This window comes from Paroedura picta, chromosome 3 (assembly GCF_049243985.1).
Source record: "Paroedura picta isolate Pp20150507F chromosome 3, Ppicta_v3.0, whole genome shotgun sequence".
Lineage (NCBI taxonomy): Eukaryota > Metazoa > Chordata > Lepidosauria > Squamata > Gekkonidae > Paroedura > Paroedura picta.
Window position 1 is genome coordinate 152,016,589 of NC_135371.1, and position 71,942 is coordinate 152,088,530.

The 71,942-nt window shown below is 45.4% G+C and overlaps 1 protein-coding gene across 2 annotated transcripts; it reads left to right on the forward strand.

Moving 5' to 3' along the window:
• The first annotated feature begins 981 nt into the window (after window positions 1-981).
• Window positions 982-59,245, forward strand: HLF (HLF transcription factor, PAR bZIP family member). 2 transcript variants are annotated; one of them, XM_077328689.1, is made up of 4 exons: window positions 982-1,284; window positions 4,158-4,493; window positions 54,470-54,690; window positions 56,985-59,245. In XM_077328689.1, exons 1-4 carry the CDS (start codon window positions 1,179-1,181, stop codon window positions 57,201-57,203), a joined length of 882 nt encoding a protein of 293 aa, XP_077184804.1. In that variant the 5' UTR covers window positions 982-1,178; the 3' UTR covers window positions 57,204-59,245. The 2 variants fall into 2 exon arrangements, with proteins under 2 accessions (XP_077184804.1, XP_077184805.1); XM_077328690.1 differs by having other exon boundaries at window positions 56,988-59,245.
• Window positions 59,246-71,942: the final 12,697 nt, after the last annotated feature.

Below are 71,942 nucleotides of genomic sequence, written 5' to 3' on the forward strand. Positions count from 1 at the left end.
TAAGCATTTCACTATATTTAACAGGTGTGGAAAGGCCCACACATTTACAGACTGTAGAGTGGGAAAGGGCCATAAAGGCCATCCTGGCTCTAGCATTCAATACTTATTTATTTACTTATTAGACATTTATGCCGCCCTCCCAACCAGCTGGCTCCAGGCGGTGTCCAACATAATCAACAACAATTAAAACAGGTAAAACAGCATTCAAATTTAAATTAAATAAAAAAATTAATTAACCCAAAGGGATTAAATGTTAGCAGCGACAATTCATTCTGAGATGCAGGTAATCCTCTGGCCATGGTCTGGGGCTTCTTCCACGGACAGTAGGCAAGTGAACAGGTAAGATGGAGAGAGGGGCGCCCCAGAAATCCTCTTGGGTGGCCAAATTTCAGCTGCAGCGCGACGAGGATTCCCCCGCGACGGTGGCACTCCCGGGCTCTTCTGATTTCTGACGGCCAGCCAGAAGTTGGTCCTTTCCGCGGCGCGCGTCTTAACACCCCTCCCGCAGCAGACGCATAATCTCTCTCTTTAATGAAGACCCCCCCCCAACATGCCCCCCACCAGAGCGCCAGCTTCCCAATGCCCCCGCGGTCCCCCCTCAGGTGCGCGCCGAGGAGAAGAGGCGGCCGAAAGGGAGGGAGGGAGGGGGGACCAGCGAGGCCGGGGCTGTCCGGGCGGCCAAGGCGACCGCGGGCTCCTCCCCTGGCGGCCGGCGGCGGCGGCGCGTGTGCTGGGCTTTGACGTCACCCTTGTCAGTGTCAGCACATGGAGGTGCAAATGCTCTGAGCGCCGCGCCACGGCCCCAGCCAGCTCCGAGGTCTGGGCGGAGCGCGAGGGAGCTCGCAAGCGCCGCTCGCCTTTGGCTCGCCTCGGCTGGCTGGCTGGCTCGGCTCCTGTCCGGCGAATTTCCTCTCCTGCGGCCGGGGCCGGGGCTGGGGCTGGGGCTGGGGCTGGGGCTGGGGCTGGGGCTGGGGGGCGGGGGGGAGGCCGGGACCAGGGCAAGCGGACCTCCCGGTCCCCGCGGAGCTGCTGTCCCCGTGCCGAGGATTCCCCTGGTTCGGTTTGGAATTCGGCGGTGAACCCTACAGGCTGTTCTGGGAGCCTTCCTGGCCTCATAAGAATCGTAGTAACAACAATAACAATAACATATATATATATATTTTAATAATTGAGAGAATATGGCTCGACCGCTTCCTCTGAACCCAACTTTCCTACCTCCGACCTACGGCGTGCTGAAATCCCTGCTGGAAAACCCTCTGAAGCTACCGCTGCAGCAAGAAGACGGTGAGAGTGAGCGATATGGGGGGGAGGGGGGCTGAGAGAAATAATATATTGGGGGGGGGATTTGGGGGGGATGCTGACATGGGGGCCTACCCCATCCCTGGATCTGTATGCCTTTTGCAGTACAATTTCTTTGCCTGCGATTTTGGTACAGCAGGTGAGAACATGGTGGGAGGGCGGACTGAAAAACAAAGTTCTTATGCGCGGTCTTATCCTTGTTTACTCAGAAGAAAGTCTCCCTGAGTTCAGCGGTTACTCTCTGATAAGCGCCCTTAGGACTGCGGTTAGGCATCCCCTTTCTGTACACCTCAGAGCGTGTGCGTGGAAGCCTAAGAGCTCGTTCCATCCCCTGGGATCTAGCCCCCTTTCGACACTGTGGGATTTGACTTCAAGTGAAGGCGTGTAGGGTTGGATTGGGACGGCTTTGCTGGAGTACTGTGGTTAAATTGAAAAAGAAGCAGGCTTGAGATTGCTGCTGCGGCAAGAGGTGTAAATGGTCTCCCCCCTCCCCCAGCAGATTCTGAAGGCTATTAAAATAGGGAATGAAGATTTGAGTGGTTTTTAAAAGCATAGGAAGCGTCCTGAACTCCTTTGACTTATGCCGCTGCTTTCTATGGACCTTGTTTCTAGGAAAGAGGACTTATGGGTGCTGCCAAAATAATATGCAATTTCTCATAGGACTATGAGTTTACACTGCCATGCGTACACACACACACACACACACACACACACGTATCACTGACTTGCTTTTAAAAAAAGAATGAAGTATTTCCGAATATGCACCTAAATTAAAAATGGAGGCACTACCAAATGAATCCTAGAACTGAAAAGTTTAAAGAAATGGGTTTTAATATGCAACTGAGGTCTTACTAAATATTTTGGGAGATTTTTCAAAACATAGGTGATATGAACAAAATCTCCATAAATTTAATGTGCAAACTGCAGTTTGCAACCTGTTCAAATCCATAGTCACACTACCCTTTAATGGTTGTGGACTGTACAGTACACCAAGTTTCTCTTTAAGTTTTTCAGACCATTTTGTGGACTGTCTAGGGTGTATGTGAATTCTGTGGGCATACAGAATACATACATACATACATACATACATACATACATACATACATAAGAAAGTTGCACTATGTTCATTGAATTTGCCCCCAAACAAGTATGTGGAAGATTGTTTAGTCTTGTAATTTCAACAAGTCTTCACATTTTAAACAAAAGCCATAAATAAGAAAAGAGATACTGAAATAACTTATTGTCCTGGAGGTAAAGTTTAGAGAAAAATGGATCATAGCACTTAAAAAAAAATCAAAGGTGCACAATATTTCTGGATATACACTTAGGTAATTTTTTTTTGCATCTTCAATATTTTTGACTTATTTTATTATTTCTTTTAAAAATGTGGTGATCTATTTTTTCAATTGCTGAAATCATTATGTATGGAATTTATATATCCAAGTAAAGTATGTGAGAATCACTATCTTTTTCTAGCACCTGGTAAATCTTTCTAATAAATGTTGTCTCTTTGGCCAATGCAGCAATAGTAGTTCAATTACTGGTTTGCATCTCAATCCTAAACCCTATTGGCACAGATGTGGGGAAGGAAGATTCACAGCTATAGGAATATTGCTTGTCGCAGTAGATCAAAGTGTCTGTGTGTCCGTCCCCCACATACCATGACTTTATCCCATTTTAAAATTTCCCTGGGGGTGGGGAGATATACAGGTAACATGGAACAAACAGGAGCTGTTAACTTGGAAAATGTCAGATGGGTGGGAACCATCAAATACCCCTGGCCTTCATTGCAAGTCAAAAAGCAGCTACCTTGGCTATATTTCAGGGCTTTAAAAAATAATTGCAAGATCAGCGAGCAGTTTCCCACACTTAATCTGTACTTTTATTCATGGCCCAATGAAGTTCAAGAAACCCAGAGCAGAGTTTTACAGTGAGAAGTACTCATCAAATCTGTGGGACCTGCTTCCATGTACAGAAACCTGGGCTACACCTGCCTGTATTGATCTTTTAATTTTGTAATGTTTTGGTTGGAAGGTGCCCCTACATTTATTTGTTTGGGTGTATTTTCTTGACCAGCATTATAGTAGCGTAATCTCAGGAATTATGAAAGATAAGAATGGCTTTTTCTACCATTGGAACAGAATTTGAGTCCAGTGGCACCTTGAAGAGCGAACAATGAATTTAAGTTGGTGGGCCTTCATGATTCCACAGGATTCAAACTTTGTTCTGTTGCTTCAGTTCAACAAGGCTATCCACCTGAATGTTTCTACTACTGGAAACTATAACATTCCCCTTAGATTTTAAACAGCAAATGTCCCAGGTTATGTTCTAGTTTTTAAAGTCTGGGCAAGTTTCCTTTATTAAAAAAAAAGATAGAGCACAAACTTTATAAGCTCAATTGTAAACTCTTGAGGCTCACCTACTAAAAGTTCTCCTCTACAAACCCTACTGAAATGAATGGGCACAGCACAAGAATGTTAATCCGTTCTAGCACCGAACTGATTCATTGCCATGAGATTGTGCAAGACACCTTCCCTGCAGGTTGTGCTTCTAGAGGAAACGCCTTCCCCGTCTTTCCTTTCCAATCTGAAGAACACTTAGATGAGTGCCTGAAGCTCATATTTTCTTGAGGCTGCCAGTGGGATCCCGAATAAAAAACAGAGGTGAAAACCATGAATAGATTCGGTGAGTTAAGCATTCAGCCAGACCCTTTTTGTCGAGAGGAGAGATGGGCATAGAGAAATAATCAGTGATTGCCGTAGGATCCATCTTTAGCTTTTTGTAGCAGGAAAGAGCAGGCCAATCCTTTGGGAACATATTGACCCCCTCTTCCTTTTGTGTGTGTGTGTGTTTTGCAGCATTTTGCAAAGATAAAGACAAAGAAAAAAAGTTGGATGATGACAACAGCAATGCCACGGTGCCACAGTCCGCTTTCTTGGGTCCTACATTATGGGACAAAACCCTTCCGTACGATGGTGACACTTTCCAGTTGGAATACATGGACCTGGAAGAGTTTCTCTCGGAAAATGGCATTCCACCCAGCCCTGCCCAACATGACCACAGCCCACACCAGCCAGCTATCCAGCAAGCTACCTCATCAGCACCTTCTGTCATGGATCTCAGCAGCAGAGCATCCACGTCAGTTCACTCGACCATGGTCTCTCAGAACTGCATGCAGACTCCAGTCAGGCCAGGTAATTCCGCCATACTAGGCTCCTTAGGGGCATCTGAGGTATAACCAAGCAAACCCAAGTATCCTTCGCTTGGGAGCCCAGCAGGAGCGTGTCATGCACACAGCCAGCAGGCCATGCGAGGGGGTGCCCCAGTACATCCTTCCTGACCCTGGAGCAATTTGAAGGAAGTCCAGTTGACTATGCTGGAACCTTCCCCCCATGGTACTATTAGGAATGAGGGAATCTGCTTGCCAGTGATTTCTTTCCTGCTGTTCAGGTAATAGTTGGTCCAGGGACTGTGTGCGCAATCCCCTTTCAAAAAGTCCCCGTTCCCAATGAAGAGGCCAGCCAGTGTTTCTGTGGTAAGGATTTGTGTCAATTGCTCCACCCACAAGGTGTCCCTGGATCTAAATATTGCCACCGTGGTATGAAAGGTGACTTCCACCTCACTGCCAATAGTGTATGATCTGGACCTAAGTTGTGGTTAAGAGGATACAGTCTTTGTCTTTTTTTATTCTTCCTGGTCTTTTCTAGAATTTTCCAAATCACAGCGACTATTTTCTGTGTTGAGAATTCACTCCATTCAGAGGAAGTCAATACACTTGAGCTAGTAAAGAAAACACTGGTGCTCCAAGACCAGGGAATGAAATTCTAGAATGACCTGCTTGTTTTGAATAATAAGCTCTTCGTCAGGGGAAAGAGTTCATGAACGTAACTAAGAACAAACTGAAAACATAAATCTGTGCCTTCCACGTAAGGATTTTGTAATGTGGAGCAGTGCTTGATTGGGTGTGAGTCAACAAGAGGTCATGTTAGTAGTTACCCTTCGGATCACGCCCATATTGCAGGGGAACATCAGCAGGGCAAACTAAGGGCAAAGTACCCCCCTTCTAGCTGTAGTGTTTCCCTTGCAGGTGCCTCTATCTTAAGCACTTTTTATTTATTTATTTTGCATCCAGCTTTCGTAACCCAAGCTGAAGCCAACTGAGGTGGGGAAGTTTTGTTGGACATTTAAGGCAGGGGTAGTCAACCTGTGGTCAACCTGTGGTCGGTAGGATCTCTAGCAGTCCTAAGCTGAAGTGCAGCTTCCTAAGCCTATTAAGGCAGTAAAACAGTCTTAGGATTGCCCTACAATTCAGAGAAAATATAATTCTTTCTCTGCTGGTGTTTATTTTTGCTCATCATGCTCCTGTGAGAAACAAAAGTGGCTCTCAAGAGCAGGAAACCACTTCTCTCTCCTGTCCTGGGATGGCCAGTCGTGCTGGGAGTCCATGGGCATCTGGAGGACCACAGGTTGACTACCCCTGATTTAAGGGGTTAAGTAACCCTTCCATCTGCTCTTATGCCCCAACTTTTGTGCTGTCTGGCAAATATGTCTTTGGGAATATGTGATTGCAGGGAAAACTAGTTTCAGATAGATTTTTTTTTTTAAAAAAAGCTCTCACCTGAGCATCTTCACAGGGGAATTAGCCCTCTGCACAACCTTTCTGGAAGCATTTCTGCAAACCTTGCTGAATACGAACCTGTTTTTAGGTACACCAAGGAAATGCTTTAGTCCCCACTTGGCATTTTTTACTCGGAGGTGGTCACGTGATTGCTTTAAAAAAATCATGAGTAGCTCAAAGCATTACCCTGAAAATGAGAGATGATGTTCTACCAAGAAATATAATAGAGAAGCAGCCTAAGAATTCTAAAGTTGAAACAATAACCAGACAAACCCCCCAAAGTAATATTACCCCCCCACACACACACACATAGTTAAGTTATCTCAGAGGCTTTTCCCTTGTAATTATGGAGATTGTGTAGAATGTAGGACTGCCTTTCTCATCTTTTTTACCATTGAGAACCCCCTGAAATGTTCTTCATGCTTTGAGAAACAACAGAAGTGCTGCAATTGTGCAGAATATGATTGGGAAGCATAGCTGTGTATACGTCCACCCAGGGCCCCTCCCCTTGCCACCCCTTCCAGGCCTACCATTGGCCATTTGGGGAGGGAGGTGGGGGAGCTGACCTGACCACGTACTTCAAGGACCGTCTGTCTGCATATCTTCCCTGAAGAGCAACACACCCTATCCCTTCCAACAACTTGGTGATCCCTGGCCCCAAAGAAGTCCACCTGGCCTCAACCGGAACTGGGCCCTTCCTAGCTGGGGCCCCAAACTGGTGGACTGAGCTCCCCAACAAAGTTGAAGTCCTATTGGAACTCAAACAATTCCGTATGGCCTGCAAGACGGAGCTCTTCTGCCAGGCTTTCAGATGAGACCAACAATGGGGACCTCTCACAGCTTGTCCCTCTAACAGGCAACCTGACATCCAATTGTCCCTAACTGTTGCTGTTACCCCCTTCAACTGTTCATGACTACCCGTATCTTTTCTTGCCCATACTGTTCCATTGACCTATGTACTTTTCTCATTCCCCGCTGGTTTTCTGTACACCACCCTGAAACATCACAATGGGGGGGGGGTGTAACAATTACACGAATAAACAAAAACAAATAAATATTTAGTCATATCACCCAATAAATGTTTAACACATTTTAAAAAAATATATAAAAATTAATTAACTCCCACCCTTTCTAGAAACCCTTCCAGGACTGTCAGGAAAACCCAGGGTTGCATGAAAACCTGGTTGGGAAAACCTGGTGTAGACTGTAGGATCCCTAGCAGTCCTAAGCTGAAGTGCAGCTTCCTAAGCCTATTAAGGCAATAAAACAGTCTTAGGATTGCCCTGCAAATCAGAGAAAATATAATTCTTTCTCTGCTGGTGTTTATTTTTGCTCATCATGCTCCTGTGAGAAACAAAAGTGGCTCTCAAGAGCAGGAAACCACTCCTCTCTCCTGTCCTGGGATGGCCAGTCGTGCTGGGAACATGAAAGACTATTGTTAGAAACCATCAGATAAGAAGACAAAAATCAATAAACAGAATGGCCAGTGTGGGGACAGAAGAGAAGGATGGTGTGAAACCCTTCCTTAACACTCATGCAGTCGAAAGCTCACGCCTTGAATAAATCTTTGTTGGTCTTAAAGGTACTAGTGGACTTTATTTTTTGTTACTCTGCAAAAGTGCAGAACAGAGATTGAATCCAGGGGCACCTTTAAGACCAACAAATTTTTATTCAGACCATTTGAGACCATGAAACGGAAATCATCACACAACATATGTAAGGAGAGAGCAGATTGGCAGTAAATTAGTAAACATGAAAACATCCAACCAATATGTAGTATAATGATAATGAAGATGTTTAGCTGATTCAAGAGCCTTGCTAGGATATTTTCATGATGCTGTTTACTAATTTACTCTCTCCACATATATGTAGTCTAGTGATTTCCATTTAATTGTCTGAATAAAACTTTGTTGGTTTAGAGACAGGGGTAGTCAAACTGCGGCCCCCCCAGAGGTCCATGGACTACAATTCCCAGGAGCCCCTGCCAGCAAATGCTGGCAGGGGCTCCTGGGAATTGTAGTCCATGGACCTCTGGAGGGGCGCAGTTTGACTGCCCCTGGTTTAGAAGGTGCCATTGGACTCAAACTTTGTTCAGCTACTTCAGACCAACAGGGCTGGGAACAAATCAAGTAGGGTTGCCTTTTGCAGGGGAGAACCTGTGGGCAAGAACTGGGTTCAGTGTCCCCCCCCCCCCAAATTCTAGGTGACTCTCCCCTGCAATCACCTTAGTCATCTTGCAAGACAAACCTAGGATTGCGAACCTCAGCCCGGAGGAGGAGAATAACATTATTTCTTAAGTGACATTTTAAGGAAATGTACACATAAAGGTAAGCGCAAGATTTCTGTTGTCGTTGTTTGATAGTGCATTCAGGTGCTCAGCAGGGCATGTGTCATAGTCTTTCATGCAGCCCCTTATGGGGAGTCTCTGGCCTTTCAAGCACTCCTCCATCAAAATATTCCTTTCAGGTGGAAAGCTAACTAACGCGTTAGGGAGAAGGGCGGGCCTTGTCTGGAGCGTAAGCTTTTGACGTGCAGGGATGCGTTGACGCAGGGGATGTTTTTTTCAAACAAGCAAATCCATGTGCTTTTTGAGGCAGTGCAGATTCCTGCAGGACTGTACCATGTGCCTTCGATGTGTTTGGATTGGCTCTCACATGTACCACATGTACAGACATGCGATGAAGGAGTGAAAGCGATTAGGAGTCCGTAATCCTTCCCTGCTCCCTTTTCAAAGGCCTTGGAAGGCAGCCAGCCTTTAATGATCACCTGGCAGAATTAATTTGCACCCTCTGTTTTAGGTTAGTTGCCTGCATGATTTAAACACTCAATTTATTATGATGAGGTCCTCCCCCACCTCCTCCCCAATCAGTTTACAGCACTGCAGGGATTCTCAAGTGTTTTTATAAGTTTTTCTGTCGCAGAAAGTGTCTGGGTTGTGGAGTTGGATTCCTGTCCCGGTTAATAATAATAAAAAGTCTAAGAGGCTGCCTTCCATTTAGGTCTGCAAAACATTGGCGTAATGACGAGGAAAGGTATTTCTGAGCATGTGCAGAGTGCCCTTCCTCCCAAGCACTCATATATCTGGACTTATAGGAAAGAGCTATAGAGTTAGGCCCCTTGAGGAATCATCATGAGTTCCTCAGTAGGGATTTATATGAATCAGGCTCAGGTCTCTGGGGAATAATGGACTCTTCCCTTCTATCTCCAATGCAGTTTTGCCAACAGAAAACCTCTTTCCTAGACAAGCACAGCCTGTTTACAGCCTGGACTGTTTCTGATGAGGAAAGAGCAGGTAAATGCGATGGGAGGAAAATTAAAACTACAGCTCAATATTGTGGCTGCCATCTGTACCCTCACCCTCTAGTTTGGGTTGCCACATCCAGGTTGGGGAACTCCTGGAGAGTTGGTGGCAGAGCCTGGGGAGGACAGGGACCTCGGAGGGACCCAATGCCACGGAGTCTGCCCTCCAAAGCAGCCATTTTCCCCTGGGATCTCCAGGTCCCACCTGAAGGCCGGCAACTGGCTGCTGGTTTTAAGGCCAGTAGTTACTGGCCTGTAGTGGTAGAAATTTACAGAAAGGCTTCAGCCTGAGTTGTTTAGCTTATTTATTTAGGAAATGTCTGCACATATCACAAACCCTGTTGCAGTTCTGAGTTCAGAGCTGTCCTTGATCAGAGCACAGAACGCAACCCCTTTCTCAAGCACGGTCACATCGCTAAATCACCTGTGGGTTTTCACAAACATTCTGTTTTGGAGGGAAGCCTGGAAATCCCTTTTTGAAAGACATTAATGATTCACCCATGGCGCAAAAAATGGTGCTAATTTGCAGAAGCAGCAAAATAGGCATTTTGAAGTGCAGGTGGCATGAGTCATGACAAAGGTTGGTGGAATGAAGGTTTCAAGTGGAGATTATTTTCGGGAGAGGATAGTCACAGTCCTCTGCAATTCATGCAGCACTATTAATCTGTAACTTGAATCAGGTCCTTAGAGATCTAAGTTGACATTTGTGGCAGTGGTGGTGATGGAGGTTTGCTTTTGATTGCTTTGTGACCAAATAATTTTACTCTGAAGTGGAGAAGTCACTGTTGCTGGACTGGGAAAGCGGTACATCCCTTGACTGTGTTGCTAGCAAAGCTATGATGTCACAGTGGAAATTATACCCCTGTTTACTAAAGCATATGTATTCTGCCGTCTGTTTGTTGTCCTTGGAGACTCATCTTATGTGATGTTGTTAGCACCTCTTGAAGGCAAGTATGTTGAAAGTGAAAGCCTATTCTTCTTTTGAAAAAGTCTCATGCCAGTGGATCAAAGCCCATCAAACCTGAACCAGATTTGCTTCTGCTAGTCTCACTGGGCTATAGGGAAGAGTCTTTTGGCAGAATATGCTAGTTGTGTAAAAGTAGTTTCTATGATTATTTTTTTGCATGTATATCTGGTTTCTCTGACTCAAACTCACAATGGCAGTGAATGTCATGGGTCTTCTAGGCTGTTGAAGAGGCATGCCAAGGTTTACTGTACCAGCCTTGAGAAGGGCTTAATCCAAGGGCTTGATCCTGGACTGTGTGAAGCAAAAATAGACAGAAGTACCCCGAATCAAGTGAGCCTCTTGTGGCGCAGAGTGGCAAGGCAGCGGTCTGAAAGCTTTGCTCATGAGGCTGGGGGTTCAATCCCAGCAGCCGGCTCAACGTTGACTCAGCCTTCCATCCTTCCGAGGTCGGTAAAATGAGTACCCAGCTTGCTGGGGGGTAAACGGTAATGACTGGGGAAGGCACTGGCAAACCACCCCATATTGAGTCTGCCATGAAAACGCCAGAAGACGTCACCCCAAGGGTCAGACATGACCTGGTGCTTTACCTTTACCTTTACCCCAAATCATGTGTAGAGTGCATTTCTCGCATCCCAAGTAACTGCAGAGCGTTTGCACACATTAGAGATTAGAGGGAACATTTGTGGTTTAGAACGTTCTTCTCTTTCTGACAGAACTGAACCTGAGAGTACCTTTTTTGAGAAATCCAACATAGCTTTGTCTGTCTTGAATCCCAACCTTCTTCCTTGGAGCTTGGGGCAATGTATATGGATCCCCCCATCTCTGTTTTATCATCTGTGAGGTAGGCTAAACCACAAGAGAGTGATGGTCTAAGGCCACCTAGTGAATTTGAGGAAGGGCTCTTGTAGTTACAGAAAGCTGTTACAAGAAGGCCTGTGATTTAGACCCAGGTCTCCCAGATTTTAGTCCAAGACTCTAATTACTGTACTACACTGGTAATATTCAAGTTTTTTTTTTAAGTTATGTAATGTTTTGTACAGCAAGTAACAGAGATCTTAGAGCAGTGGTTCTCAACCTAGGGTCGGGACCCCTTCGGGGGTCGAATGACCCTTTCACAGGTGTTGCAGCAGGGTAAGCAGCTTGGCCAGGGGGGTGCTTTGTAGATCGAGATAGAGAGTTCATCTGTCTGGAGCAGCAGAAAAGAGTGAGATCGGCATGGTGGGACAAGAGGCAGAGCTGAACTCAGAAACCCCAGAAAAAAAACCCAATTTATATACAATCATGAACAATGGATCCTCATGCCATTGGTCAGTTTCAGTTTAATGTCTGTGAAAGAACACTTGCATAATTTTATGGTTGGGGGTCACCACAACATGAGGAACTGCATTAAAGGGTCGCGGCATTAGGAAGGTTGAGAACCGCTGTCATAGAGGAAACTCCCACAATCAAACTTTAGGCGGAAAGTGTATTTCTAAAGATGTTTGGATGTCTGCTTATCAGAATGGAAAAAAAACATGGGTCTATTAGAAGGAAAGGTGGAGTGATCTAGCCCAGACACATCTGATCTTGGGTAGTTACTTGGAAGGGAGACCACGAAGGAGGACTGCAGAGAAAGGCCATGACAAACCACCTTGCTTCTCTTTTGCTTTGAAAGCTCCTCACCAGGATCACTATAAGTTGGCTGCAACTTGATGTTACTCTACACCAGCCTTTCTCAACTTATCTTTTTTTACCATAGAGAAACTCCTGAAACATTCTTCAGACTTCAAGAATCCCCAGAAGTAGCATAATCATGCAGAATATGGCTGGGAAGCTTAGCTGTGTACATATCCACCTGGAGACCCTCCCCTTCTCACCCCTCAAGGCCCATATATGGCCATTTGAGGAGGAGGGCTGACATGGGCATGTATGGTCATATCACTCAATAAATGTTTAACACATTTCAAAAAATATATAAAAATTAATTAACTTCCACCCATACAGGAAACCTTTCCAGGGCTGTCAAGAAACCCCAGGGTTTCGCAAAACCCTGGCTGAGAAAGCCTACTCTACACGCACACTGCAGCATCTGTACTATAATTCTTGTTTCAGAATTTAGAGTCTTTGCTTCCTTTAAACAAGTTTTAGACCCTCTGGGATTCAGGAAACATATTTGAAAACTGAACAGAAAGAAATTCAGTTTCATAATGTTCGTTTGTTTCTTCAGATCTTGTGAATGCAAGCCATAGTTCATGTGATCACAAAGGCATGGTGGAGTCTCTGTCTTTGCGGGGTTTGCAGGTGTCATATCCAGTGTATTCTAAATCCATCTCTGGCTGTGCGTAAGCATTAGGAGCAATTTGCAGTCCAAATGCCAAAAAAGCCTGGTCTGCCACGCCTTCACTCATCATGGGAATTGGCCTAGAGCAGGGGTAGTTAAACAGCGGACCTCCAGATGTCCATGGACTACAATTCCCAGGAGCCCCTGCCAGCGAACGCTGGCAGGGGCTCCTGGGAATTGTAGTCCATGGACATCTGGAGGGTCGCAGTTTGACTACCCCTGGCCTAGAGTCTAGATCCTTAAACTGTTCCACATAATGTGTAGAAGAATATGGTAGACTAAGGGGTGTCCTCCATAACCCAGCAGAACAAAACAGTTCCATCCTAACGTGTTAGAATACCTGCAGGGGAACAATGTGATTGTTGAATGTCCCTTACTCCAACGTGTACAGTCTTTCCTGCAAGTAAAAGTAGCACATCAGAAAACTAGATCATAGTTCACCTGTTGATAGTTTTCTGTTTAAGGCAAGTTACTTTTTATAAGCTTTAATGCAAAGCACACTTTTCATGAGCATAAGCCTCATTGAATAAGATGAGACTAAGGCATAAAATATCATTTGTTTTATGGGGAAGTCTGCAGTGACAGAGTTTATTTTTATTACCTCTGTACTGTGCCACAGGCCAATCGGATTCTGGAATGTACTACTTCATACCTCCATTTTCATGGTTTTGAATATTCCTCATATAAAAATCTTGGTTGTGTATGAAAAGCTAAAGTCCATGGGAGGGAGAAAGAGGGAGTTTTTAGAGCATGGGTGGCCACACTGTGGCTCAACAGATCTCCATAGACTACAATTACCATGACCCCTTGGCAGCAGTGGCTCATGGTAACTTTTTTCCATTAAACAGCCTTCTTACTGTCTACCAGCTATTCTCATAGTAGCAGAGAAGATTGATCAAGAACCAGACTGAAAGTCTTGTGCATGCTGGGGTTCACTTGGCAAAGATGTAACCAAGGATAAGATGAGTTCTTTCTACTAAATGGCGCACTTTCTTCTTCCTTTGGGCGAGCAGATTGCAACATTTATTTTAAATATGTTTATGTTTCTCTGTACAACTAGGGATTTGGTTCCCTGGGTAGTCAACAAATATCAAAGCAATTAAAAGCATTAACAGAAAGTAAAAACAGCAGATGGCAGCGGGGGCGGGGGAGAGAGATTAATAGAGGCAAGAGGAAAATTAAAATCAGCAAGCAATGAAAACCAGCAGCAGTCCGCAGAATTAAAATCCAGATTTAAAGCAGCAGGTAAGTACTCGATATAAAATAGAAAATGCAGCACATGGTAAGGATCTGAAGGGAAGGCATTTCAGAGTCTACATAGCCACAGTTTATGAGGCCTTATGCCTAACCTCTTTGTGCTTTACCTCTAAGAAAGGAGAGTGATTGTGCAGGGTATTGGGTTAGGACCTCAGTGCATAGGCAGGAATATATTGGGGAAGATTGTCCTTTAAGTATTCTGGCATTGGATCAACTTAACCGTGGACTGTATACCTCGGCTTCTGCACTTTGCATTCGTGAGCTCATAATTATACCAGAGTTGATTTCACTGGTGTTTCTCATTTTTCTCCGACCCTTCTTTTAGGGAGCTCCTACCAGTAGACACGGTGTTCCCCTTCCTTTTCTTTTCCCCTCTTCTTTGCATTACAGCTGTAGTTTTCATGCATTGCCCAAGGCTAACCTCACATGCCTGGTCATTGCCCTGCACAAAACATAAACCAGAATCCTCTGCAACAGACCAGGTTTCTTCAGGGTTTCTCAGCAGATAAAGCGTTCCATGATAAAGAATATCTGAAAAATGCTGCTGTATACTGTATTTTCTCCGTAGACTGTATTCTCTCTGAAGAGAAGAACCCCAAGATACCATTCAGGATGTTTCTGAATGTGGGTCGTGTGGTTGCTGCTTTAAAATTGTTTACACGATGGCTTTCCAGCCATAAGCTTCCACGAATGGCACAGATTTGTGGGAAAGTCTAACATGTGATGCAAAGAATTTGTCATGTAACAGTCACTTTACTGTCACAGTCCATTTCCTGTGGCCCTCCCAAAGACCAGATCAGTAATTGCAGCATGTGTGGCAGGGGAATGCGAAATAGAAGTAGCTGCATGAATTTAATTCTTCGGCTTTTCTTTCCAAAAAGGGAGTGGGTAGAAATGTGTTTCTCTCCAGTAGAGGTGTGGCCTTGCACTGCTCACTCAGAATGTTATAGAAAACCACATTGGCACAGGGTCACCAACGTGGCCTAAAGGCACAACATGGACTCATCAGTGCTGGGTGAAGCCAGCCTGTCAATAGAAAAAGAAGAATTGGTTTTTATACCCCACTTTCCCCTACCAAAAGGAGTCTCAAATCAGCTTACAGTCACCTTCCCTTCCTCTCCCTACAACAGACACCCTGTGAGGTGCTAAGAAAGCTCTGAGAGAAACTGTTCTGTGAGAACAGTTTCTAACAGGACTGTGACTAGTCCAAGGTCAACCAGGTGGCTGCATGGGCAGGTGCGAGGAATCAAACCCAGCTCTCCAGATGAGAACCCCCCCCTTAACCACTACACCCACCCCTTCCTCTCATGCCTTCTGGGGCCAGCCTCCTATACATACTCCTTCTGCTTTTTCCTCCACCAACTCATGGTGGTAATTAAGAGTATTGCTGTGTCCAGTTGCTAGACAGTGTGATTTGAAAATATGTACTGGAAACTTTATTTTTTCTGCACTCTAAGAAATCTAGTCCCAATGCATTGTGGTTCACCAATTCCTTAATCCTGGCGTGTTTTATCTTTTCTGTCTGCCTCTCTGGTACAACTTGTTCCAGAATTGCCTTTCCGATCCCTGACCCCCATCATGACACCACCCTTCCCCTAAGCTCTAACAACGCCTGGCTTTAAGCACCCCTTTGGTTCTATCAGGAGCCCTCCTGCATGCAGATTGGATAGCCTCAAGCAACTGTGAGCTTTTTGAGGCCAGGCTTTCCCATGTGGCTTCCACTGAAGGAGGCGGCTAATCTATCCAGCAGGTCTTTCCCTGAGCCTTGTCTTTTTCCAGTGACTCTGATATTTAAATGAAAAGAAAAGAAAAATCTCCAGTGGTTTGTAGCCTGAATGACCATGTGCTTCAGGCACGTGGCAGGGCCCTGTGCAGAGCACAGCAAAGCAAGCACATCCCTTTGTCTGTAACCCCGCCTTGACAAGCCCCAGCAAAACAGAAAAGCTTAGAGGTCAGGGATGTTCAGATGTCAGGGATGTTCTGCACCACGGTGAGACCAGTTGTGCAGGAGATGTCCCCCCATTCCTCCCTCCCTTTTGTGCTGCTTTGCAAGGCTGCAGTTTAGATCTAGCAGAGATGTGGAATAGACTCCAGCAGATTCCAAAAGCAAAGAAATGCTGCATCTGAATGGGCCAGCTCTGATTTATTTTATTTATTTATATTTATATTTATATTTATATTTATATTTATATTTATATTTATATTTATATTTATATTTATATTTATATTTATATTTATATTTATATTTATATTTATATTTATATACTGCTGTCCCCCGAAGGCTCAGGGCGGTTTACAGGGAACAGGAAACAGATACAGATAACATAAGGTAACACATGTGAGAACAACAATAACAGTACAACAACAATAACCACAGCATGATAACAGCAATAACAATATGATAGAACTGCAAAGGAGCCTCAGCTCAACTCTTACTGGGACCCAGTGCGTTAGGCAGATTAGTGACGGTCGTAATGGGGGGGGGCTGAAGGCCAGTTGGAAGCGATGGTCCGGGTCAACCTCAACCAAATGCCTGGTGGAGGATCTCCCTTTTGCAGGCCCTGCGGAATTGTTTGGGTTCCGTCAGGGCCCTGATCTCCTCTGGGAGGGGGCCAGAATGGAGAAAGCTCTCACCCTGGTTGAGGTCAAGTGGGCTTCTTTGGGGCCAGGGACCACCAGGAAGTTGGAGGTAGTAGAGCGCAAGGCTCTTTGAGGGGTGTAGGCGGAGAGGCGATCCCTCAGGTATACTGGGCCCATACCGTGTATGGCCTTAAAGGTGATAACCAGAACCTTAAGCCTGATGAGGCGGGAGGTGAGAGAGTGCGGGCCCCTTTTCCAACACAGAGGGCTGAGCCTGAATTTTCCCAATAAAACTGTAAATAATTTCACCCAGTAAAGTGGGAAAAAATGCAGAGTGAAATCCATGGGTGAAATCCATATCACCCTACCCCAACACAATACACCTGGAATTTCTGCTGCTTAATCCTATTGAAATGAAGAGGACATTTGCAAGAGCATATTTATGTACAGCTCCTGTACATTTCAGAGGATCTTTCACAGGAAAATGTCAGAAAATGAACTTTGGGCAGCCAAAATGTGTAGCTCGGGGGTGACCACTTATTTTTGGATCCAGACAGGTGTTTTCCATCCTCCAAGACAGATTCTAGTTTGCTCACCCATCTAGTAGAGGGTGCACAAAAAAATCAGAGTCCAATAGCACCTTTAAGACCAACAAAGATTTATTCAAGGAGTGAGCTTTCGAGTGCATGCACTTCCTTAGACTAAATGGGCAACCATCATAACAGTGGAAATATAAGGCAAAAGCTAATTATGGTAAATTAGTAATCTGTGTCACAAAATCCAAATTTAGCCATATGATGCCATATGATAACTCTTTGCTAGTAGAGGGTGGTTCTTGAAAGCTATGATTGGCCTTCTTAACGGGAATTATTAAATGACTGGTGGGAAGGGGACCCTGAGGTTGGCCTGCTTTTATACTTTTCCTAGAAACTTTGCTGCCTAGCAAGGGACAGGATTGCTTAATAGGACGGGGTGCTATGAAAGGAGCTGCAACTGCACAACTTTCTTAGAAGGGGACTGCATATCAGAGCAGAAGTAGCGGCAGGAATACGGCTTCATGCACAGTAGGGAGCCAGGATCTTAGCATCAGCTGAGAGCATGACAGAGGCTATGGTATGTGCTAAAACATCTTTCATAATCTATGGGACAACAACAGAACTGCATTTCAATAATTATCATTAACTAAATACCAAATGTCATGTATTTTTAATTGTAAGCTGCTTCAGGACCCTGTCTCATGGGGAAAGTGGGGTATAAATTCACCAAATGCATAATTGATTGATAAATAATGGAGAAGGTGGGAAAATTTAAAATTTCAAATTGACATGGCAAGGATGCTGCAGGGGTAACAATTCCACACATTCGGAGAAGTGTTCTGCACAAAACTATACACCACATGGCACTTCATCTCATAGTCTGCTGGTTTGTTGGCAATGAGAACAAAAGCACTGGAAAATACTTTGCATAAGATCTTATAACCATGAAGTTGGAAGGGGCCATACAGGCCATCTAGTCCCACCCCCTGCTCTATGCAGGATCAGCCTAAAGCATCCTTGATAAGTATCTGTCCAACTACTGCTTGAAGTCTGCCAATGAAGGGGAGCTCACCACCTTAGGCAGCCAATAAAATTTGTTGGGTGTAGTCCTAATTCATTGTTTTGAGCAGCTCTGTTGTTATTGTTCTGGTGGTCCATTATGTGCAACTGAAAATAGCATATTAGAAATCATTGTGTTTATTGAACTTGATCCAGTCTTAATTTATATGAACGGCAGGCGAAATCCTGTCCCAGGTCCGGAGGACACTGAGGTTCAAGGCCTACACTATCCAAGTGATGCCCCAGGGTGCTCACTTAAGCTGTATGGCATAGCGTTCAACTTGACCTGCGTTGGTGTCACCACAAGGGAGAAGACCAACTCACTGCTTAGTCAACCTGTGCCTCCCCCCTCCCCCTCTCCTCAGCCAAGTGCTCAGTAAAAGAGAGGTGCATCAGGGTGTGTTTGGACTATGGGTACTCAACTACTTACCCATCCACTGGGCACCTTTGCCTTCTCCTTCTTGCTGTCTGTCATCTGTCTTCCTCACCCATAGGCAAAAAGAAAAGGGAGTAGAGCTGATGCCTCTAGTTCAGTAGTGGAATAGGCTACCTAAGGAGGTGGTGAGCTCCCCCTCACTGGCAGTCTTCAAGCAAAGGTTGGATACACACTTTTCTTGGATGCTTTAGGATGCTTTGGTCTGATCCTGCGTTGAGCAGGGGGTTGGACTAGATGGCCTGTGTGGCCCCTACCAACTCTATGGTTCTGTGATTCTGTGATACTCCTATTCAGACTCCATTCTCTTTCACCCAACTCCATCGCAAAGAAAGCAGCATCATACTATGTGGCTCATCCTTCTACTAGACGAGGCAAATTGCTCTCCTTATCCGGTGCCTGTTGGAGTCACGGATGCAGGATCTGCCTTGCAGGGGTCAAGAGAGCTGCAGGAAAGGAGAGGAATATGAGAAGCTCTGTGGGATTTCCAAGCAGAAATGGTGGGCTGTGGTCCAGTATCTCCAAGAACATGGGAAATGAAACCTCTGTGCAGACCTAAAATGAAGGTCAGTGTGATATTATTGTGCTGTCTAATTAGCTCACCAGCCCAGGTCAATGAAACCTTCAGGGAAGAAGAGAAGGAAAAGCTATTCAAAGAGTTCACTGTTTAGATGTTGCTCTGGAAGCAGTTTGATAATACATAAAACCACAGGCCAAACCAGTCAAGGTGTTGAGAGTTCTGTGATTGGACTTGCACTCTTCTTTTAGAAACTCAATTATCCTGTGCGCAGTGGCCGAATTCATGGGTGTGTGTATATTAAGTCTTTTCTCTTGCACCATTTTCCTGACCTGAAGCAGCCCATAGAGGTGACATAGTGGATCACTTCTGTGTTCCCGTGAGTTTCCACAATGACCATTTCACACAGGGAAGGTGTCACAGAGGAGATTAACCTGGACCCCTGCCTCCCACACACCTGCACATAATGTGATTCTGATCAGAATCAGGGCATTGTGTGCCTGGCAGCTACATTTATTTAAAAAGAGAAGCTAAGATATGAAGTCAAGGAGCTTTCAGCATTCTGTCACATTTGGCCCTGGGTTGAAAAGTCCCATTTATTCCATTTCCACCAGCGGTCCTCTTTCTCAATTGGTCGGACTGTTTATTCTTATTCCGTGTCATCATTTGCAGGGCTTTCTTCATTTCTTCTTATTTTCCAGCAGGGCTTCTCCGGGAAAAATAATACTTGGGCTCTTAGGTTTGGTATGTTCTCAGGGTGGAGAGATGTCCTTGAAGGTGCAAAAAAGTGCTTCAGAACATTCTACAGAAGGATCTGTAGTTGCGTTCTGTTTGACTGACAGGAACATCTTTTAGCCTGTAGCACTTCATGAAAGTCAGTAGTCCCTAGAGTGTTGGGTCATGTGACATCTGGGTTTTTACCTGGAAGTGACATCACGTGTAGCCCAACCTCATTTCCTTCTGCTTATTGCTTCCACTGGCCTGAGAAGGGAGGCCAGGTGGAAGTGCCCTTTGGCATGAAATTTCCCACTAGACATGGGCATTTAGCATCCCTACAAATAACACAAACATCACTTGCCTACACACACACACACACACACACACACACAAGAGTGTCTCTTCCTCCCTTTCCCCAGTCTGGACCTAGACTCTAGGGAAGGTCAGTGGAAGACATCTGTTGCAGACCCTCAAATGTGCTCCTTGCTGTGGGCTTCACCTGCCCCTGACCCATGTTGAAATTACAGCTGCCATTCAGAAGCATGCTGAAGGTCTTGTGCACAATCCCATTGGCTCAGGCAGAGGAAGAAATCCACATAAACCTGATGGGGCCTGTGATCCATCTTCTAAGGCCTGCAGGGTTTCCTTGCTGGCAAGAAGAGGCCAATAACTAGAGAAGTAAAGTTTGCCAGGTGCCACCAAATCAACGTGTTCCTTTTATATTAGTTCATGCTTACCCTTGCCAGTTGTCAAAACTGGGCTAGGGTGATACATCTGTTGTGACAAAAATGTCCTCTTAAAATGTGCAGCCTCATAAATATATTGGGTAGGGGGGCACCATGCAATGTTTTGGCAGGGGGAATCTCTCGGTGAGGATGCTGAACATCCGTTAACAAACCTCTTTCCAATTATCCTTCGGGAGCTTGGCCTGAGATGTGTTCTTCTCTTTGGAACACGTCTGCGAACAATAGGTCAGAGATTAACTGCTTCATTGTGGAAAACAATACAACAAAAGCTGCTCAGTGCTGTTTAATTTAATAAACAAACCACTGATTGTGAGTCTCAGTAGGTGTGCAAGAAAAAAAGCATCTTTTAAAATTCCTGCATATTGGATCTGAAAAATATTCATAATGACTGATATTCCTGAATTGAAATACCAATATGGTCTTGAGTTTGGAAATATTCAGGAATCCCAACTCTACTCCGCCTCCAGTCCATTATACCCTATGAGACCTAGCTTGGTGTACTGGTTAGGAATGTGGACTTCTAATCTGGTGAGCCGGGTTAGATTCTGCACTCCCCCACGTGCAGCCAGCTGAGTGACATTGGGTTCACCCGTGCTGTTACAGCCCCACCATCCCCCATGTACACACGGGGGCGGAACTCTGCCAGCTGTCCCGGCGCAATGGCCCCGAGCACGCAACACATGGCCGAAAGTACCGGGAGCGCAGATAAGCAGCGGCAGCAGCTGGAGGTGAAGTGGAGGCAGGGAGCCTCCACTGCAAGATGGTGGGGAGCAGCATGCTGCTCTCCCGCCATGGTGGGGGGTCACCCATGTCAGCCTGGTTCCTCTGATTATGCACGGGGTTTGGGCAGCTTGGCCCTTGCCTGTGCCCACGGGAGTCCTGGGACTCCGGAAGAACCCGCGTTTCATTAACGCGGGTCTACCAAGGGCCTGGGCCGGGACACGCCCGTGCTGGGGGCATCGTCGTGCACTATTAGGGATTTTCCCTGATGCCCTGCTGCTGCCAGCATGGGCATTCTGGCCCGTGCATAATGGGTCTTTGAGACTCCCTCGGGTAGAGAAAAACAGCATACAAGAACCAACCTCCTCCTCCTCCTCCTCCTTCTTCATTGAGATACCCTTGAAACATTCTTTAGGCTTTGGGAAACTCCAAAAGTGATGTCAGCAGGCTACACCTTCCTGTCATGCCCTCAGAAGACATGACACAGAAATGCAATACAATACAAAAACCTTTAATAAATAGTATACAAAACAGTTCTATAAAGCTGTAAGAAAAATTACAGCAGGCAAAGGAGCAGCAAATACAAAAAGATGAAACCAGTGACCTTTACTTCTTTGCCCTGTGGCTCATTACTATAGATAAGAACTTGGCTAGACACAGAAATATATGGTCATATCACCTGATGATTTTTAATTTTTTTAACATAAATAATTAACTCCTACACAGTCCGTGAAACCCTCCCAGGGTCATCACAAAACCCTGGTTGAGAAAGCCTGCCCTATGCGGACCATTAAAGTCAATGGCAAATCTATCCTGGGGTATATTTAGTGGTCTGGGTGGTGATGGTGAGGTAGAGGCACCAAATTTACAGTACCCCTACTGGGGCCTCTCCTTAAAAGAAATCCCAAGTTTCACAAAGATTGGAAAGGGGAGTACAGTTCTATGGGCACCCAAATGTGGTGCCCCCATCTTCCATTGTTTTCAATGGGGGAAAATAGCAAGACAATACAAGCCCAGCACAAAGTCCCATGGAATCTCCATAATAGAAGTGAAGTGTCTGTGTGTGTGTGTGTGTTGGGGGGGGAGGCATTTCTGCAAGGCTAGCAGCTAAACCAGTGCAATATGTCCAGCAGAACTGTGGCAGTGCCAAAACTCAACAGGAATAAGTTTAGATCTGAGAATTTGTAGAAACTGTGTAAGGCAGATTTCTGCAAGACCAGCAGAACCAGTGCCACCCTACTAGTGCTGAGCAGAAGAACCCAGTGCCAGTGTGAAAAAATGCAGAACTTATGCGAAGCACAAAATAATAATCTGAGCAAGTGGGAGAGGGTTGGAAGGATAGCATAACCAGAACCATGGTGCCCAGCAGAACCCAGCACCAACCTACAAGTGCCCAGCAGCAGAACCCAGTGCCATTGTGGCAAATACCATCTTAGCAGGACTGATGTTAAACACGTAATCACAAACCAGAACAGGGGCATTCAGCCTCTCCTTTAGCTCCTCCAGAAGCCTCTGGATTCCTGGGTTGAGCTCTAGAGCCACACCACTCTTGTCCCCAAAGCTCACCCCAAAAGACAGCTCAGGCAGCTCCTGCTGCTGCTGCTGAGCCTCAGCAATCACAGATGCAGGAGGGGCTGCCTGAGCAGCAGACTCCTGCCCAGTGCCAGCACCAGTGGGCACATCTGCAGGACGTGCCTCATCACCAACCTCAGTGTAGAGAGCCTTGCACGACGTCGTCATTGCACTGCTCTGGCCAAAGGCTGGCGTGGTAGAAGGCTGCTGTGAAATAGTCCTCTGCATATGTGGGGGAAAGCTGCAGCCCTCCACCGCTCTTGCCTTCTCCTTAGAGCCCTGCTGCGTTCCCTTCCTGCTGTGCATTGCTATCCCAGGGCAAACTCTTTATAAGAAGTATTTGTGGAGAGGGTATTATGCTCCTTGCTGTATTGGAGCTGGAACTGAACAGAATCCGATAACTTTTTATAAATCGCCTCACCCCCAAACTAGGTTCTTGTCTATCCTTGCTTCAGTTTTTGTTTTCTTTCTTTTTTGCTTTTTGAGGGTTTTTTAGAACAAGTGACTTCCTAAACGGAAATCTGACTATAGTTAATAAACTATCCTTGAGATGGAGTAGTAAACCTTTAAAAAAGTTTAGGGCTCTTCTCCTGACTAGGTTCTATTGCAGCAAGCCTGATTTCCTTTACGGAAACACAGGAGTTCCCTCCTGAAGATTGAAAAACTAAGGAGAAATTTGTCTAAAAATGCCTGCCCTCACTGAAGCTCAGAGCACCCCACGTTACTTTTTGAAAAGTTAATCTAGGCCAGGGGTAGGCAAACTGTGGCCCTCATTGTGGGCTCATGGGAATTGTAGTCCATGGACATCTGGAGGGCCACAGTTTGCCTACCCCTGATCTAGGCTATTAGAACAGTGTTTTGAATATCTTTTAATATCTTTCTAGCACTGGCCTACTTAGGGAGGAACTAAAGCTCTATGCTGAAATTTAAGTAAATGTGTTTACAAGTTAAACAATTCCTAAAACAGACAGACCCTTATTACTAAAAGCCTATTTAGCCGCACGTAAGTAGTGTGCTCAATTGCCCTTGAAATAAGAAGTGCACACTTGGATCACAGAACACTGAACCTCAGTATTTCCCCCCCCCCTCACACACACACACTTTCTAGAAAATGAAGGGAAGAAATACAGGGTGGGGGCAAATAACTAGCGGAAAAGGCAGGGAGAAAGACTTCAAACAATAACATCCAGGACAACATAAACCAAAAGGCCTTCCAGACACACACACCAGACCCAAAAAAGAAACGGGGAAAGAAGCAGAGTAAATAAGCAATGAGGCCAACTCTCAAAAGCAGAGAAAAAGAAGGGGAAAAAAACAATGAAGGGACTTGAAGGGGGGGGGGGAAGCACAACCCCACATGAAAAAATAAGTTAATCATGTTTTAAACCAAATAATCAAAGACAAGGACCAAAGCAGAAGGAAGGCTGAGGAACCTTTGGTGCCCGCCAGCCACAAACAACAACAAAACTCCACAAAAAGCCACAAAACCTAAGAATAAAACCAAAGGGAACAATAACAATAACAACAAAAGTCCCGAGGCCCTTGGCCTCACAGGCTGCCTTGCCCAACCTACCACTCACCAAGCCCAAAGAACAACTAACAGCAAAATACGAAAATGTATTCTCCAGGCAGACAGGCAGGATCTGATCCTTAGCAGAGGGTCTCTCAGGCAGCAGAAGTAAGACTCAGAGCATCAGCTGAAGCCACAACCAGGGCACACTCTCCAGATCTCTCTGAGCAATGGAGTCTAGCTCAGCCAGATCCTTGTTCTTATGCTCTGTCCATGAACAGAAGGATTTTGGAAATGTATGTGATTGCACTTGTTCCCTGGAAAATGGGTGAGGAATTGGACTTCCACATTTGAAGCCAACAAGAACCTTGCAAGTTGCAAACCTGCAATGTAATGTCATTTGGAAAAGCATTGCAATGATTGCCTCAAGATACTTCTGCGTCTGCTATTGGACTGCAGAGTTGCCCCTTCTCCCTCCTCCTGTTGTCCTGGAAGCCAGAGCAAAAGTCATGAAAGACCCCCAGAGGAGAGGACTGACAGTTAACTTTGAAGCCCTTTAACGTTTAAACCTCTCCTCCAGCAGCTATTTGGTATAGTTGAATATGCCTGTATGTAAGTTGAATATTCTCAGCTTTACTTAAAGTTGTCTATACTAGTAGCTGGGTAAAAGATTCTACACTGTAATCTGTTTAAAAAATACCAATGAAGTATTTTTCTGGCATTTTTTCAGCTTGGAATACATAAATGTCCATCCATAGTTCTCAGTCAACAGAAAGAAAAAAAATGCCCATTTCTTCACAAGGCAGGGTTTGAACTTCATGCCTACTATATCCAGGAAAAAAAATGCATTGTATTCTTGGTTCCTAGAGATCCAGCCCTGCTATATTCTGCATCTTCATAAAGGACTGGAGGTGAAACAGAAGCTTTTTTGGAGGTGGGAAATTACCTTGAAATGTGGGAAAGATATATTGATAGTCATCTTTTTTTGTATGTGGGAGGTGTTTCCCAGCATTTAAGGATTTTACTAGATTTCCACACAGGAATGTATATCTTTTCCTTGTTGCAGCTGCTGATACAGTGCATGGTTGCTTTCCCCATGGTTTCCCTGCCCTGGTCTCCTGACAGCAGACAATCCTCACCACTGTTACCTAAAATAGATTTGTCTCCCAAATGTATGATGGGGGAATTAACTATTCTAGGAGACTTGCTGAGCAAGAGAGAGAGCAAGCACGATTCTTCCACCTATGTATATGGGATGAGTATCCTTGCCAGAAATCCCAGGCAGAGGACTTTATTGAAAAACAAAAGCAGAAGTCTCTAACACAGTTTCACACTGTTTAAACTAAGCAAGCAAATAAAAAAGAAAAGAGTTGAGGTGGTGCAAAATAGGATTGATATTGTGGGTCAGAAAAGATCAATAGCTACCTTCTGGGACCTGAAAATGTCCCTGATGAGAGAAGCTGCCAGATGAACCAGCATGTGAAGCTGGGTACATGTGGTGGATCCAGGAACAGCACACAGAAGACTGGATCAGCTATGGTGTTTAAATACCCAATAATGTATCCTAAGGCCAAGTTTGGGTGGTTTAGCCCCTAAAACAATGTATTTGAATCAGTTACTGGTCTGAAATAAAGAAACAGAGCAGCTAATGGCTTTGGCAAGTCTGTGACAAGGAAACCTTGACTGAGTTAAAGGGAAACCTCCAGAGTGAGGTTTAAATAAAGTTAAAAGAGAAGGGCATTTTAAAGCAGGGAAAAAAACAGTGTGTGCAATCCATCTTGGTTTATCATCCTCCAAACTGTTGCCTGGACCGAGGCCACTCAAGTCTTCCAGAGTGCACCCCATTGTATAATTACAGAAGAAAGCATCTTATTCATTGCAAGGCTGAGGCATGCAGCCATGCCACTGTTCCTGCCAAGCAAGCATTTGTGTCCTGTTTGAGGCAAGCTGCTTCTACAAAGCTCTTTCTGGCTTATTTGTCCTCAGCAGAAGGCTAGTATTCAACTGTGACAAGGTGCAGGCCAGGTTGAATAAATAAAGAGCTGCTGTGGGCCTGGAACATGAGTTCAGAGTAAAAACGAGGGGCATTGAAAAGTCCAAGGATGAACAAAAGGAACCATGAAAGGATCCCAAATGGGACTATTCCTTGCAGTCACAGATGAATAAGTGGAGTGTGTGCATGGACTCCTGGATTTCTAAATTAGAGAGAACTTGGTCCCCCAAAAGGGGGGTCCCCTGCTGTTAGGTACCTCCTGGAAACAATTATGCAGTCAGCTCTGCACAGTTTAAATGTGGGGCTTTATTATCTCAAGCCTTTCATCTTATCCAAGCAGTTCCCATTTTGCAAGTGGAGAAATGTGTCCAAATGACCTTGGGGCATCTTTCTTGCCCTTCACGCCCCCCTCCCCACAGGGCTACGTTCTTTTCTTTAATAATCCATTCTGGGAGTATAGTGGAAAATATAGAGAGAATATAATTGTGTGAGACGTGAGTGCATTGGATGCTAAAAAAAAAATTTGAGGCCACCGCTGGGGGAAAGAGAGAAGGAAGAGAGCAAAAAAAACTGTAGGGAGAGGGGAAAAGTTTTGTTTTCCCCTGCAGTTTAATAGAAGTTGTGCAATTTAAGCATTGGATTAACCTGGAATGACTTTTGTGTTTTTTTTCCTCTAGCAGGAGTAGATAGGTTGACTTTCTTGGCACCATGTGTTGTACAGTACACAGTGTGCTGTAAATATGGGTGTGTCGGCTTAAAGCTTTAAGGCCACAAAAGTCTTAACAGAATAATATTGTGCATCTGTGCAGTGTGGAGCAGACTTCCCTTAGCTGTTGCCAGGATAGTTAAATGCATTGTTTGGGTGTGCTGTTTTAATTTTTCAGCGCTGATCGCATCCACCCAAGACTCTTGTAAACTGAGCAATCCGACATGCAAACGGAGGGATCATCTGCATGGGAATTTTTCTCATTCCCGATCTGCTGGGAGAAAAGGGTTCCCAGCAAGACAGGGCAGAGATCCTATCTATGATTACTGGGAAGTAATCCCTGGTGAATAAAGTGGGACTTTCTCCTGAATAAACATGCATACATTTGTGCTGTGGCTCAAATTTCCTGCACACTTAAAAATGGTAGGGCAAACTATTCAGAAATTTGATATATAACTGCATACATTCCAACTCTCTCTCTCTCTCTTTTTTTTTTTTTTACCTTGAGGGAGTTTGCTTGTTTAAAATTTTAGTGGGTGGCTCTACAATTGCTGGGATTAGCATTTTCTCCAGAGTAACTTGAAATTAAATCTCTGGAAAAGCTAAATTTCAGAAGCATTAAAAAAAAAATGTTTGATTTAATTTGGATATAGATCTATAAAATCCAGCCTTTGGAACTTGTAAAGCCACCTTTTATTCAGTCAGGTCATTGGTCTGTCAAGGTCAGGTTGTCAGCTCTAAGTGATAAAGGCTGTCCACTACTTCAGACAGAGATCTTTCCCATCACCTGTTTACCAAGGGTTGAACCTGGGGCCATCTGTAGGCAAAGCAGATGCTCTACCTCTCAACCCCGTGCCCTTGTTTTATTGGGACTTTCTTGCCTACAGGAATACAAAGGTGTGTTATGGCTTTTAAACATCCATGATATTTCTTCACAGTGGGGCTTAATTATGCAGGAGATTTTTCTCCTGTTCTCAGACAAACCATCTGAGATGCTATCACATGATGATAGCTAGATCTGTGTTGAAATTCAAGAACAAAGTTTGTGCTTTTTGGCAGGATGGTTGTCTTAGTGGCTCTGGGTATGTGCTCTAGTTCCAGGTAAAGGGCAATGAGCCACAATTCACTTCCTCCCAGCTTTTCCTAGAGTCTTTCTCGATACAGAAAAAATTCCACCCATCTAGGGTGGAGCTCTGTTTTCATAGTAAACCTGTAAGCCAAGAAAGCAATTGTTTCAGTGTCCCCTTGTGTAAAAGATTGATGCTTCCATGCATTCTCTGATGTGCCCAAGTTCAGTCAAGCTTCATGATATTACCCGCAGTGAATCATCTCTCATTTCTATAGCATAAGCTATTTTGGAAGTATTATTGCATGAATGCTAGCAAATCCCTTGCAAGGAGAGCTGAAAAACAGTGAATGGCCTGAGGCTTTTCAGCAAGGCAAATAGTATTTTCTTGGGTATTGTAGCTGTAAAAACGGAGCTTGAACTTGTGTTTCCTCAGTCCAAGAAAACGCCAATTGCAGCATAAACCAGCATTTTAAAATATTGCATTAGCATCTAAGACTCAGTGGTCTTCGACCTTATAGTGATTTCCAGAGCTTCGCCATTGTATTGAAAGCCCCAACCGAGCCACCATATTTTTGGGGGGAGGTGACTTTTAGAAGGACCTGCTGCTTCTGCACATGCAGTCAAAACAATTCCATGACTCCCTTTGCATGTATGTTGAAAGTAGCAACAGGGCAGTGGAATGAGGCTACTCAGTGGTAGAGAGGACTCATAATTCTGCTCCTTGATTCATTCCTCACTATGGTACCCCTTCTGCTGCTCAGTTTATTTACCCTGTTTGGTTGGACTGGTACCCATGGTCCTCAGCCCTGGGACCGTAATGCTCCATGACTCTTATTTCCTGGCAGGCTACTGACTCCTGAGAATGCTGGCAGGGGCTCATGGGAATTGTAGTCCATGGACATCTGGAGGGCTGCAGTTTGATTACCCCTAGTCTAGATCAATGCCTTTGGCTTTTTCTTCCTTTCCTGTATAGTGTATAGTTACATGCCAGCTTGTCCAAACACATCTAATTTTGCATAATTTAAATTGTAAATGGGAAATGATGGTAAAACTAATCAAATAATTTAGAAGACTAGGTTTCGAGATCTCTCTTTCCTCTACCTTAAGTAGTGCCAAAGCAGTTTACCATCTCCTTCCCTTCCTCTCTCCATGACAGGCTCCTTGTGAGGTCGGTGGGGCTAAGAGAGTTCTGAGAGAACTCAGAAGTCACCTAACTGGCTTCATGTGGAGAAGTGGAGAATCAAGCCGGTACTCCAGATTAGAATCCACCACTCTTTCCCAAGCCGGCTCTCAAACTCTTGGTTTAAAGAAGCAAAAAAAAAAAAAAGCCTAGGAATCAGATCTTGTGGGTAATCCTCCACACAAGCTGCTTAGATCACACTTGGGTGGGCTAACCATATGCAGAGTTTCAGGGCAAAAACCATATTTTGTTAACTGTGCCTTAGAGAATAAAGATTTGCTTGTCAAGCTAGGCATTATCAGGTTTCTTTGCTCCTGAGCACAAATGAAAAGGAACACAGGGCTGTGGCTCTGTGGTAGAACATCTGCTTTGCGTACAGAAGGTCCCAGGTTCAATCCTTGGCATTTCAGATAAAGTTTTCAATTAATGTGAAAGGCCTTAGCCTGAGAATCTGAAGAACCTTTCCAGGCACAGGTGACAGTACTGACCTTGGCAAACCAAGAAACTGATTCATAGATCTTTATGTGTTCACAAAGACCAGAACATAGCTAAATGGGTGAGACTAAAGAGAAAATATCTCTGAGGAAGAGTCTGAAAAATGTCAGAGCCTTAGACAAGGTGAATCTCTATCTGTGCTTCAAACTTCTTTTTTGGCCTGCATCTCAGTTGGTTCTGTTTGTGCACCTCTGCCAGGGTTTCATTCTCGCCCTTGTTATGAGGAATTGTGTGTGAAACGTGCTGTCAAGTAGCAACCAAGTTATGATCATCTGAGCAAGAAACTTTCAAGGCAAGTGAGAAGCAGAGGAAGGTTTGCTGTTCCTTGCACACAGAGATTTTGACTAGCCTGCCAGCTCACACATACCTGTGTTAGTCTTTAGTGGCCTAAAAGAAAACAAGGATGAACTCAGGTTTTGTAATACGGCCTCCTTACTCATAAGTGAGTGGTTGTTTATAAGCCTGAACGAAATAAGTCTATTCCTTCCCTTCCTTTGCGAGCAATAGGAATGGTCAGCTGCTGGCTTGGGGGCGGGCTTCTCTCCTTTTGAAAGAAAGAGAATGGGGTCCCCATTTTTCTACCATGTTTTAATCAATACAAATGTTGCTCTCAGATTCCCTTGCAATTGTCATGTACATTTTGCGTGTGCATCAGGGGAAGGCAAACAACCCTTGCTTATCCCGCTCTTGAGCAGACGATTCATCATCACTCCCCTTGCCCAGTCGATCTGAGAACGTGTTCTCCATGTTTATGAAGCCTTTACTCCTAGTTGATGTTCTAAGAAGAAGGGATGTGGCTCAGTGCTTTGCATACAGAAGGTCCTGGGTTGACTCTGCATGCATATTTGTGGCCTAGAACAGGGGTAGTCAACCTGTGGTCCTCGAGATGTTCATGGACCACAATTGTAGTCCATGAACATCTGGAGGACCACAGGTTGACTACCCCTGGCCTAGAAAGGCCAAAGATCTAGCTCCTTATTAAGCAGCTTCATATGTGCAGCCTTATGAAAAAGACAGTGAGGTTCTGGCCCCAGCCAGAATTAGTGCCTGCAGACTGGAATTGGCACCCGCGGATATGAAAGTTGTTCATCTATGAAATGCCGATTTCCTGAGAGTCATAGTCTCCATCCTGTTCTTCCTTTCCTTGCACTTCCCTGGAGCTGCCGGCATTTATAGTATGAAGATTACTCTTTTGCCAAGGCAGGGAAATCAGCTTGGCTGGGCTGTGTCACGTGGGCACGAGTGTGTTCACGGTGTTCTGCCAGACCGTGGCTGGCTGAGGAAAATCCAGTGAAGAGCTGGGCTGTCGGCCAAGCTTTGATTCCCGCTTGGAGCACACAGTCACACATTTGCTATTTGCAGGACGTCCATGCCAGGGCTTGTTTGGATAGTAATCTAGTATAGTTGTGGGTTCCCCCCCCCCTTTTATTTCTTCCCCTCTTTTCTTTCTTTTCAAAGCACATATGAAGGGCAATAATAATGCACACGTGGGAGCCAGCAGTTGCAGTTGCAGTTGTGGGTGCCTTGGGCCAGCTCTGCCCTTGTGAGGATGAAATGGAGCAGACCTCTGCTCCCCGACTCTGACTTGCAGGAGAATGGCAGGGGAAACAGGGTGGGTAAACAGATGACTATTGTCAAAGAGCACTGTTTCATAGAATCATAGAATCATAGAGTTGGAAGGGGCCATACAGGCCATCTAGTCCAACCCCCTGCTCTAAACAGGATCAACCCAAAGCATCCTAAAGCATCCAAGAAAAGTGTGTATCCAACCTTTGCTTGAAGACTTCCAGTGAGGGGGAGCTCACCACCTCCTTAGGCAGCCTATTCCACTGCTGAACTGACTGTGAAATTTTTTTTCCTGATATCTAGCCTATATCGTTGTACTTGAAGTTTAAACCTATTACTGCGTGTCCTCTCCTCTGCAGCCAACAGAAACAGCATCCTGCCCTCCTCCAAGTGACAACCTTTCAAATACTTAAAGAGGGCTATCATGTCCCTTCTCAACCTCCTTTTCTCCAGGCTGGACATTCCCAAGTCCCTCAACCTATCTTCATAGGGCTTGGTCCCTTGGCCCCAGATCATCTTCGTCGCTCTCCTCTGTACCCTTTCAATTTTATCTACGTCCTTCTTGAAGTGTTTGTTTGGGGCTGATGTCTTTTACGAAACGTTGTTTTCTTGAGACTTCATACTTGACACTTTCAAGGCTATAATCCAGGGGTAGTCAAGCTGTGGCCCTCCAGATGTCCATGGACTAGAATTTCCATGAGCCCTTGCCAGCAAATGCTGGCAAATTCTTGCAGGGGCTTAAGGGAATTGTAGTCCATGGACATCTGGAGGGCCGCAGAACAATTTCCTAGGTGAAAACCCCACTGATTAAACAGGACTTACTTTTGAGTAGGCCTGCTTAGGCTTGCTTCCTCAGCCAGTCAATTTCTGCATTCTCGGAGGCCGCTTCAATGTACCATATCGTCCTCTGAGGACCTGGAAGTATATTTGACCTTTTGACATCCTGCTCAGGGATGACATGGTTCTGTGATAAATCTGGTACCACCTCCTGGTAGGAAGATCAGTAGTAACAGGCGTAAGCCATAAGCACAACATTTCAAAACTCAGAGTAACACGTAAACAATGGACCAGTGGTAGGCATCTCTCACTCCTGTGCACACATGCTGGAGAATATCTCAGCACTCACAAAACCAGTACAAAGCCCAGCCATCAGGTGAACCTGAGCAATCTCCTAGGGCACTAAGGTTAAAGCCATGCCAAAAAGCTGGTGCTAAACAGAGGGAGTCCTGCCTTATTCTTTTGGCCTATCAAATCTAGGATGGCTGACAATCTGGTGAGAAAAATCAAAAGTAGGGATTCAATGGGATGATTTTTTTTTCTTTTTTGCTCTGTTGAATTGTGGGGAGCTTCCAAAAATCATACATTGCCTAGGGTAATGGCTTACAGTCTTTTTAGCGTGATGAGTAGGGGTGGGCATGAACCAGTTCACGAACTAAAGTTACTGATGATTGGCTGGTTCGTGGTTTATTAAGTGAAGTTCATGGCAGGTCAACCAGCACGAATTTTCCATGAACTTTCAAGCTGTTTGTGGAGGTTCGTGCCAGTTCGTGAACAGATATATTTCCAGATAGACTATCTTGGTTCAATCTAAATATTTACCCAACTTCAAAGCAACAGGGGCATGTTGGAGGAGTATCCGGGGGCAGTTCCCTGTGATGTTCACGTTGCTAATTTGTACAGGATCTGTTCTGTACAATACTAAACCTCCTGTCCTGCACCTGTCAAAAGACCACAAGGCAGACATATCAAACTTGGAGGGAAGGTAGAGGAGAGTCATGCAGAGATTCCTAGTTAATTTGGTGTCTCCAGCCTGCCAGGGAGGTGGTGTTTTAGCAAACCACAAATCTCATAAACTAGTTAATTTGGCCCCTAAAAGTTCATGTTGGTTAATGGTTCATGAATCGGGCAAATAATGAACCATGCACCAAACTGCATTTTCATAATTTGTGTTCGTCCCTTGTGGTTAGTCACAAGTCCAGATTTATTTCTTTTTACATCTATATCCTGCCCTTCTCTAGAAATAACCCATTTTAAAAAAATATACAGATTGTGCACACATTGTGGTTTGCAAAAACCTAGGACCCCACTTGCATGGGCTTTGTGACCCACTTTTGGGTCTGGACTAAACGGTTTGGAAACACTGGCCTAGGGCACCAAAAGCACTTGGAGCAGTCCTGCAAGTAACCAAGGTGAGACCAAGGCACTGGCAGCACTATTTTAGATGGTGGTGTGGGAGGACGCAACAGTCCTAGCTTACATCCTGAATCCACAGGACTCCCAGTTTGTCTGGTCTTCAGCTGCCCCATCCTACTAGCACTACAACAACATCTTCACAGATGGATGTTCCTTCCCTCCTTCCCCCAGCAATTAGACCAAAGATTACCTACCTTGAGCATGGAATGTTGCTCTTTTCTTTGGCTGGGAAGATCGTGAGCAGACATATGACTCCATCTTCATTAATGGCCTGTTAGTGCTACCAGATGCCTGGCTTCGAATCCCGCCCATCAGCCAAAAGTTGGCTGTTCCTTTTGTAGATAATCTCTATGGAGGAATAACTGTTCACGTTCCAGAATTTGGCATTAGTGACCATTTTACCCCTGGGAAGACAGTGACAATGAGGCAAATGCTTGTGTGACTGCCAGGTCATTGGCTGAGGCCAGGGCGAGCAACAACGAGGCCGCTCCTCAGGCTACATGGTGACATTTTCCATACCCCGCCCGGGGGAGGGGGGAGAATTACGCTGCCCATCTTGGTTCAGGTTGCTTTTTTAAATGTCCTGTCAGCATTATTATGGGACTAGATGGGGTTTTATATGTTTTATTGTTGCAACCTGCCACGAGTGTCTAGAGAGCGGTGAGCTAAAAATCTAATAAAATATATATAATAATAAAAAAATAATAATAGATCAGGAAGGAGAGTCTGCATCTTGTTTTCCCCACCTAGGCTGTCTCTGCATAGAGAATATTAAGCATCCCTTAGGCTTCTGGTTCTCTATAGTTGCTGTTCAGGTTTCTGAATAGATTTAGGCTATGAGTCTTATCAAACAGAAAACTACCCCCCTGCCCACCATGGAATCCTTATTTTAAAACAAGATTCCACTGAAAATGCAGCTATGTTTGGAATGAAGCAATGTACTGCCCTGGTTCAGCATCTGGAAGGGATTAGGAAGTCATCCCTGTGCCTTAACAACAGAATCCTCTGAGAGTCCACTCTCTGCAGATTAAGCTGCATAATACAGACCATAATGTGCTGCCAGCCAGAGACCCTTTCCTGGCAGAAAAGTATTGGGGGGGGGGGCGGGTATCCAAACGAGGGTTCATCACCGAAGTCCCCCCCCCCCCGCAACTGGACAAGAACAAAGTTTGGGCACATGTACTGCCTTTATACCGCCAGGGAATACTCTCAGCAATGTACATAGGGAGTGCCTTCCATCCAGGGTGGTTGAGTGGCTGGAGCAAAAGTCCTCCTGTTGCTTCCCTTCAGTCTGGAGTCTTGGGCAGTGTGAAGGCTGCCCCCTTTATCTCCTTAGTGTGGCTGGCCTCCAGAGTGGCACAGCACAGGATGCAGGATCTCCAAGATCTGTTTTGCCCCCCTCCCCTGAGCAACCAGCTCCCCCCTCCCTACTCCCCTCTCCCCAGTTATCTACTGCAAAGACTGACTTTGAAAACTCTCAGTAGAATCATAGACTCATAGAGTTGGAACTATCCAACTCAAAGTTGTCACATGAACTCTTATTCATATAACAATGGCCTTCAGCTCGCAGGTATGGAAGAGCTTTGTCAAGAGACTGCTCTCTTGACAAACCTGTCCCATATCTGAGAGCTGAAGGCCAGTTTTATATGACAGTTCATGTGACAACTTTGAGTTGGATATATAGTAAATAGATGTGATTGTCAGCAATATGGAATAGGAAAAATATTGGAATATTGGAAACTTGCAAGCATAATTTTCACAGTCATAGGAGGAAACAACCACTGATAAAAATTCAACATTAAAATGGTACAAATCTATAGTCCATTTTGGTTGCTTCATTAATCATTAAAATAGATATAAGACACATTCTGATGTATGATTCAACATCTTATTAATGTGTATTGTATAAATATTATAGAGCCTCTTGTGGCACAGAGTGGTAATGCAGCAGACATCCAGTCTGAAGCTCTGCTCATGAGACTGGGAGTTCAATCCCAGCAGCCGGCTCAAGGTTGACTCAGCTTTCCATCCTTCCGAGGTCGGTAAAATGGGGGGTAAACAGTAATGACTGGGGAAGGCACTGGCAAACCACCCCATATTGAGTCTGCCGTGGAAATGCTAGAGGGCATCACCCCAAGGGTCAGATATGACCCGGTGCTTGCACAGGGGATACCTTTACCTTTACCTTATAAATATTATACTGTATACAGTTTCTGATAGCCTGGGACAGGCTCTCTCTCTATTTTTCTGTTGGTACGTTTATTCAGAACCACCTGTTTTTTTTGTTGTAAGTTCATAAAATCAGCATTTCTGTCAGATGGTTATCTAGCCTCTGCTTAAAAACTTCCAAAGAAGGAGAACCTACCACTTCCTAAAGAAGCCTGTTCCGCTGAGGAACCAACTGCTCTAACTGTCAGGAACTTCTTATGGATATTTAGACAAAAAATAATTTAAATCCATTGGTTCTGGTCCAACCCTCTGAGGCAACAGAAAACAACTCTGCTCCATCTTCTATATGACAGCCCCTCAAATATTTGAAGATGGTTATCATATCATCTCTTAGTCGCCTTCTCTCCAAGCTAAATGGACGAAGCTCGCTCAATCTTTCCTCATACAATGTGGTCTCCAAACCCCTCACCATCTTTGTAGCCTTCCTCTGGACATGCTCCAGTTTCTCTACATATTTCTTCAGTTGTGGTGCCCAAAACTGAGCACAGTGTGTCTTACCCAGATGACATGGTACTTGAGAAAGGGCAGAGATCCCCATGTTAACTGAGAGTGAGGAAGGTGGAGTTTGGAGATGGGAGGGAGCTCAGATGAGATATTATTTGGGCTGCCAGGGTAATCCAGGAGACATCCCACTTGCAGCTCTTGCCCCTCTGCAGCTCAGTTGGCTGATGCTGGCGGGGGAGGGATCAACACTAAAATGATGACATCATTTCGAGTGCAACCTGGAAGAGACTTCATTGTGTGGGAGTGACATTCCAGCATTTGGCCCAAACAAAATCAGAATTTTGTGCAAATGCCAAAGCATTATCCCTGTGTGATGACATCACTTCCAGGTCATGCAAGAAAGGAGGTTACTGCAGTGAGCGCTCTACGGTGCCATGTGATGTCATGGAGTTCACTATACAAAACTTCCATTTCCTCCAGGAGAACCGATCTTCATAAAGCTACTTGGGGTCCATCTTGCAGTTCGTTTGAGCCCAGCACATAGGTGCTGCAATGCATTTTTGGTTGGTGTGCAAAATAGTTTCAATAATGTTTTAGCTCTGGAAAGTCTGCATAGCTCAGAATCTTCAGATATTTGAGGCTCCAAGCATTTGCTCAGGTATTCTTTTGTATGCGTTCATCTGGCTCAGGGCCCATGTGTCTTGTTGTTACATTTTCTCAGATCAAAAACCTCTTTTGACTGAAAAATCAAAGTTTAAATAAGAAAGGAAGCAGCATTCAGAATAACAAATCAATTCCATCTCTGTTCCCCTTCCTGCATGTATTTAATGTTTTTTCCCCCTTAAAGCTGTTTTGTTTTTGCCTACAGGCCCAGTTGAAATTACAGATTGTTCATAAAATTACAGATTGTTCATTTTAAAAATTGCTAGCAAATGTGTTGGGAAAACAGAAGTATGCAATCAGAACAAGTATCTCTCTTGGAAAGTCTGTTTCGGTTGGCTTTTCAACACCCATCCTCCCCTCCGCGTCATCCTCTTGGGAAATTGTTAGATGCAATCTGGTTCAAGCATGCAAAAAATATCTTTTATTATATTTAACACCCTAGGAAGTTGGGGTGTTGAGCAGCAAGAGGTGAAGAGTGAACACTTGGCGATACAAATGCACATAACTGAGTATAGAATATGTCGTCTTTTACACCTTTTGTCTTGATCTTCACCTAAGGAGCTCAGCATATATTTCATAGGATTCTCCTCCACGCTGTTTAGCAGCATTTCTGGTCCTCTTCATAGTCAACATTCTGTTTCTAGGTCAGAACAAAAACTCGGTTATGTGCCAGGAGGGGAAAGGAGTAGGGATATTTTTCATTACCAAAGTAGTTCTTATTGAAGACCAAGCTGGCAGTACCTGGGCTAGGGAGCCAAGAGCCTATAGGGGTACAATGTCCATTGTGTAGACCCTGGCAATATCCTGTTGTGTTTAAAGAGTTGCGAAGAAGGGAATTTCTGCCAACTTGGTTTTTTCGACCACTGCAGAATGGATATCTGACAAATGCTGAGAGTAACAACTAAGAAGCAACTGAAACAGAGGACAGTGGACGAAGGTCGCATCCTGATATGAATTCAACAAATTGTTTTCAATTAAGGAAGTTGTGCCATTTTGAATGTGGGTTCCCCTCTCCCTTTGTGTATTATACTCTACTAGAAACTAAGCCCGCTGTAAAAAAAATACAGTGGGCGCTAGCGGGCAGTGGGTGGGTGCGGGAGGGCCGCCCCTTGGGAGGGAAGGAAGGAATAAGGGAAGGAAGGAGGGAAGGCAGGCAGGCAGGCAGGCAGGCAGGCATAGAGAAAGAGAGAGAGTCCCCCACCCCCCTGGTCTCCAGCTGTTCCGCGACGCCCGGTCAGCACAGTCGCCGGCTCTTTGAGCCAGCGGCCACGCTGGCCGGGCGACTGGCAAGGACTTCCCCCCCCCGGGCCCCAGCCATTCCCCGCCGACCAAGGGTCTTCCCTCCCCCAACCCAAGGCTGGGGCTTTGGGGGTGGGAAAACCATGCCCCCCCTCCCTGCCCAGGCTCACCCTGCCCCCTGCCGGCAAAGCTTCCCGGTTTCACAGCCGGGGAAGGAGCTGGGACGGCTCATTCTCAACTCGCCGGCCCAGCTCCTTCCCCGGCCACGAAGCTGTCCCCCCCCCCCCCCGCCCAGGCTCTCTCCACCTCCTCCTGGCCCAGCTTCCCGGCTTCGTGGCCGGGGAAGAAGCTGGGTCGGTGCATCTGCGATGAGACGGGCCAGCTCCTTCCCTGTCCGTGAAGGCCTCTCCCCCCCCCCCAGGCCAGCTTCCTGGGGCCTGTGGGCCTACCTCACCTCTCGGTGGCCAGTACAGGAATGGCCACCATTGGGCAAAGGTGGGCCACGTGGGGGTGGGGGGGTTGGTCAGTCCTGGGGCAAGGGGCCAATCGTTGACCGCCCATCTCGGACAGCGCCCACCCCTCCACCCCTTACTGTTTTATTTATATTGCTCCAAGGAGCGGTTACAGATGCTTCTAAAGAAGGGTTGTAGTGTTTTAAATGTACTTATTTTAATTTTTTTTAAATTTGAGGCAAGGGGAGGACCAGTAAACCGTCCATGTCCTTAACAAGCCAATATGTAGGCCTGGAAAGGAGGACAGAACAATTTTCTCCTGCCAGCTGACAGAGTGGTGCTGGGGGGTGGGGTTCCCAGCAGAAGGCGTCCCAACCATAACACAAGACCTGGCAAGCCCCCCTTAGTCTGAACTGGGCCAGAGAATGCTCATGTCTTAACTGAGGCCTGAGAGGAGGGGGACAAACATAATCCCGATTCTAACTCTGTGTGTTCGGAGTCCTTTTAATGTCCGCCATTCAGGTTGTGTACGTCTCATTCATAGGTGACTTTGAAATGAGAAAAAGTGGTCCCAAGCTGATAGCTCCCTGGTGGCTAGAAGGCATTTTGAAGTCAACAGCTCCGGTGCCTCCTTTAGAAGTGTCCTCAGATGACCTCTTTGAGCTGCTGAAACTCCACAGACAAGTTCCTGTTAAGCAATTAACCAGCTGAGCAGAAAGAGGAATGGTACTTCTAGAGATTAATTCTTTCTACCCACAAAAAATTAACTCCTTCTTCCTCCAGTCTATTTTCCTCCACACACACCCCCCCCCCGAAAGATAAAGAGAGGGAAAAGGCATGGGTTACGGAGTGCTGGAGGGAAATTCTCCAGTAGATCCTCGTTATATTTTGCTTAGAACATAATTTTAATGGAATATTAACATCAAAGAAGGGGGTGGTCACTGTGTTTACCAGAGAAAAAGGTGAAAAGCAGAGGGTCGAAGTTAGGAGGAAACTGGCGTTGGTCTCAGCAGGTGCTGAAAAGTTGGCCTAGGAGTGTTTTGGACATACTGCTGGCCCATGAGGCTTATCCTTGAGGCAGTGGGTTTTACACTTCTATCTCTTGACTCTGTGTTTCTCAGAAAGGGAGAAGGCAGGGATAATGTGGAGCAAAAATAAAATAGATTGCCATCACAACAGTGTGCTTTTGCCTGGTCTCCCAGGAACAGAACAAGGCTCAGTCACATGTGCTTGTCCGAGGCATGCCAGGTGCATGCCTGGGATCTTCTAATTCTTTAAGCCCGTTGGAGTGTATCAGGTTCCTTGGAAGCCTACATCTGTCCCCTCCTTCTCCCTGTTTTTCAAAGCAATTCACGGGGTTTGTGCTGTTCCATTTAAGGCTAACAGTGGCAGATGGAGTGTGTGCCGAGTTCAGCGAAGTTCACGCAAGATTTGCCTGGACATCTGCTGGATTGTTTCATGGTTCTTGGAATCAGCATGCAGAGGACATGTCCCTTTGTTGCTTGCCCTTAGATGTAAAAGAGACGAATCCCCATTTCTGGCAAGCACCGGCCATTAGAGAACTGAAAAGATCGATATGAGAAACGACCCACGTTATGCTCTTCCCGCGTCAAAATCCACAGGGTTTAGTCCAGCCACTCTCAAAGAAACGGAAAGGGAACAAAATCCTTGTTAAATACGCCGCCTGTTTTAGATTTCGAGTTTCTATATCCAGCCTTCGTCAAAGGCCCATTCACTTGAAAATGGGGTGTCCAGTGTCAGGGTTCCCTCCTTTGGATTGGGACTGGAAACAGTTCAGAGGAAAGAGATATAAATATATTTGGTACAAGCTGCGGACATGCCGAACGCCAAGCGCGTCGTAAACATGAGCTCAGTCTGGTGATAGCTGGGCTGTGAGATCACCCTCAGCCGAAGCTGCAGCTCTCCCCGGATCCCTGAGGTAGTGTGAGGCTCCTGGGTATTAATCATACATCCCCAAGAAATCTCCGTAGGTGTGAAGGCTGGAAATACGATTGCCATCTCTGCTCTTCCCCACCCCCCCTTTGCTTTATATTATTACCGGAACTAACAGATGGCATTGCTTATGTTTGAGAGCAAGTTTGCACGTGTGTGTTCTTGACACTCAGCGACAGACACATTGAGGGATGGTTTAATACATGTGAAGGATCCTTCACTGATCTGATAACTCAGGCAGATGCTTCACACCTCCTTCAATCACCTCAAATTTGGGGGGAGGCAGGTTACAGGTTGAGCTGGGTGCAGGGCTGTCAGCTCCACCCACTCCTGGTTTCACCCCCAAAGTCACCAGGTGTTTCCCAACCCAGAGCTGGCAACCCTAGGCTTACAGTTATGGGCAAAATCAACTAGAGGACAGGGTCACTAATCAACTGAGGCTTCATTCAGACATTATTAAACCTTAGTTTGTTCAATTAACCATTGTTAGCATAGTAAGATAGTAGTTAATCTGGATTGTCTGTTACCAGTGGGATCCAGCTGTAGGACTGTCAAGGGTTTTGTGCTGTTCAGCTGGTATGTCTGTGTGTCCTGGGTGTAGTCCTACCACACAGGAACTAACCCAGGATTTTTGCATTTAATCATAATTACTGCATATCAGGAATTACCAGCTGGAATGTAACTTTAGTTAAGGCTGTTTGTGGTCTTCCTAGTAACCAAAGTTAGTGGGCTGTTCAGCATTCAGACATCACATTAAGCTGGAGTTTAATCAACACACAGTTTGCATGGTCTGAATATAGCATCATTCTCATTCACGGTTCAGTAACAGGATTTATTTTTATATAGTGCCTCTGATTTGTTTTATAGTGGTGGCCTCTGATCTGGGGGAATGGGTTTGATGCCCCACTCCTCCCCATGCAGCCAGCAAATCACAGTTCTCTCTGAGCTCTCTCAGCCCTACCTATCTCACAAAGTGTCTATTTAGGGGAGAGGAAGGGAAGGTAAGCGGCTTTGAGACTCCTTTCGGTAGGGGAAGGCAGGGTATAAAAACCTCTTTTTCTTCATCATCATCTTGATCAACTGAACATGTGTGTGATTCTACCCGGAGGCACCATTTAGAGAGGGCACGGGGTGAGCATGTTTTACTTGAAAGCCATCTTTGTGGCAGGGAACAGTTCAAAGGCCTTCTTTGTATTTTACAGTTTCACTTCCTGTGAAATGGCCAGAATACGTAGAGTCAAGGGGTGCATGACTGACCTTTCTCCTGTGTTCAGATTCTTGGCTTGGGAAGGGGAAATGAAGGGTTTCAGTGATTACACCGGACCCTTATCTACCATCTCATGATCAATCACCATCATTCTTCAGAAGAAGACTTGGAGGTTCAACCTATACAGGTGTTGGAATGGTGTGGAAGAATGTGGCAGAATGGATGGCAGGATGTTAGACTGCAGATGAGTTCATTGCACTTGGAGTGGTTCCTTGTTTTTTGTTATTCTTGTAAACTGTCCTGCAAACATTATTGCATCAGGGAGGAGGCAGGGCTAGAATGTCTTTTTTTTTTTTTAAGGCACAGGGTGGTTTTTAAGGAGTTCCTGAATCTTACACTATAAGGGTACAGCCCCTACCATGACCTCAGGATTCAACTGCCTCATTCCTTCACCTGTCCGGAGCAGTCCTATGACGCGTTCTATTAAATCTCTTAAGTTTTTCATTCCCATTTTGTGACAGTATGTGAAAGGAACAAAGCATCCTGTGTTTTTGGGGCATGTAACATTGCCTGGTTGGATTGTGAACAACATGGATTGAATGCATATGACTAGATCAAGCACAAGGAAGTATATTGATTTTATTGTCTACCATGAACTGAATCAATGTTTTCTTCTAGGGTCACCAGCCCAGTGAGACTATAGCCCTAAGCAGTCACCCCCTTTTAAGCTCATCATTGTCAGTACTTAGGACTGTACTGTGAGTTGATTCTTTTGGAAGAACGTCGAAATCCAGCCATGGAGCATCTGCCTATAAATTCTGACTTCGTTGTTCCCGCAGCAACGCTGGGGGGGTGGGGGGTGGGTACACGTGAAGACAAATGTGACATACAGCCAGGACTCTTAAAATATGCCCCATTTACATTAGGCAGTTCTTAAACGGATCTCTTTTGTATTTTATGTATAAAAAATAAAACAACTGCCCTCTTTTTTTGAGGAGGGTGTGATCTCACATATCGAACACAACAGGAGTGATGTGATTTGACAGTTGCTGTGGCAACCCGCCTACTTTGTGAAGTGGGGACGTCGATGGGCCTTCGAAACAGTCCATCTTCCAGTGTTGCCAGACTCTAATGAACTTGGCACGGCTTCACTGACAAAGGGATGCCAGCCCTCCTCCCGTGCCCCCTGCTTTGGACAACGTTCAGCTCTGAGAAATGAGCTCTTCCAAGAAGATCATTAATATTTATCAATGTTCCAGCCCGTTTTTGGCTTCCAATGGACTTTATAATTCTTGCATTGCAGCTTCTCGGGAGAGAGATTAGGCTAAGAGATAGGGACTCCTCTCCAGTGAGCTTCCTGAGTTTTCCCACATTGAACAAAACACTCTTCTTCTATTCACTGCCCCCTAAGGCTACAATCCTCTGTGTTTTTATTTGGGGGAAAGCCTAATCCATGAGAAAGTGACTTCCTTCCAAGTAAACAAGATACAAAGTAACGATTTACTAAAAAGGCAAATGGGATTTGGGGTTGTATCAAAAGAAGTATAGTGTGCAGATCTTGTGAGGAGATGTTACTGCTTTACTCCGCTCTGGTTCGGCCTCACTTGGAGTACTGTGTTCCGTTTTGGGCACCCCAATTGAAGAGGGATGTTGACAAACTGGAGCGTGTCCAGGGGAGGGCAACAAAGATGGTGAGGGGTTTGGAGTCCAAGACGTATGAAGAAAGGTTGGGGGAGCTTGGTCTGTTTAGCCTAGAGAGGAGACAACTTGAGAGGGGATCTGATAACCATCTTCAAGTATTTAAAAGGGTGCCATATGGAGGATGGAGCAGAATTGTTCTGAATGTTCTCAGTTACACAGTCCAGCATCCAAAGTGGTCAGTCTGCAGGCTTTGTAGATGGCAGGAGGGGCAGGTTAATCTTGATGACCTGTGTCCCATCTGGTCACATATCCAGACTCAGTGATAGGAGCATCAAGCTCAAATCCTGGCTTGAATCCTGACTCTGCCCTGGAAGCCGTGATCTTGGACCGGTCGCTTTCTCTCGGCTCTAATCTACCTCACCGGGCTGTTGCGAGAATAAAATGGTAGAGAACAATGTGGTAAACTGATTTGGGTCTGTGCTGGGGAGAAGAGCCAAGCATATAAATAAATATAGGTATTGCTGTGTTATTCTTGAAGATCAGCAAAACACCCATCCCCATTTACACCCGATGATCACAATCACTGGACGTATGGCTATAGCCTCCCATTTCCCCAATACCACCACAAACCAAAAATGGCAATTCGTCCTGTGGTGGCTTATCGAGATTACTCTTCTGCTATGTTTGCAAGGCTATCTAAGCTGAGAAACAAAATTGTGCTCTCTTATTCATACCTTTGGGGTATGGTTTAACAGTGCGAACAAGGCAATGCTGAGGCAGCCTCCTGCGGGTCCTTTCTGCTTTCCCTATTTCTGGTTGAAGAAGCAGGCGAATGTGCCTTAGGGGCGCCTGTGTGCTGACAGTGCCTGTGCAAGTAGTAAAAAAACCACTCTGATTTAATCTTTGCAAGATTCTCTGTCGTGTGCTGAGAAAGCACGACATGGGAAACCCGCCCCCTGCTGGAGAATCCATGACTCTGCTTTTCTGGTTCTTCCCAGATAGAAGTACATTTGTTCTGGTTGTTGTTGGTTTGTGTCCTGGGAGGGAAACAAGCAAACACATTGGGGTTAAGGAATGGATTGTTGCATTCGCAATTTACAAAATGTACAATTTACAAAATGTGCCTCCTTTTGCCCTTAAAAGGGCCACCAAGGCAGCATTCAGTCTTAGCCAATTGATGACACACCTGCGATTATGAGGCTGGAGGGATTGCATAGGGCATTTTACTCTTCACATTCAGAGCCAGCTGCCCCTCTAAAGAGATCAGGATTGGATCCCAATTTATCCCCCCCCCCAACAGTATTGTGAGGTCGGATAGATAGGCCGAGAGACAAACAGCGCCATCCTAAGCAGTGTTACACCCTTCTAAGCACATTGAATGCAGTGGACCTAGAAGGGTGGAACTCTACTTGGGCTCACGTTGAAGGTCACGCAGAAATCATGGGGATTTGAACCATGCCTCCCCAGCCCACGTTCAAAACTTCACCCACAACATTATATAATCTGTTTGGTTTAATTTGGGACAGTCATCTTCTAATGAGCACACTAAGGCACATACCTGACCTTTTGGTTACGTGGAGGAGGGAGACTTTGCCGCCGCCCTCTCTTGCATCATTGGGGAGGGAGGAAGTTAAAAAGCCGTCACAGCTTCTTCCAGTGCCATTTGGTAGGGGAAAGAAAAGGCACTCCATGGCTGACTCATGTCTCGCATTTCAGTGGACTTTCTAAACCTGAATCTGCCTGAATCATGTCCCAAGACTGCACTCCTGAGTATGCTAACTTGGGAACAATCTCCAAGCTCAGCAGGACTTCTTTCTGAGTAATCATGTTTACGCTTGACCTGTACGTAACTTGGCTGGCGCCTCAGAGCAAAGCCTTTGGCTGGTCTAACTAATGCTCCATATTCTGGAAGGAAGCTTCAACATCTACTTCAGATGTTGGTTATCCAACCAAAAACGCATTAAAAAGTGTCTTGCAAGCGGAAGAGGTGATGTTATACTGAACATCAGAAAAACTGGTTTGAAACAAAGATCTTACCTATCATTGTTAATTTTCCCTCAAAAAAAATCCATTAGATAGGCAGGAAGGATCAAACCAGATTTATATCTTGATTCCCACTGAATTTAGAGGGAGAATAAAGCATATGATTGATTTTTAGTGCAATTCCGCACATCGTTAAAAATAGCATTACACCAGATGAATGACGTAGCACTAAATATTATCGTGCCTCCCAGCCTTTTTGTAGTCCTGCTCTGGCCTGCTGCCTTTTTGCGCTTCTTACCCTCCACAAGTAGTGCTGGAAATGGCAGAAGAGAGCAATGTGGTTTATACATGACTCTCTCCCACCTGTCAATCAAGCCAGTCAGCCAATTCCCTTTCTCCATGTTTTAAAGTTCCCAAGATGCCCGCTAATTTTTTTAAATTCATACTTCTCCATTTAAACACCTACCCATCTAATCATAGATGCATAGTGCTTTTTGAACACCACCCCTTATGGAATCACTGGTTTTAATACTTAAAAAAATTAATCTCGTTCCTGATTTGGAGGGAGGAATTTAGAAAGGTATGCTTTGTGTTACAACTTTAGGAGAAAGTTATTTCTAGCATCACCTGCACGCTTGTCCATTATTCATTGCTCCAGGCTGTTCTTAATTTTTCATAGAATCGTAGAATCATAGTGTTGGAAGGGGCCATACAGGCCATCTAGTCCAACCCAAAGTCCAACTCAATGCAGGATCAGCCCAAATCATCCTAAATTTTAAATAGCACTTCCCATCCCCTGGAAGAAGGGAGAGGGAGGCGGGTGTGAGGGGGGGGGACATTGGAGGTAAAAGTAGCATGTTTTCGCCTCCACACATTTCTTTGGCTGGTGGCCTGCTAGTTGTTCTTCCTTAGCTAGTGCTAAATAGGTTGGGGAATCCACTTTATGCAGTTCTCCAACTAGCGCTTTAAAATGGAGGATGTAGCGAGCAATTTGCTGGAGAGACGCGGGATGTGGGTAATGTCATGAGGAGCACCTGGAATATAGCATCTTCACAAGGTGTGATGCTAAATTTATGGCATGCGGAAAGACCCTTACTTTTCTGGAAAACAGTGGACAATTTAATAATTTAGTTAGAAGTGAAACTGCAGCCTTGGAAATATTCAGATTTGGCTGAATTGTGCCCAATGGGATATACCTTCTGATATTATCTCACATCAGTACATTTTAAAAGGTCCATTTTTGCTTTGGGCTTAGGGATGTTTCCTTCAGTGTGTTTGCTTGTTGTGTCTTCTCCATGAAAGTACAGAAATGATATTTTTAGAAAATGTCACATGCCTAAGCTGATGCTAACCCGATCAAACTGAGCGCTCTCCAAAATCTTTCTTGCTCTTTGTTTCTAAAGGTCACGCAACTTTAGTGGATGAACATGATTTGGTAGTCCAAGGAAATAAAAGCTCAGATCAAAATAGCTCTCTTTTCTGACAGTATTTGAAAAAGAAGTAGGCATGGAATTTTGTGTTCAGGAAAACACCTTGATTTGATGGTACTATTTGTGTTCAAATTAAATTTCAGAAAAGGCGGAAGGATTGGAGAGACCTCTGTGACTGGTTCTTCCTAAAACCTGAGCCATACATATTGTAAAGTCATTTGTGGTTTTACTATCCAGTGTCTTGTTATCCTGCCCTTTCCCCAAGGCCACAGTACCCGACACAGTTCTCATTTCATCCTCCAAAGAACTCTCTGCTGAGGCTGAGACAGTCATTGCCCCAAGACCATCCAACTAGCCTCGTGGAAGAGTGAGGAACCCAAGTTCCCCACGTCCAAGCCTACTCTGGTGCTGTAACCACTATACAAAATTGTCTGTTAGAACTGCAACAGCCAGCTGAAGGTGGCTTCAGTTTGGTGTAGCGGTTAGGAGTGCAGACTTCTAATCTGGCATGCCGGGTTCGATTCTGTACTCCCCCACATACAGCCAGCTAGGTGACCCTGGGCTCAATACAGCACTGATAAAGCTGTTCTGACTGAGCGGTAATATCAGGGTTCTCTCAGCCTCACCTACCTCACAGGGGGTCTGTTGTCGGGAGAGGAAAGGGAAGGTGACTGTAAGCCGTTTTGAGCCTCCTTCAGGTAGAGAAAAGTGGCATATAAGAACCTCTTCTTCTTCTTCTTCTTCTTCTTCTTCTTCTTCTTCTTCTTCTTCTTCTTCTTCTTCTTCTTCTTCTTCTTCTTGATGGTGCGTAGAGGCTTTCTCAAGGATTGCTCTGCAGTCTGCATCAACAATTGAGTCTCACTAGCATTCACCAGTCAGATTTTCATTTGGACAGGCCATGAATAATTACAGGGTGAAGTGACACCTCTTATGTACTCATATATCTATGTGTCCATTAGGGGTGAATATCAAAACATGGACATAGCTGTGTGTACCTGGGGACAACGGGGAACTCCCACCTTTGGATATGTGATCAGGCAGTAGCTATAAATTAAACAGTTCTGGATTGGCACCAAGCAAAGAAGCTTATGTTGATACAGGAGGCTCTAGAAATGTGTGGCATCAATCCTGAAATCATCCCAGCAGCTAACTGTAGTCAAACCAGACAAAAGTGTGTGTGTGTGTGTGTGTGTGTGTGTGTGTGAACACGTGCAGTCTGCAAACAAATCCCTCAAGCATTCTGTATTGGATAATTGCCATTTCAGGTAAGCGGGAAGACAAGAGGTATGCCCCCAAACAATGTGAAGAATGGGCACTTGTGACCTTTGAAGCCATATGCTCAGGGAAGGGAGACAATGTTTTTTGAGAAGGCAACCAGGCCACTAGCAGCCAAGCCAAATTGCATAGAAACATGCATTTCACACATGATAAAGATGCCAACCTGGCAGCGACAGCCAACCTGCATGATAGTTCTGTTTTGGAGTCCCCTGGACCTAACTACATGTTACCTTTTCCCTGAGGAAATCTCTAGACTGGCTTGAGATATGGGATCAGCATATCCACACTTTCCAGGAACATTTGGGCTGGAATCAGAGACCACAGCACATGGGGTGAAATAGCTTAGCCCCGCCTCATACTGTTTTCTTAAGGTTGCCAGCCCTGAGTTGGGAAATACCTGGAGAGTTTGGGAAATACCTGGAGCTGCGAGTGGGTGGGATTTGGGGCAGGGAGGAACTGCAGTGGAATATCATGCTATGGAGTCCACCTTCCAAAGCAGAACTGATCTTTATCCAGAAGAATAAAGAAGAGCTGATCTTTATCACCTGGAAATGAGCTGCAGAAGAACTGATCTTTATCACCTGGTGATGAGATGTAATTCCAGGGGCTCCCCAGGTGGGATCTGGCATTTCTATGTTTTCCTGATTTGACATGACCCCAGGGAGTCACTGTTTGCCCCCTTGGAAGTTCCACATGTTCTTATAGGCTACCAGGTATGTTTTCCAACAGGGTAAACAGTAGGCCCTTGTGTCTATTTCAGGTCAGGAAAACAGCCTGGGGAGGGACTAAGCTCCTTCTCCCCATCTGCCATCAGAGAGTGGGGGGGGGTCTAAACTTCCATTCTTCACATACTCTAATGATGTTCTGAATCAAACCCATGCCCAGGCCAAATTTCAGAACATGTCTCTTGAACTGGCCTTAGGAGGTCTTGGGAAAATGTAAACATAGTTAGGCCCAAAGAGAAAGCAAAGAACATGTCGCTGTCCATAAAATGCTAACTGTGGCCTTGTTCGACCTCTGTTTCCCTTGGAGCTTTGCAGGTAAGGAAGCTGGGATTTAACACTCCAAGCTCTATCCTGTTTTGCTGTTCCAAACCGGTATCCCCGCTCAGCATTTTAGGACACAGGTGTGTCCTTTAAAATGAACATTTCTGTTCTCCTTTGAAATTTGGGTACAGGTCTGGTGAAATTGCACTTGACATTTTTAGTTAGGTACTTTAAAAATCAGAAGTATAAACTTACAATAGAATGTGTGAAAGGTGCCATCTTAGGAAATGACAGTTCAGTTATTTGGTCCCACCACAATTTAGATGGGGGGCTGGAGTGGATGATTGCCCGTGGGCTCTTTCAGCTGCCTTTGTGATTCTGTTTCAGGGTCCCCCCCCCCAAATATAAACCTGCCAGGATGATGAGGGAAGAAACTGTTTTGCTGGCAACCATAGAGACACTTAATTGGGTGGAAGAGTGGATCCTCATGCCCAGCAATCTTTTAATGCAATGACGTGATGTTGCCACTGGCCTCAGTCGATTATCCGAGTGAATGTGTTGCCAACACTGAGTGTCAGCAATATAGATCAACCCTCATCTCCAGTGGTTCTGGTGAATCATCCTTAGAATCAACATGCAGATTTCAGGATAATGTTGTCCAATTAAAAACACATTGTCAAATGATTTGCTTTAGCTTCAGGAAGAAGCCCCACAGGCTTCCCTTTTTGCTGTCCATTCAAGTCTCTGTGGTCTGCTGTCCATCTCTTGTGTTGAATGTTGCCTCAGCTGCGGAGGGTGCTGATGCAGAATTAGACAGCTGCTGTTGCTGCTATTCATGACCTATTGTACCGTGTCCTCACTTGACCCACCTTGAAAGACATGGATTTAAGCATCATCAATGCAATGTGATACCCTGGGTTGAGTTGGCAGAAGATCCATCAGAACTATCTCTCACATTTCTATCTCAACAAGTAGTTCAGGGTAGAATGTGGAGGGTTCTGGCCCATTGTTTTATCTTGGAACCCAGATATCCCCTGAGTGAAAGTCCAAAATTCTAGTCTTCCCCTAGGCATCACATAGTTTGTACCACTTCAGATCAGGACAGGATACACAAGCAGCTAACATGGGCATACCCATATATAGGAGGACCTGTATACAGCAATTATGTCAGAGTTGTGGGTTCTAGTATCATGTTATGAACCTTGGTAAATAAACACAAAGATCCCAAATGATACTGAACACGCGAAAAGAGGGGGGAACAACATAGATCTCTCTTGTTCATAATTAGGGAGGGGCATCATATGGGATGATGGCTCTGGATGGCTACACTCTGGATGGCTACATTGTGCATATAAAAAATGCCACACAACAGGGCTACCTAGGGCTAGGGTAGATGTTTTTGCAAAGCATCCAGGCTCAAGGAAACATCGTAATCTTTTTTAAAAGGGATGATTAAATCAAATATCAGGTACCCAAAATAATGGAGAAGTGCCAAGATTCTTTGTGAGACTTCTTTGTGAGACCTTGACCGCCATTTTGGATTGCTTAGGACAGGGGTGGGCAAACTATGGCCCTCCAGATGTGAATGATGGCAAGGGCTCATGGGAATTGTAGTCCATGGACATTTGGAAGGCCACCCCTGGCTTAGACAATGGTGCCTGTCAGGAATTCACATGACGATTGTGTAGGACTTTGATAGTTAGCTATTTCATTTAACAACTGGGCAAGGTGAGTTGAAGGGCAGGGAGGAGTGAGGACAGGAGATGTGTTTATATGAGAGACTGCTAGGATGGGGGAGAAGTAGACAGGGTGGAGATAATCGGAGTTAAAAAGTGTGGAAGCAGCAGGTGTGATGAAGCCCAGATAGAGAAGACAGCAGGCAGAATCAGAAGGAAGATTCGCGGGGTGGGGGGTACAAAGAGTAAGAAGGTGAGGAAGGGGAATGGAAAGCAGAAAGAATGTACAGAGCAAGAGTGAGAAATGGGAGCCAGAGAAAGGAAGAAGGAAATTCCCCTCCTCATTGAGTCGTCACAGACCCCTCATTTGACACTATTTAGTAACAAACTAAATATCAGACTATCAGGACACAGAGAATGAGGTGGCTGGATGGAGTCACTGAAGCAGTCGGTGCAAACTTAAATGGACTCCAGGGAATGGTAGAGGACAGGAAGGCCTGGAGGATCATTGTCCATGGGGTCGCGATGGGTCGGACACGACTTCGCACATAACAACAACAGTAACAAACTATTTGACTGTTTTGTGGCTATCGATAACTGTGTAATGATGACACTGGGAAAGAATGTAGGACTATCTACGAAGTGAGGGGACTACCCAGCTGTGTAGAAAATATTCCTCGGTTTACTAACCCAAAGAAAAAGCAAAAAAATCCTTCATAACTGGTTTACGAAAGACCAGATAGGCTTCAGAAAGGTTGGAATGTTGAAAGTCACACAAAAGGGCAAGGAGAGGGAAATCAAGCCCCACAAATGTCAGAAAATCCTGAAGGGGGAGATTTTGGAGGATCAGCTGGGACTTTGAAATCCCCCCCCCCCCCATTCTTCCTGCTCCTTGAGCACTGGGGCATCTTCTAACCACCTTCCATGTTGCCCTGCTGCCCCAGCAGAGCTTTGTACTGGAGTCTCGGGTGTCATTACCTAATTTGAAATTAGTTCCCAGCACTCTATGTCTTGATTTACAGAATAACAGGATGTTCAAGTGGGCACAGGGTAAAGTTCAGAGCAGAGGGGGCTGCTGTGAAGGACACAGGCCGTGTTAACCCTACAGAAGGCTATGCCTTTCATAACATGATGGTTTGTGAAACTGGCCTAATCACATTGACTTTCAGGAAGAGCTAGGAAGCTCCTGGGGGGTGGATCAAAGGCATGTTTCCCCCCAGAATTAAAAAGGGCACAAAAGGAATTCAATTGTTAGCCATTCTACCAACAACAAAAAAGTTTCCTTCTCAGACTGGGACCATTTTACTTGATGCCAAGATCTCGAGTGTTGAAAACTGGGCATATCCTGTTGTGTTTTGAGAACATTATTTCATTAAAGAGAGATTCTGTGCAGTGACAAGAATCAAAAGGGCATATTTAATAATAAACTAGATCTTGTTCACACATTAGACATGGTAGTGGCTAAGAAGCATAATTAGAAATCCAATATGAGATCTCGCCTATGAACTTTCAGGACAGCCTTATTTATTTAGTGTATTTTTCCTTCCGCCAAGAAGTCTAGAGTAGCATACATTGTTTGCCCCTCCTCTGTTGTAACCTCATGACAATGATGTGGGTTTTGTTAGCCTGAAAGAGAGAGACCGGACCAAGGTGAGTTTCACGGGAAAATGGGAATTTATTTTTGTATATATATACTTAAGATTTTACCCCGCCCATTCCACAAAGGGAGGCTCAGGGCACCTTACAAAGTATTAAAAGGATTAAAAACCATATTTCAAACACAAGTATGATAAATACAATAAAAACATTAGCACCCAATTCCCATCCAGTATGGCAACTGGCTGAAAGAAGTGAAGTATCTGAGATCATTAGTAAGGGGTCTGGGAACGAGGAGGAGATGATAAAGGTCTGCCAGTGTATGGTCCCACCTCCATTGAATGCCTGATGGTTTTGAAGTCCCAGAGCAACTGCAGAAGAGCCCTGAACGTCTGATGGGAGGACATTCCAGCAGGGCACTCTAAACACAATCTCCAGCAGGGCACTCTAAACACTACCCTTCTGCACTTCTCTGGCTGTAATTGACAAACTGTGATCTCTCAGTCCCTCTGCTTTATGGGATAATTGCAACTGCAAAGCAATTTGACCATGAATCTATGGGCCTGGGGTGTGGAATGGTATGGTGTAGTCCAATTTTATCAGATCTCAGAAGCTATGCAAGGTTAGTACTTGAATGGGAGGGCCTTACCTTGGATGGGGAGCAAGGAAGAGTCTAGAGAGGAAGACAATGGCAAACCACCTCTACAGAGCCCCTTGATTGGGTCTCCATAAGTCAGCTGCAAGAAGAGCCTCTTGTGGCACAGGGTGGTATGGCAGCAGAAATGCTGTCTGTAGCTGTCTGACCATGAGGCTGGGAGTTCGATCCCAGCAGCCGGCTCAAGGTTGACTCAGCCTTCCATCCTTCCGAGGTCGGTAAAATGAGTACCTAGCTTGCTGGCGGGTAAATGGTAATGACTGGGGAAGGCACTGGGAAACCACCCCGTATTGAGTCCGCCATGAAAACGCTAGAGGGCATCACCCCAAGGGTCAGACATGATCCGGTGCTTGCACATGAGATACCTTTACCTTTAAGTCAACTGCAACTTGATTGCACATGTATCTGCATATGGCTTGGGCAAATTATTAGCTGTTAACCTCTGTTCCCTAACTTCAGAGCAAAGCAACTTCTGAAAAGTTCCATGTTTCCATATGAACCTCTTTATTACATTTTAATCCCACCTGTTAAGTCTGCAGGTTTGGAAGTCCCAGATGTAGTATCTTCAGCAATGCAACTCTTTATTAACACCAAACACCAGTCGAACACTGAACAGTAAACACCCAAACCCAAGGAGATTTCATATACTTGGGCATCTCGCCAAACAACCTGATTGACTCTTACCAGAGCCCTGCAATTGGACCTAAGCTAATGCATTTCATTGGTTACACAGATAAGTAGAAGTGGTTCCTGATTGGTCACATTTCAATCCCTGCATTCAAATACCAGGCAAGCATGGTTCAGTGTCCACATACACAACGCCACCTTTGTTTCAAAGAATTCAGATGACATTACAAGATTCTCTTTTTCTTTATTTTATTCTCACAATGATTTGGGGTTGCCATCCTCCAGGTGCAGCCTGGAGGTTGCCTGGAAGTATAATTGATCTCCATGCAACAGAGATCACTCCCCCTGGAGGACATGGCAACTTTGGAAGGTAGACTGTATGACATCACATTCCCACTGAGCTCCCTTCTCTTCCGCAGACTCCCCCATCACCAGGTTCCACCAGGTTCCACCCCAAAATCCCTATGAAATTCCCATGCCAGAGTTGGAATCCTTACAATAACTGTGAAATGAGTTAGGTTGAGAGTGACCAATTCATAGTCATCCCCTGAGCAGGATTTGAACCTCGACCTCTCAAGTCCTACACCACTAGCTGCCCATCACACTGGTTCTCCAACCAAATAGACCAGGCTTTCTCAACCAGAGTTTCATGGGTTTTTTTGATGGCCCTGGCCCTGGCCCTGGCCCTGGCCCTGGCCCTGGCCCTGGCCCTGGCCCTGGCCCTGGCCCTGGCCCTGGCCCTGGCCCTGGCCCTGGCCCTGGAAGGGTTTCCCAAATGGGGGTGAATTAATTAATTTTGTATATATTTTTAAAATTTGTTAAACATTTATCGGGTGATATGACCATATATGCTCATGTCAACCCCCCTCCCAAAATGGCCAATGATGGGCCTGGGTGGGAAAGGGAGGGGCCTTGGGTGGGCATGTACACAGCTATGCTTCCCACACACTATTTCTGGGGTTTCTCAAAGCTTGAGGGATATTTCACTGTTTACCAAATCCAGCAACATTATGTCTTTCCCAATTCGTAACGCACTTCCCCCCGTCTTTCACTCCAGGTGCAGTCTTGTCCACAAGTCGTAACACACCAAGTCCCATCGATCCCGAGTCTATTCAGGTTCCTGTGGGGTACGAACCAGATCCTGCTGATCTTGCCCTTTCAAGCATTCCTGGCCAGGAGATTTTTGACCCTCGTAAACGCAAGTTCTCTGAGGAAGAGCTCAAGCCGCAGCCAATGATTAAGAAAGCCCGCAAAGTCTTCATTCCAGAGGATCTGAAGGTAAATTGGGACTGGTGACCAGGGTATGGAAACTGTTCTGAAGATTAGGTTGATGCAGCCTTGGGACTCAGCCATCTTGGTGGTGGTGGTGGTGGTGGTGGTGGAAGACGCTGTCACGTTGCAACCTCATAGGTTTTTCAAGGCCAGGGAAGTTCAGAGATGGTTCCCCATTGCCTGCCTCTACGTAGTGACCCTGGACTTCCTTGGTGGTCTCCCATCCATGTACTCACCATGGTTGACCCTGCTTAGCTTCTGAGATCTGATAAGATATGGCTAGCCTGGTTAGTTGTTTATTGACTGGTTATTAACCTGCATGTCATGAAAGGGCTTAACTGTTCATTTCTACCCTTTAAACCTCTATTAAAGGGACCAGACATTCCCCCCCCCCTCCCCGGCCTGGACAGTTGGCATCCCTATTCAAGAGGACCGTTATTTGGATGCCCTGCTTGTCATCTCTATCGTTGACTCCTGGTTTGGTTGAGGAGTACAGGATGAACTACCTTCTCCGGGGTCATTTGGAGTGGCTCATTCTACACACACAATTCCAATGCGCTTTAAAAGTAGCTTTCCCTGTTTTGCACAAGAAAATCCAGCTGCAAAAGCATACTGAAATGCATTATCCAACATGTGTAGAAAGGACCTTGAGAAAGTCATGTGTCCACAAAAAGGCTCATCTGGACCCAAGACTGTTTTCTATCACCTAACCCATGGCAAACTATTCTAAGAACCTGCCGCAAGGAAGAAGAAGAGTTGGTTTTTATAGCCCACTTTTCTCTACCAGAAGGAGTCTCAAAGTGGCTTACAATCATCTTCCCTTCCTCTGCCCACAGCAGTCACCCTGTAAAGTAGGCGGGTCTGAGAGAGCCCTGATATTACTCTTCTGTGCGAACAGCTTCTAGCACAACATTTTATTGTAATTTGTCCAAGGTCACCCAGCTGGCTGCCTGTGGAGAAGCAGATTAGAAACACCACTCTTAACCACTACACCAAGCTGGAAAATAAATTAGGCTATAGACACACAGAGCATCACTCAGAACAGTGGAAACTTGTAGTAAGGCTCTGTGTTCAGATCTTCTGACCACATGGAGACATTCAATGTTCATTGCTTTTGAAACAGCAGTAAGCATTTCCTTGGCTCTTGGCCAAAACTCTTCGCTGTTGCTTCTGCGGCTGAGCATTGGGTGCTGTGTTTTGGAAGAGGATAAGCAGATTAGGCGAGTCAGTCATCTCTGGGCTGCATGTGATTCTCAGGTGCCAGACCAACTCCTTTCCAGGCCTGGATTAATGGATTTGCCTTTGCAGTTCATTAAAATAAAGATGTACATGGCCCGGGTGGCACAGGAATCAATTGACTCAAGCTCTTTTTTTTTTTTTTTTGTACAAGGAGAAATGAGATGGGAAATTTTAAACCAAGATGTAGGTTATAACCCCTCCCCTTTTTCTCCTTCACCTCTTACACATTTAAGTGCAAAGAGTTTTTAAGGAAAGGAAGAATTGATTTGCCATTTCTTATGGACTCCCATCCAAATCCTGACCCTGCTTCTGTAACATGACATTGGACTGTACCATGCCACCTTCCCTTTTCTATAATAGCAGCAGAAGATTTAGGCCACAGTCCTCAAAACGGAGTATTGGGGTCAGTCAGTAGTATAAGTCTGAGGACTTTCAAAATAATTAGCAGAGTGTCCATTTGACTTTTTGCCAAAATGGAACGTGAAGCTTAGAAGCCTACCAAATGGAGTGTAACCATGTATGTAAGGCACCAGAGACCATAGAAAGCATGTATGTAAGACACCAGAGACCATAGAAAGCATGTATGTAAGACACCAGAGACCATAGAAAGCATGTATGTAAGGCACCAGAGACCATAGAAATCATAAAAGCATGTTCTGGTACCATGAAAAAAAAAGAGAGAAGGGCAGGACCAAATTTTCAGATCAAGACAGGCAAACTTCTAAAGGTGCTAAATAATAATAGGTTTTGTTTTGTTTTAGAGCACTCCACATAATTTTGTCTAATATATTTGAGGTGCTGCATGTCACCAGGGGAAAACAGCACCTCAAATATATTAGACAAATTTTGTCACTTTGATGAAGAGTTCCCTTTCCCTGAGAGGGCATGTAGTTCACATTGAGCATGGGGCAAATGAACCTAAGCATGTTAGTTGAGCATCTTCTGAAAGCTTTCCTCTTGGCGCCGTATTCCGGCAACCCATCCGGAAAGCCACAAGAGCTTCCTTCCTTCTCTTTGCTGAAATCTAATTGTCTCCTTTCTTCCTAATTGTGATTAATGAGCAGGATGACAAATACTGGGCAAGACGTCGAAAGAACAACATGGCTGCCAAGCGTTCCAGAGACGCCCGGAGGCTGAAGGAGAACCAGATTGCTATCCGCGCCTCATTCTTGGAGAAGGAGAATTCGGCGCTACGCCAGGAGGTGGCAGATTTACGGAAAGAGCTGGGCAAATGCAAGAACGTGCTGGCCAAGTACGAAGCCCGGCATGGCCCTCTGTAAATGGCGCGGTCCCTTTCTGTCCCCCTCCCCCCTTTTTGTGGATTGGCTTTTGAATATATGGACAGTGTGTTTCCTGTTTGATAGCACCACACCCAATACCAACCTTTCAGTCGTCAGCACTTTACCGGAAAAGCAGAAACAAAACCAATTTGTTGTGTGTGTGTGTGTGTCTGTGTGTGCGTACACATCTCAGCATGTCCAATTTTTTTTTTTACCTGGACTGCTGAGACCTGCCATAGTAAGCTTTTTATTCTATATAAAACTATTTTTCCTCAGTGCTGCTTCAAATAGGTATTTTTTTTCTCTTCTTTTCCTTTACTGCCCTCTTGATTTAACTTGGAAAACAAACATGCAAGGAATGCTGGAGAGAAACAAGGGAAGGCTAAGAGCTAGACTGTTTTTCAAGCTGATGTTTAAAGTAGAGCTAATCAGACAAAAAAAATTACTAAGTTGCTAAGAAATATGCACAGACAATATTCTAGTGCAATACTGCAGAAATATTAATTTATAGAATGCTTCTTGTTTGTGTTATTAAGGTTTTGGTAATAAATATCTCCAGACTCACAATTCCCGTTGCTGTCAATAGTCCCCCTCCTGGTAGGTCTCAGAAGGAACTGTGATGTTTCTTTTCATCGCCATAAGACCCAAATGGATATATACTGGAGTGTGGTATTTTGCATGGCCTGAACATAAGCAATAATCCTACTCTACCCTGGTGCATGTGACTTACAACATGGCCAGTGGACATAGGATGACTTCCTTCTCATATAATGTTTTAATGGGTTTTTAACAGAAGTGGTACTGACTGATAGCCTGCTTTGAGAAGCAGAGAGGTAAAAGCCCATTCCTGAGATCCAGGTGTGATGGTCTGCATGCACGGGGCCAGCTCAACATTTTCCTATCGCTCCTCCCTGACCTGTGTGTGTTTACTGTATGCTGAGGCACACAAAGACCATTTATGCACTGGAGGTTTCATGTCAGGCTGCAGGCTGGAATTTTAGTCATGGCAAGTTGCCCCACCTCTTCCTGCACCCACATGGGGGAGTATTTGGCCTGGTGGGCCTCATCCGCCCCTAATTTGTACTCCTGCACAAAAGCTGGGGCAGTGAAGTTCCCAGTGCATAAACGGTCAAGGAGAGCATGACTAAAGGTTCAAGAGATGACCTTGACATGGTTTTCATGGTCAAGGTCTCTCACATCATTCCTTCCTGTTTATTCAACTTTACAATTGCATTTATGCTCCGGGTGGCCAGTGGAGATTTGAAGGCTCTCAAGTATGTCAGCCAGGATTTGGGGGATATTAACAGAGCCAATCAGCTACCACGGCCCCACTTTGGTGCTCCTTCAAAAATGTAGGCAGCTACATACTCTCCCAGGTTGCGAAAGCTAAGGCAGGCACCCTCAGATTTCAGCACTCTAGCCAGTTGCCTCGTGCTTGTGGGTCAGAACTGGTCCTGTGTACACCAATTGCTGCACTTGCTGTCCCATTCCCTCTACTGTACTGGATGATTGGTGCAAACACTTGATCACCTGATAATGGGAACAGGAAAATGCCTCTCTCCCCACACACAAACATCAAACAGGTTATTAGGATGGTCGGTAATGTGTCCAGACTCCCTGCCCTTGTTGGATGGGCCGGGAATGTTTGCATGAGAAATATGAGATAATTAATTGACAGGAGACCAATTTTTTTTTTTGAAAAGTCATTGAATTCTGAGAAGGGGGAGGGGGCATTGTTTTCCTTTTCCTTTGATGTTTGCATTTCTCAGAGTCCTTTTTTCTTTTGAGATTAAAAGACTTTAATGCAGCTTTCTAATGTAACTCTTCTGTAATCTGTTTTTCTGTGGATTTACCCCTTGCGGGGTGTTTTTCCCCCCTCAAGAATATTCTGACTGATTTAGAAGTCACCTTTTGCAAATCCCACTTTCCCCTCAAGATGTTGTTTTAAGCACATCATGAGCTGACATTTCTCAAACTTTCTCCTGTCATTTTAAAGCTTTGGTTTGTTTTATAAATTTTTATTCTACTCGAGAGTGGACGTTCGGACAAAAAGAAAATAACAATGAATGTAAGAGATGCAGGTATATACTAAAAGGTGATGGTGTCGTCATACTGTGGTTAATCCAACCCATTTAAATGTTTTCTGCAGACCAAAAGAAAGATTATTATAAAATGTATAAAGTTTATACAGAATCCTTAGAGCGTGCTTTTTTTTTCTTTTTCTTTTTTTTTTGTACAGTATTTTTCAAGGACAAATGTTGACTGTGTATTTTGGGAGAAAGAGAGAGAACGATATATATTTAGTAAAAAGGAGAAAAAAATAAAGCTATTTCACATTTAAAAACAGAGAAAAGATATATCTCTTTATATATTCATTAATATTGTGCAAAAAGGAAATGTGCTTCTCAGTTAATCCCCCTCCCCAAAAAACCTTTCTCGTTTTATGTTTACATGGAAAAGCTAGCATGGTTTGGGCTCTAGGGACACTTTCCATCTCTACGCAACCACATCTACCTATGCGCAAAAGGGATCTGGGCGGGCTCAACAGAATCCTGTTTCCCTGTCCCCCATCAAAGCTTAGGAGGCCTTGAATCATGTGCAGCTGTACAAGAGAAAGGGTAGGTGGGGGAATGGAGATGTGCCAATACCTCCTGTTTCCTGTGGGCAAGAGAAGTGAGGCTCTCTTTAGCATTACCCAGTTCTTTCGTGCAGAAGATGAGCTGCCAGATCAGACAAAGGGCCGCTCTAGTCCTTCCTTTTCCCCACAATGTCCAATCAGATGTCTCTATAAGACCCCATTACTCTGGAAGGTAGAACAATGACTTTGATGGACCTAGCGTCCTCCATGGTCTTGTCTAATTCCTGCTTACAGCCATTTAAGCTAGCACCTCTTCTCCCCCTTGTGGCAACTGACTCCCTAAATCAGGGGTAGTCAAACTGCGGCCTTCCAGAGGTCCATGGACTACAATTCCCAGGAGCCCCTGTCAGCATTTCCTGGGAATTGTAGTCCATGGACCTCTGGAGGGCCGCAGTTTGACTACCCCTGCCCTAAATGAACAGAACAACATGGGTAGATTGCTGTGGGAATGGATTGTGTCCTCAAGTGGGCCTTACAGAATGGTTCACCAAGGTCCTTTGTATTTCTAAGAAACTAAAAAAAAGCATTGTTCTTTTCCTATAATTAAAAATTCAGTGCAATTGGTCCATTTTGCCATGGACACTGTTCAGTGTATGCGATGCCATTTGTCACATGGCTTAAATCACTCACGCATGTTTAGGATGGCATATTTTTGTAAAATTGTCACCTTTTAAATTTACTGCTGTCGTGAGGTTTTGTCTCCACCACAAACAGATCTACCCTTGGCTTGTGTGTATCTTTCGTAATGTTAATGACCGTTCGCCAAGTGGGATGGGACACTCCAAGGAAGGAGAAACCCGAGAGGCTCTCTGACATTTCCCAAAGGTGTGTGTGTGTGTGTCTGAGTTGAACACTATTGTGGGAAGCAGCCTCAAGAGGCATTTAATTTCCTTTACAAACCACGGGACCCAAGGCACACTGTATGAATTTCATTGCTGTCATATACTCTTAAGATCACGACTCTCTAGAAGACCGTTTCAGGACAATAGCCTTGATGGTCTACAGTAGAAGAGTTAGACTCAAGTCCAGTAGCACCTTAAAATGTCAGCAAGTTTTCAAGGATCAAAGCTCCATTCTTGTCTTATATTTGAAAAACTCTCAAAGATTTATTCCCTGAAAATCTTGTTGGCCTCTTAGGTACTCCTGGATTCAAATCTGGAGTTCCCCAGAAGTGTGTTATATAATCTGCCGCCACAACCATATTATTCATTTGTATTTTCTTCCTTCCTGCTTCAGTTTCATACAGCCCCATCCTCTCCATCTTCCTTGTATATCCCATTCCCCCAGGCACAGCCAGGTGGACTATTTGTGCTTAATTTTCCCTTAGGTACACCTGAGCAGGCTTGAACAATTGCTTTCAAGTCCTGGGGAAACTAACTCGCAACAAAGTTTGAAAGCCCTAGGCACAGGGTGTTTGCACATCAGGAAATTATGGTGCTACACATTGATCTCCCACAACTTTCTAGGTGATCTTTTTAAGAAGAAAAAAAATTCTCAAAACAGAATCTTCTCCATTCCACAAACCTGACTTTCTTTGAAAGCATCTATTCTGCACACAATAGATAATGCACTTTCAATGCACTTTAGAAGTAGATTTTCCTGTTCTGCACAGGAAAATCCAGCCTCCAAAGCACATTGAAAATGTATTATCCCTATGTGTGCGGAATGAGCCTTAGTTAAGTTAGTTATGATGAGGATTTTCCTGAGACCCCTCCCTCCTCCTAAAACATTTCCCAACGTTCTCTGCTTTCATCTAGACCTAGATTTCTCTAGACCATTTTTTGATGTACTGAATATGTTGCAACTGTTTGGAAACTAATTCTACTATTTGCTGGCCAGTAAAAATAAGTTTGGAAGTATATATTGATTATTTTTAACAGTAATTAAATATTTGGCCTTTAGACAGTTGATTTCCAAAGATGTTCCACAGATTACAGAAGAAAATTAATGGACATGATCCAGCCAAAGGTGACTACATTTATGTCCAAATCAAGTGTACTTAGGAGTGTTTAATTCTGGCTGGATCAAGACCAGTGCTTTCAGAAATGCCTGGGGGGGGGGGGGCGAATGTGGCATGTTTGCTTCAAAATTGGTATGTTTGACCTTTAGAACTGCCACCTTTATACGACTAAATTCACACAACTATTTCAAGTAGCAACGAGCGCCATGATAAGCTTATCACACCAAATTTCTGTAGCCGATGATAAAAAGTGTGGTCTCATAATGCTATGATTACACTGGCGATATGAAGCATGAATCGTCTCATAAACTTGGTCAGTGGCTGTAAAACGACACAAAGTTAAGGAAGCTTAATTCCATTTTTAAGAGGTTTCAACCTATTACGAAGTCAGCTGTCGTGTTAATGGTACACTTTGACAGTTCAGTGGATTCCATCTGATCAGGTGCCATACTGGTGGCAAAAAGTGCCGTCGAGTTGCAGCCATCGGCAAAAACATTTTCAAGGGAGGTGGTCATTGCCTGCCTCTGCATAGCAACCCGGGCTTTCTCACTGGTTTCCCATCCATGTACTAACCAGGTTCGCTTCCAAGATGTGATGAGATAGACTAGGAAAGACAGTATCTGTCAACAATGGAAAAAATCACATCCTCTAGCACAAGTGCTTGTCCCACAGGTCCTCAGACCACATTTCAGTCTGCTTTCAGGAATCATGGCTTTGAGCTTCAGCTTGGCCTGCCTGCTTAATTTGATTTCACTGCGGTCCTTCGAAGGGCAAATTGAGTTAAGCACTTGTGATCACAGTCGAAGGCTGGCGGCTCTTGGGTGCGTTCCAAGTGGGTGAGAATCCTCCTGAACAAAAATTCTCACTTGATGCCATGACATTCCTTCTGGCAGAAGAAAGGCAGATCCCAGGGTGTGCAGTTGTGGTTGGTGGTGATCTGAGGCACAATTTGGCAGGGGAGGGGAAACATGCCTTTCTGACTCCCCCAGTTGTGCATCTCCCAAAAGGCAAAAGACCCAGGTTGCTACACTTGCGGAGAGGAAGATGGGGAGAGACACAGTCCTGGTGGTTTCCCCTCTTGTCTGAAACTAGCTATTGGACGCTTGACAAGGCCTAAGAAGCTGCTTCTGTCTGGTGACTGTCAGGGGTCCAAACTGAAATTTATGACCGGCAACCTCCTGCCGCTGCTGTATTGGTTAACATCACCCCGCCCTCCTGTGCGTAAAGCATCCGTTTATGAATGAAACGTTAGCCTTATCTTTGAATTAAACTTCCCTTTGTGGGTTTCTCAGTGTTTTCGTTCTTGCTTGGGAAATTGTGAGTGTGTGTTTGTGTGTGCGCAATGTATGTATGCAATGCACGTGTGGCAGTGCATGAATGCTCGTCTGTCTCTTAAGAAAAGAATGAATGGGGTTTGAGTATTCCCGCCCTCCATTTATTTTCGACAGAATGTAAATGGTTTACAAAAAAAAAAAATTTCGACAGTGATCAACCATTGTATTTCTGGCAACACCACCCAACAGCCTCTGGTAATAGGAGCTTAACAAATAAGATCAATTTAATGTATGTCATGAAATGGATTGCATTATGTATGCTTTTTGGCCCAGATTTTTCTGTCTGTTATTCTTTAATGTTTAATAAAGAAGTTTAAATTTTTTGTTCTCTCGGGTATCAACTTACTTTCATGAAAAGCCCCCTGCTGAATTCAAACAATCATTTGTCTGGTCCACAATCTTATTTCTCACAGTGTCCAATCAGATGCCTCCAAAGACCCTTCGCAGGGTTGCAGAAGCAGAAGATGTCCCAGCTGTGGCCCTCCAGCCTTTGGTACTCAGAGGTCTGCTGCTTCTGAACATGGTAGGATATCTTGGAGGCATCTCTTGATGAGAAGATGGGAAGTGAACAAGACCCCTACCAGGACGGGGCAGGCCATGACACCTGTATAAACAGAGTGTGCAGTGAAAGGACATGGAGGAGGCATGTGTGGAAACAAGAACAACAAAAGAACAACGAAATGGGAATAATAATGAAAGTTAACTCAATCTTTAAACAGCCCGTGGCGCCACGGGCGCCACGGACTAAATAATTCGTTAAGCCCCCTTGAGGTGGGCTTTGTCCATGATGAGGAAGGGTCCGGGTTGGACCCTTCCTCACGACAGACAATTGGAGGGACCAAATGGCAGGCGCAAAGCGCCTGCTGATTGGTCCCTCCGATTCCCAGCCTGAGCAACTGTGAGCCGCGCGCAGCGTGGCTCGCTGTTGCTCCCGGCCTGACGCGGCGAGAGGCGCGAAGCGCCTCTCGCCGCGTCAGGCCGCCGCCCGCGGCTGCCGGGGGTTCCCTGCCTGCTGCCGCCGCCGCCACCGACTGCTGCCTGCTGCCGCCGCCGCCACCGACGCCGACGCCGACCAGCCCGCCGCCGGTGAGTCCTAGCGCCCGCTGCATTTCCCTGCAGCGGGCTTGCTTACTAGTATTTTATAAAGCAAAAAGTTAATCCCTCCCCCCTAAGGTTGCCAGCTCTGGGTTAGGAAACACCTGGAGACTTTGGGAGTGGAGCCAGGAGAGGGCGAGATTTGGGTCAGGGAAGGACCTTCATGGTGTCTATTTTCTCCGGGGAAATGTTTCCTGTTTCCTGGAGATGAGCTGTAAAACCAGGGGATTCCCAGGTCCTACCTGAGGACTAGCATCTCTATCCATGACTGAAATAGTGAACATCTTTAGTGGGAAAATAAGGTTACCAGGAGAAACAGCTCAGCTTTCATTTGCTATTCAAGTAGGTTTGCCATCCTCCAGGAGAAGTCCAGAGAGTCCCAGAATTACAACTGATCTCCAGACAGCTTCTGTGAAGAATTGGATGCTTTGGAGGGTAGGCTCTATGGCAGGGGTGGCTAAACTGTGGCTCTCCAGATGTCCGTGGACTAAAATTCCCATGAGGCCTTGGCACTACATGCTGTCAGCACATGCTGGCATGGGCTGATGGGAATTGTAGTCCATAGATATCTGGAGACTACAGTCTGGCCATACTTGCATGACTATGGCATTATCCCTTGCTGAATTCCCTCCTGATCCCAAACCGTGCCATCTCTGGGCTCTGTCCAGAATTTTCTCGTGCAGAATTGGCACATTTATAAACAGCTGATAAGAGGGCCTCACTTTTGGTGGGATTTTTTTGATCCCATCATAGCTTTTTAATTTATTGACCTTTTATAATCTGCCTTTATCCCCAACGGGGACGCAAAGGGCTTTGTATCACTCTTCTCTCCATTTTATCACCTCAACAGATTTGGTTAGGCTGGGATTGTGCAACTGGCCCAAGGTCACCCAGCAAGCTTCCATGGCAGTTGTGGATCTTCCAGGTATTAGCCTGGCCCTCTAACCACTACCCCACATATCATCGCTTGTGGCATGGTTACAGAAATGACAAGAGCTGTGGAATTCTCTGTGGCGTTTCTCCCATCTGTGGCCTCTTCAAACAGATTGCTGATTTCCCTGTTGCCTAACCTGTCCCTCCCAAATACAAAGCAAAATGGAAGGCAGAGACAGTGCAGATTTGATTCCCGTAAGTGGGAGGGTGCACTTTGCAAGACCTTTATCTTTCCCTCCCCCACCAACAGCAACACAGAGTCTATAGAATGACCTATAAATGTCCAGTGAGTTTGATAGGTGGCAGGAAGAAGAGTCAGTCGCTTGATTTCCTCCCATGCACATTCCTTTCTGTATTGTGAAAATGGGTTGGATTCCTTGGCCATGCTAGGAGAGGACAGAATGTTAAGAAGTTGCTTTTTGAGGGGGAGGGGGGAGAATATAGATGCTATAGCCCCTTCATCCATCCCATCTCTGAGAGGTTAAGGCAGTCTTTTTTACTGTTGAGAAATCCCTGAAACGTTCTTCACGCTTTGAGAAGTGGAGCGATTGTGCAGAATATGATTGGGAAGCGTGGCTGTGTACATGGCCCTCTCCCCTGAAGCTGGGGCCCCTTCCCTTCCCACCCCCTCCAGGCCCATTGGCCATTTTGGGAGGAAGGGGGGGGTTTGACATGACCATATATGGTCACATCACCTAATAAATATTTAACATATTTAAAATATATATAAAACATTAATGAACTCCCACCCATTCAGAAAACCTCTCCAGGACCATCAAGAAACCCCAGGGTTTCAGGAAACCCAGGCTGAGAAAATCTGCTTTATTCTTTCATGTGCCTACTTCATTGTGCAAAGATACATGTATCCATGTTCACATGGATCTGCCTTATACAGAGTCAAACTATTGGTCTACCAAGCTTAGCACTGCCTACTCAGACTGGCACAGCTCTCCAGTGTCCAAGGCAGAGACCTGTCACACCACCCACTACCTGATCTTTTAAAATTGGAGATGGCAAGAACCGAACTCAGAACCTTCTGCATTCAAAGCAGATGCTCCACTATTCTGGTATGCAAACCTTCCCCTCCATTGATGCATATGAGGTGGAAAGCTCCTATCTGAAGTAGGGTGACCAGCCCAAGCTCAGGAGAAGCAGTCCAAATCCTTACATTTTCTTCCATTAATTCTACAATAAAGTCTTTTCAATCAAGGTTCACTGCACCACATCATTCTTTTTTTTTGGGGGGGGGGGCTGTGTCCACAGACCTTGTTAAAAGACTAGGTTATTGATTTCCCAGAAGCATGAGATTTATATGTTATCCCTTCTTCCAGTGTGTAATGAGAGGATATCTGAATGACGAAAGAAGGATGCTAACATGGGTGTTTATCTTTCTCCTAGCGGGCGGCTGTGGACTTACTGCATTTACTAGTATTGCTGCCCATTTAATGATCAAGTTTCAGAGAGAGAAGAAGCAAAGCCTAACCAGGAAATCTTCAGAACACTCCATTTGCACATTCTCGTCTTTCCCTGGCCGGAGCAGGCATTAGGCCTTCTGGAATTGCTTCAAAGAGGAGGGAAATAAAAGAACCAAGCATTATACTCACCAAGTACTGCCATCTCCACTTTCCTTCTTACAGGCTAAGAAATAAATTTTGTTCCACGTTTCTCCAGGGGCTGGTCCAGGGCTTCGAAGAAACTAGAGCTGCATCCAAGCAAATGTCCCGTGTGACCCAACAGATGGTTACTGTGGATATATCTCTTCTCCTGACCTGACATGGGCCTGGGGGTGGTGGTAGTCTTCAGAAGCAAAACAGCTGTGCAATGCCCTACAATAGGCATAATTGTCCATTAAGGAGCTAGGCCTGCAAAACTACAAATTGTGACTGGCCATTGCTGAGCACAACCTTTTGGCTATTGCCAACAAAAAAAATGAAAAACTCGTGGGTGTAAGGACTTGCCACGCCAGCCTCCAGTTCAGGGGAAGATTTCATAAAAACATAAGGAGAGCCCTGCTGGATCAGTCCAGTGGTCCATTTAGTCCAGCATCCTGGCTCACAAAGTGACCAGCCACTTCCTCTGGAGGACCAAGAGCAGGGCAGAAAAGTCGATGCTTTCCCCTCATAAGAACATCAGAAGAGCCCTGCTGGATCAGATCAGTGGTCCATTTAGTCCAGCATCCTGCCTCACAAAGTGGCCAAACAATTCCTCTGGAGGGCCAACAACAAGGCATAGAGGCTGAGGCTTTCCCTGATGTTGGCTCCTGGCCTCAGGATTCAGATGCATAGTGCCTCTGAATGTTAAGGATTCCTTCATGTAGAGGCTCGGGGGTTGCTGGAGGGATCTGTTCAGACACACCCAATCTGATTGTTCTATTACTTGTTGAACTGGAGCCTGCTGTGATAAGGAAGGCAGGGGTCTTCCATGGAGACTCTAGGGTCTTGGAAGCCTCTGGTACTGTGGGAATTATGAGGGGCCCCTCAGTTTTCCTTCTCCCTCCTTCTCCCACCATGATTACCCACTATAGCAGAGGCTTCTAGCACCCCAGAGCCTCCAGGGAAGACTCTTTACCATCTCTACCTTTGCAGGCTGTTATTCAACCACCAGTGGAACAAGCAGTTCAGAGATGCCTGCATGGATCCATCCACATCCACAACCCGAGAGTCTCTCACAGGATAACTGGAATAAAGAAGATGGTGAGCCAGAGATGAAATGTGGACAAGGCAAAGGACTGCATATCTGGTAGTTCGAGGCTACTCAGTCCAATGCAGGAGGAATTACCACTGGCTTGATCTTTGTAGAATCTAGGACCCAACTCAGGCTACAGGAGAGGGATGAAGTTATGAGCATCTCATATAAGCTTTCAGTTGCATGCTAAACTTGCCTAGTTAATAAGTTCTAGAGTGGAGAGCACACTGTCCTATAGCACCATTCCTACCATCCAGCCTCTACACCAAGGGTGGCCAATCTGTAGCTCTCCACATGTCAAGGACTACAATTCCCATAAGCTCCTGCCAGCAGTCCATGGGCATCCAGAGAGCCTCAATTTGGCCAGTACTCTTCTACACAAAGCGTGATCTCAGTTCCCTGCTGGATACCCCAGTGCCTTTCTCCTTGGTTGTCCTCAGAGTGAATGGGGCAAATGGGCCCCATAAATGACCTGTGAAACAGAAAGTCAACACAAGTCTTCTCAACAGCCTCTCTTAGGTCCATAGATAAGAATAAGGATGATGCCCCCTGAAAGCCTGGTCCTGTGTTGCCCAGTCTCCTGTTGACTCTGCAGTTGCAGAAGGTGAATTAAGAGGATGGGCAACAGGACTCAGCAGAACCAGACAAGGTAGAAGAAGCATCCCGTTTCTCAACTCTGTGTCCATTAAAGGCACATGTTTCCTCTCTTTGAGATAATATGGCAACCTCAGAGCATTTGAGTTGGGGGGGAAATGTACTGAGGATCTAGAGCAGAACTTTCTTTTGTCCTTGGCTCCCAGGACAAAACAGTTATGAAATTTATTACTTAGAAAATGAACATGCCAGCTCTCCAGAGAACAGCTTGAGGTGGCTCAAAAGTTCAAACAGCTCCATAAAATCATAAGAACAGCAATACAAATTATCAATATGGAAGAAAAAATAGATGGGCCATGTCTACACCCAAAAACTAAAGCCAGATTTTCACCACTGTATCAATCTCCCCAAAGACTTCTGGGAAGTAAACCTGAGGAGTGCTTAGAATTCTCTGCTAAAGGTTCTTGTGCCCTCACCCCATCTACCCTTCTTTCTGTTTGGCTGTAAAACCCGTCCATGTGTATACTGTTGCTATGCCTAGAGTGACATCAACAGGAGAAAGGACAATATATATTAAAAAGCAGGATCTTGAAATGAATGTTCTCTGTTGAAGAGCCAATCGTCCTTTTAAAAAAAGGGGGCTTAGTTTATAGACAATGACACAAGTTGCTTGGAAGATATGCCTTGCAGGGAAATTAATCATTCAAGACGATTTTTATCAAGATGACATTTCAAAGGGTGGAACTGACTGGATTTAAAAAAAAAGCTTGCTCATCAGCCCAAGAACGGCATGGCGCTGTGACCCGTTTATGATTCCGCAACAACGAAATAGCAGGTGAGTCTGAAAACGAAGGACCTGCTATTCCTGAGGTGTTCTTTTTTTTCAAATCCAGGTTCAGGGAAGCAAAGAAGCACATGGGAGCAAATCAGACTGAGTCAATTAGGCTAGAGGTGGGTGGCGTGTTATGATGACTAAGCAGAAAGGAGCAGCACAGGAAGTAATCCCAAATCCTAGGCCTCCCTCCTCATCTCCTTTTGCCTCATATAGGAGCCATCCAGGATGATTCACACAAGGTAACTCCTTGGTCAACTATATTTTTCCTGTTATATCTTTGTATTTTTTTTTTCATTTCCCCCCTCCCATTCCCCTGTGACCTAATTGGTCTACTCACACTCCTGAGACAGCTTTTAGGTTCCGGGATAATGGTGGGCTGGAATGAGTCTCATTTCTCCAACACAGTCTGGCCCTTCAGAAAAGCTTGCAGGAAAAGGTTTCACAGGACTGAACCTTCTCCTGTCCCTTCTCCCAGCATCCTGCCGTTCATCCCCCAAAACCTTCTCGTAGAATTCAGGGATCTTTATGAAAGGAGACAGAGAAGGACAATTGTCTGATGCTGTAAGGTAGTGGTCCCCAACCCCCCCGGTCCAGGGACCGGTCCCGGTCCGTTGATCAGTCGGTACCGGGCCGTGGCTCCTCCTAGTTTTCCTCGTCCTCCTCCCAGCTGCTGCCTTGGTGACTGCCCTGCCACTCTGCTGCCAGCTCATCTTGGGGTCAGGTGCTCTCCAGCGGCTGCCATGGCTGGGGCTCCCCTTGACGTGGCACTGCGCAGCTGCTGCTGGCAGCGCCCCCCAGTGGGTGGTGGCAAGTCAGGGGCGCCGGCGGGAAAGCAAGTGGAGCAGGGGCTCAGGCGGAGGAAACATCCTTCGGCAAAAGACTACCCCCCCCCCCAGGCCTCAGTAAAATTGTCAAGTGTTGACCGGTCCCTGGTGATAAAAAGGTTGGGGACCACTGCTGTAAGGGATGGTTATTTTGCAAATGAAGGATATGCTTTATCCTTTTTCTTATCTTCCTTTAAATTATTATTCCCTAGCATGGCTAGAGTTGATGCATACAATGGTCTGGGTTTCCTGAGTTGAACTGAAAAGCCTGAAGAACGACAGTTGTCCAGCAAGTTATGAGGATTTGCCAATGGCAACTCTGCCCTCAATATCGAATTGCTGTATTCTGGATAAGATACACTCACAGTGTACAGAACTATAGCAACTGCACTGTGGAAATAGACTGACTGCATATAGTGTTTTCAGGCCAGGGAACATACCTCACTTCAAACCAACATGCCTCTTATTCATTTGTTTGAGCATGCCCATTTAAAAGAAATTAGGCAGCTGGCATGCACTGGTTGATGTTAACTGATTAATATTTGACATGCCCAGTAAGTGACTCCTTCAAAACACTGTCAAATGTAGTAGTAGTAGTAGTGTGAGAAGGGGTCTGTTCCTTATCTTTCAAATTCTTTTTATCCCCCCCACCAAGCAGCCTTTTTCAACCTTTGGACTATGGAGGACCCCCAGAGATATTTTTCTGGCTTGGGGGGATCCCAGAAGCGCTAACATGCCCCTTCAGAGAAGTGGGCGTGGAAGTAAGATGTGGAAGCCAGCCAATCAATCGATAATTTACCATTTCCAATGTGGAGAAAGAGACTAGGCCATTACGGCAACAGGGGAAATGGGCTCCAGTAACATCTAGGCCGATTCCACATGGTGGTGGCTGTGCCAAACCACTGCCAGTGTGTAGCTGCATGCTCGGCAGCTTTCTGTATCCCCACAGGGGACACATTTCAGTGGGGCACACCGTCCCCCACTTAAATTTGTCCCCCCAGGGCATGCAGCCATGGCGGAGTGATTCCGCCATGTGTGTGGGGGGGCAGCAGGGTTTTAAATTTTTTGCAGGAAGCTGGGATTGCAGGGGAATGCGATCCCACCTTCTTTAAAGCCCCAGTCTATCCCACGGTGCTGCAAAGCACCGCAAAGTGGACCTGGGCATTTTTTGCCTCCGCCTGGCCTCTGTAGGGCAGGGAGGAACCGGGCCTAGAAAGCCCAGCTCTTCCCATCCAAATGGGTCTGCTGTGGGACAGGCCCTGTTGGCCCCTCGCAGTGGGCAAAGGGAATGCAGATACTCTCACATTCCCTCAGCCCAGGGCCAATGAGGGCCTGATCTGCGACAGGCCCTGGAGGGGGCCAGAATGGCAGTGATGTCATATGGACACGGGGATTAGCCCCACATCTATACTAATGCCACCCTGGCCTTTTTCGCCCATGCAGAATTAGCCCTAGTGATGTCAGCAGCCATCCAAACTTCTGGAAAAGGCTGTGTGACCCCTGAGAACTTCTTCATGACCCTAGGATTATCTAGAACCCTTGTGGGGATCCCTGACCCCAAGTGTGGGCCAGTCTGTACAAACTGCATGAGGTCTGTGTGTGCAGGTGTCACAATCACCAATATTTCCCTATGGAAATGTACAAGAATGATCCTTGTACATTAAAAGCAAGCTGTTTGGTGGGAGATAATTGATGAGTCTTCCCTTAGCATGCTAGTTTCCCGATGAGTTTGGCCATTTCTTCTCCGTGGGGAGCACTCAGTCCTATAAGTGCTCTATGAAGTGCCAGTTTTACCACACGATCCACTGCCCACATTTTGGAGTCCAAATAGTTGGTTCAAG

Excerpts from the sequence above, each read along its gene's own strand:
- HLF (XM_077328689.1), top strand. The coding sequence starts at position 1,179 with ATGGCTCGACCGCTTCCTCTGAACCCAACTTTCCTACCTCCGACCTAC. Across the intron at positions 4,494-54,469 it reads GCAGACTCCAGTCAGGCCAG|GTGCAGTCTTGTCCACAAGT; the intron begins GTAATTCCGCCA and ends CTTTCACTCCAG. Across the intron at positions 54,691-56,984 it reads TCATTCCAGAGGATCTGAAG|CAGGATGACAAATACTGGGC; the intron begins GTAAATTGGGAC and ends GTGATTAATGAG.